Source organism: Dipodomys spectabilis, unplaced genomic scaffold (genome assembly GCF_019054845.1).
Source record: "Dipodomys spectabilis isolate Male_0828 unplaced genomic scaffold, ASM1905484v1 ptg000289l, whole genome shotgun sequence".
NCBI classification, from domain to species: domain Eukaryota; kingdom Metazoa; phylum Chordata; class Mammalia; order Rodentia; family Heteromyidae; genus Dipodomys; species Dipodomys spectabilis.
This window is the reverse complement of record NW_024870966.1, coordinates 3,568,706-3,640,137: the sequence shown is the minus strand read 5'-3', so window position 1 is coordinate 3,640,137 and position 71,432 is coordinate 3,568,706. Positions and strand designations below refer to the sequence as shown.

General features: G+C 50.1%; 1 protein-coding gene across 1 annotated transcript; it reads right to left on the bottom strand.

Moving 5' to 3' along the window:
- Positions 1–23,108: 23,108 nt before the first annotated feature.
- Positions 23,109–66,205, bottom strand: Htra1 (HtrA serine peptidase 1). Its single transcript, XM_042701436.1, has 9 exons — positions 65,647–66,205; positions 48,520–48,619; positions 47,407–47,611; positions 30,673–30,867; positions 29,875–29,907; positions 28,057–28,171; positions 26,533–26,590; positions 25,022–25,117; positions 23,109–23,819 (listed from the first exon to the last, which is right to left on the bottom strand). Exons 1-9 carry the CDS (start codon positions 66,140–66,142, stop codon positions 23,651–23,653), a joined length of 1,467 nt encoding a protein of 488 aa, XP_042557370.1. The 5' UTR covers positions 66,143–66,205; the 3' UTR covers positions 23,109–23,650.
- Between the last annotated feature and the right edge of the window lie 5,227 nt (positions 66,206–71,432).

Sequence of the window (71,432 nt, the reverse complement as noted above, 5' to 3'; positions counted from 1 at the left end):
ACGTGCTTAGAGTCCCAGGCCTAGGACTTACAGCCACTACCTGGACACTCATTCTAGGGCAGTGGTTCTAAAGACAACACTAAGGATTACTTAGTGGTGGTACACCTCTGAAATCCCAGCACCCAGAAGCCAGCCTGAGCAACACAGCAAATTCAACACTAGCTTGGGTTACAGAGTTTCAGACCATCCTAGAATATAGGGAGATTATATAGAAATTATATATGAGATCCTACCTTTAAAACAGAAAAAAAATAACAGAATTTTCACACTGTGTATGGAAGCATCCAGTGAACGTGATATTCTCCTGGCTGTTTCCCACGACCCCACTGAGCAGGACTGTTTATTGTCCTGACTGCTCATATACCACAGCCACATCTGGCCCTGACTCAATTGCACACAGGTTTAAACCCCTTAACTCTTCCTGCGAAGGGAAGATCACAGAAATAGCAACCTCCCTGCAAATGCCCAATCCTTGGATGAGGCTATGAACAACAGTATGGCTTTAAGAATGGCATGTCTTTTATTATATTAAAAAATGTTATTTTAGGTGCTGGATCAAATCTATTCACCTTCTTGAAAGACTTCATGGCACATGGAGATGCCAGGGCCCCACAACCCTTGAGAACCCCAGTTTAGAGTCTCCCTCCCTTCTATCCTTCCTAGCCCTTCCTAACATCAGATTCCTGTTTGAGTGTGAGAAGAAACAATGAATCATGAATCTGACATCCAATAAGAGTATCGGATCACTCATTCAATAAGAACTTGTCTGTGTCTACTCCAGGTGAAGACCTGGGCCAGGTATATGGAATGGAAATAAAGAAAATAAGGCCCCCGTCCTTGGAGGGCTTAGGGAGCAATTTGAAGGAGCGCTATCTACTGGCAATAACACTTGGGAGCAATAACACCGCAGAGGTGATGAAGGGCATCTAGGAGAGGCTCCTCGCTGGAGGAAGTAGTGCTGAGCACAGAGTCAAGTCATAAAGGTAACGTCTGGGCGACTCGTGAGAGGAGAGCAGGCAGTAAGGGCGGGGAGGGAATGAAGGGGGCATTGAGCCAGGAGGAATTCTTCACGGAGCTGGAGGCTCATATGAGCTCCCTTCTTTGTTCTTCTCTGTGCTTTGAGTCCACTCCTGGCCTCTGTTTCTAGCTGCCATCAGATGAATCTTCTATAAGCCTTTAATGTCCATGGTCTATAGGACAGATGTCCACATTCTACATCAAGACCTTCCACCAGCTCCTTCCAACCTTCCTGCCCCTGCATTGGCTTTCTCCTTCTGGCCAACCTTGCTTCTCAGTAGCAGGACTTACACCTCTCCATCTCTTCTCATTTACTCATCTCTCTGCCATCTTACCTACCATCCAAGGTCTACCTCACACTGCACACCAGAGAGTGGTAGAGCATGAGAAACATCTACACAAGTCACTGGCTATGCCAGACGTCTCCCTAGGTTTATTTCTCAACTCCTGACCTAAACTATAAGCTGATGAGACAGAGAATGTGTTCAGAAAGCTCACTCTGCTGTTCAGCACAGATCACAAGCCTGTGTCCATCACCTGACTGACACATGTTAGCAGACAGAATGCAGGAGAATAGGCAAGGGCTCGCTTCCTCACCCTGTGATGCAGATAATTTCATTCTGGTTCCTCCACTGCCAAAATCATCATCCCAGCTCCAGAGCAATACGCTTGGTCACTGATGCCCACAATGTTCTAGATGCCCTGAGCAGCAGGGCAGAAGCAATATTCATTTCTGAAAGCTTCAGTGTTAATGATCAGTGTTAATGGACTGTCCTTGCTATATAAACTTGGCTATCATTCAAGTGAGCAAGAAAAAAAAATGTATAATAAAAACAAGGAATTTCTGAATGTGAAGCTGCCAGGAAGCTCCTAAAAACAATGATGTGGCTGGATTCTGGGTTCTTTTGTTTTCCCCTGATTACTTCAGAGCATTGGGCAGGCGCCAGGGAGCAGACAGAGAAGAGTAGGGAGGCTCATTCCTTCTACCACAGAGGCCAGTGCGCATGTGTGCGTGGCTTTAGGCATGAACAAGCTGAAGCAAGGGAGAAGACAGGAGGCAGACAGACAGACAGCTCTGAGGTTGGCATGTGGAGGAAAGCAGACAGCTCTGAGGTTGGCACGTGGAAGTTCCTCCTTTCTCTGGATCTCAAGAGAAAAATGCCCATTTGAAGGCTCAGTCCTCAGAGGAAGTTCTGAGGGAAAGGAAATGGATTCTCCATATGGCGCATGGGGAGAGGGGAACAGGAAGTCCCTTGGGGTGAGCATCCAGGGAGAGGAGATTGCGCATGCGCAGAGACATCACCTAGCTCGCCCAGAGCCTCCAGAGGGTTTCTGTGGAGTATAAACTCCCAGCTCTGCAGAGCTCAGCCTTGGGTGGCCACCCCACCCTTTGAGGCAGTCAGTCCAGTGGAGAGCACTCAAAGCCCCCCACAACTTCATCTCCTCCCCTCAAACCCTGGACCAGTACTGTTAGTGCCATGGCCAAAACACATCCCAACTCAAGCTGGTTGTTGTACACATTGCCGCACATACTTACTACTTAAAATCTACTCTCAGTAATTCTCATGAATCCTATTATTACAAAGAGTCTTTAGCCACACACACACACACACACACACACACACACACACACACTTTTGCTGTTCAAATAAAGTCTAAGGACAGATTCCAGAAGATCTCAGGAGAGTGTCTCTGGCAAAATCTGATTAAAAAAAAAAATAAGTAAAAGCAAAGAAATCCAGATAAATTCCCAAAACTTCTTTGTGCTAGAAGCACGAACACCTAGTATGTAGTTCAATGAACCATGTACATCCTAATTACAGGTAAACAAATGGACCTCGTAGTGTAGTCTCTGTTGACTCATTCCAGGTCTAGACACTTCACTGTAGTGTCTTCAAAGAAGAGAACCCAAGTGTCCCACCCCCTGGCAAGATTGCCTCGCCTTAGTTTATAATCTAAGCTGCAACTACTATCAGGCTGCAGGCCCGAGGCACCGGTGGGAGCAGAGTGACCACAAACATCGAAACACTTTATACTCCTCTTTAGAAAGAAACAAGTGTGTGTTTTGTGTGACTGACAACAGTCCTAGACATTAGAAGCAAATTGAAGATGATGATGATGATGATTTTTAGTACTCAGAACCCAGGGCCTCAGGCATGCTTAATAATTGTTCTACCACTGAGCTACAGCCCAGACCAAATGTGTCTAAAGATCAGATTGGAACATGACAATAATAACAGAGTCCAAGGCTGCTACTCCCAGTGAATAAAGAGCAACATCAGGTCTAGCCTGTTACAGCATCCTCATGGCACTGTGGCACAATTCTATGAAGCAGATTTTGTTGGTCCATTTTCCAGCAGATGAACTAGAACTGGGAAATGTTGACACGGTGGCATGTAGCTAATAACCAGGTATTTGAGCGAGAGTTTGACTTGAGCTCAATGCTCATCATCTGTCTCCACAGCCCTTGCTGTTTCCCACGCCCTCCTGCTAAGAGCTTCAGCCCAGCTACAGGCAAAAATTGCAGCCCTGAGGGGATTTTTTTGTCTTTTATTTTATCTATTCATTCTCGTGTGAAGCAATCATCAAAATTCTTAATATATTAAATATATTCTAATCCTGGGTTGGCCATCGGACAAATATAATGCGGATCCATGAAAGAATTAAAAGGAGGCTTTAACTTCCATTTCCTTCACGGGGAGCAGGAAGTGTTTCTCCTCTCCATTCCTCCCTGTGGTAACCCTGCCAACATTAACATAAATCCTTCCTCAAATGTTCACCTGGTGAGACTCTCCTTTCTGTGAACTCCCATGAAATGCTTCTCATGAGTGGGTCTCGAGGACCTGTGATATCGCCTGAAAACTGGAGGGGGCTGAGGGACCCCCCCTCCGGTGAGCCTGAACGAGGTGTGGGATCTCACAAGCCAGTGATAACTCCACCAGCTCCAGTGGAGATGCAATATTTCTCACCACCATAGAACAGATTCTCTGTCCCCCTAACTCCAAAGTCAAGAGAAGAGTTTGATGTCCTCTGATCCTGATCATCATCTGGTCCTAAGACCTATCATCCAAAGTTCCTGCCACCTGAAGTTCCCATGTCCCCCTTAAATCAGATAGGGAAACAAATTTTTGTTTCCCCCTTTTGCCAGGCAGGGCCAACCATCCACTCCTAGCATGAAGCAACTATAGAAGATGGACCATCCTCCGTGTGTACACCTCTTAGGATTAAAAGAGACCAAAGAGGTTTAGCAGAGAATTGAGGCAGGTCAGATAGATGAGGAGACAAGGAAATTATATTATTTTCAATAAATATCAGGAAGTCAGGCTCAGAAGGTAAAACCAGGAAGTAAACTAAAAAAGCAATGCATTCCCTCCTACCATACCTACTTTTTTATGGTAAGGTAGATAATTAGGTGACATGAGAAGGGCTAAGTCTTCTTTCTTTGAAATGGTAAACATCTAAAAAGTCTTCATAAATGGGTGAAAAGGGAATAAAAAGACATATCTGGCAGAAACAAAAAAGTCTTCAAGGTCACTTGACATTAGACCTCAGCTATCTTACCCAACCGAATCTAGTATCTAGTGTCTAAGGATTACGAGTTACTAGCCTGGCATGATCTTCTGTATTCATCCAGTTCCCATTTCCTATGTGGAGAGCAAAAAATGCTTCTCTTTTTCTAGTTCTCGTACTTTAACTCTGGTTAATCTTTGCTAAAACTTTCAGAGAAACAGAAAAGAAAGAAATGATTAGAGTTCCCATGGACTGACCTTCCTTTTCAATATAATCTCTAAGAATTCTACCATTTATTACCATTTACCAGTCATTTATTCCCATGTGGGATCCACTGCTCTAGATGCAAAATTTCTTCCAGAGTTGCTTATCACAAACTAAAGGAGCTGATTTCCTCTGCATAAAATGAGCCTGAGAAATTGTACCTGTTTCCCATCATCCCATTTGGAGACATCTAGTACCCATCATGATACTTCAGTTAATCATTTGCAAAATTTCTCCACAGCTTAAACAATGACAGTAATGTACAACAAAAAAAAACAGCCAGAAAGATTGATTTCCATTGCTTCATTATGCTATAAAACAACCACATTGCTGATATGAGGATTATCACATACTTGGGTTGGGGAGAAAGGCCTTGTGCAAGAGTCTCTTTATTATTATGGAGAGCACAGCTTCCCAAAAGTTTTCTAGGCAAAGTTCAGCACTGTATACTTTTCCAACTCCAGCTTCTAAGAACCACACACTCTCAGATATATATACCAGGGGTTGCATAAGGTCTTATATGATGTGTTAAATGAAAAGTATAATAAATTTTAATTTACTGGAATTGATCCATGACGGAGGTGTCATAAAATGCCTTCTCTCATTACTGCTAATAGCTGTTAATACAGAGTAATTATGAGATACCTTTTATCCAGACTGATCTGTGCTCTAGAAAATTAATAAGAGCTGCTGGGAAGGTGGTTCAGTGATAGAGTGCTTGCCTTGCATGCATGAGGCCTTGGGTTCGATTCCTCAGCACCACATAAGCAGAAAAATCTGGAAGTGGTGCTGCGGCTCAAGTGGTAGAGTGCAAGCTTTGAGCTGAAAAGCTGAGGGACAGCGCCCAGGCCCAGAGTTCAGGCCTGACAACCAACAAAATAAAAGAAAGAAAGTTACTAAGAATATTTACCATAAGAACCAGATAGCTTGACTTGGGTACACTAAGCCCTTAAGTGTCTAAACATCATGCTTAATTAAGCTTATAAAATCATAACTATTATTAACATTTTGAAAATTTTGTGTGTGGGGTGGGGCCTTAACCTTTTGCTTGGGTTTTTCACTCAGGGCTGGCACTCTGCCACCTAAACCATACCTTCACGCCTACCTTTTAGCTGGCTAATTGAGGATAAAAGTCTAGGGGATTTTTCCACCTGGACTGGCTTCAAACCATGCTCCTCAGTTCTCAGCCTCCTGAGTAGCTAAGATTACAAGCATAAGCCACTGGCACCCTACTCTTTTGAAAAACTTGTCCAATAAAGAGAAAAGTCATCCCATCCTCAAATCTTGGCTGAAATCAGAATCAAGGGGTCTGGGATCAGCTTAAGACTGACATATGCTCCCCTAACTCTGCTGCAGGTGTTCTTTGAGACTCTCATGTTAAAAGCCATGCCAGCTGTCCAGAGACAGGGCAGCTTTCCCTGGCACACTGCCCATCAACAGTGACCCCAGGACCACTCACACTTTAGTGTCCAGATCAGTGATTTTAGGGCCCACCATGACCTTTCACTTTCCTATTCTGAGCCAGCAACTGAAATATAGAGATAAAAGCCATTTCAACACAGGAAAGTGACTAATTTGTTCATTTATCAGCAATAAGAGACTATAACTCACAGAGGCTGGGATGGTGAGAGCTATTCACCAAGCCCCTCAGCATCCCAGAAACCCAGAACCTCCTCGCTTCATGACCTCTGCAGACTTCACCAATCATGCATATATGTGATAGACATTCCATAGAATGAGCATGAGAAATTGTACCAGATTCCCATTATCCAATGTAGTGACATAACTAGTACCCACCATTATACTACAGTTAATCATTTGCAGAATTTCTTCACAGCTTAAATAATGCCAGTAATGTATAGCACAAAAACAACCAACCAGTAAAATTCAGTTCCATTGCTTCATTGTGCTATAAAACAACCACATTGCTGATATGGGGGGTTCTATATATAATATATACATAATGCATTTATCATATATATACTAAGATATAGGTACATATTGTGTACAGAGGGGGGAGGGGATGATAGAAGATATCACTGTGCTGTTTAGGAAGTCCTTGCACTCACAATTCTTCTGTCTCCATTTCTCAAGTGCTAGGATTACAGCCATGTGCTTACACCAAGTTACTCTTTCCATCTTATTCTTTCTTCCAGCTTCTCACCAACTCTTTGCATTCCTTAGAGCTCCAGCTGCCTGCCCTTCTCCTTGTACTACATCATTTTTTGCTGAATTAAGTCTAGGAATGTTTTATTGTTGCTGCCATTCATTTTAAAAATGAAGGGATCCCTATTTCTAGTTGTGTTTTAAAAGTTTAGCAAAGTTATTTGTTTTATAATGTCACGCTTTTGTTTTCTTTGTATGATGAGAACCTTCGGTCACTGGCTAGTTACTATCCACCATTTTTGTGTGCAAGGTTTGGGGCTGGAAATTCTAGAAATACAAACATTTAGACATGCTTTCTTGGGGGCAGAAAGTATGTTTTGTTCTTACCTGTATTGCCTTCCACAGAAGCAGTATTTATACAAGCTACTAAGTTGAATTGAGTGCTCCCAGACAGGTAAGGCTTCCATCTGGGCTGCATAAGATATCACCACACGGGTTGTTTGAGATCTCTGTAGCTCCAGTGACAAGTGAGCCCACACGGAGTGGCATATCGCCACACAAGTTTTTTTATTTGATAGTTCTGAAAGGTAGAAGCATAAAATGGATCTTAAAGACAAGGTGCTGGGTAGGGCTGTGACCTTTCTGGAGTCTCTGGAAGAGGCTTTTTTTTTTTGCCTTTTATAGAAGCCATATTGTCTCCTTGGTCCATGGCCTCTTCCTCTATTATCAAAGCCCTTCATTCCAACCCTGCTTCTGTGGCCACATCTCCTCTCTCCTTCTGACCTTCCTGCCTCCTTCCTATATTTACATTGGACCCGTCAGACAATCCACAAAAGCCCACACTCTCTCTGTCCTCAATGCACTCACCCTGCCAAGTCACTTTTGCCAGAGGAAATAAGATAGTCACAGTCCTGAGAATTAGATGAAGACATAGTGGGAGTATGTTTCGGCCTGAAACTCAGACAAGTGCAGAGCCAGGAGCCCAGAAAACTGGGCTAGAAGGAAAAGAGTCCCTTGAGTGGCAGACTTTCTGGGAGACAAACTTGTTGGGTAGACCAAGTTGGCATCCATCGAGCCCATCATACAGCATCTGTCCCATGAGGTATTATAAAGATTAAGATAATAATTAAGATAAAGGGCCCATACCCAGCACGCATGTGTGGCTTATACATAGCCCAGAAAGGCTTTGGAGAAATCAGAGATGGCACGGGAAGCTCCCTCCAGATGCTCCAGGAGAGGCTGACATGACACAGTGAATGGGAGCTTGCCAGCGGAAAACAGCATCCGAAGACTGACCACAAAAACACCATGAGGTGCCAGTCCTCTTCCCAGAAGTTACAACTTCCACATCTAGAGATCAAGGTCTCTTGCCAAATTACTTGTCTATTTCCATTCAGAAAATAAAAGAAGTGAGGGGAGGGGCCATCAAGCCAACGGAAACACCCTGGCTCCAATCAGGAAGCCGCTTCCACATGACCTAGCACCATGCTAGGTTCCTTTCTAAACAATGGGCTGCATGTATGAGAAAAAATAAGTCTGCTGGGGACTGTTGGTACCCATTGCAGTGGTGGCTGGCTGGCTGGACGAGGCTACCCTATTCCTGCCAAGTGGGTGAGTCTGTGATTCTGTGCTGCTATAGGCTGAAGGTCTCTATACCCCTGAAATTCATATGCTGAGAGCAACTCCTCAAGATGCTGGGCAGGTGATTGGGTCACAGCTTAAACCATGCCAATAATGTACGGCACCACCACCGCCTACCACCAAGATTCATTTCCATCAAAGGCAGTGGAATGAATGCCTTTATTAAAGGGACCTGGGGCAATCTCTCTCATAAGGACACAGAGAAGAGACAGTATCTGTGAACCAAGAAGGCCTTCAACCAGACATGGAATCTTCCAGTGCCTTGATCTTGGACATGCAGGACTGCTAGAGGTGGGGCATGAAGGGAGAGCACCATTTTTCTAGCAATTGGATGGGGTTCACAGAACTGACTCCAAACATCAGTGCACTTCCTGAAGCCTGGAGTTGGAACCGTCTGTTGGTTGCATAACTTGAAGGATCAGATGCAAGCACAAATGTCTCCCATCTGGGAGCGGGTCCTCTTCTTGGCACAGAAGTGGTGGAGTAGACTGACTGTTTTCACAGGATGGTGACTGGGCCTTTCTTGGAGTTCTGATTGAGTTTCCCCTTTGGCTCCCACCTTTTATTGATTCTAATAACCTACTGCCTTCCCAGCCAATAGAAACGGCTTAGGAAAGAAACACATTTCAGAAACGGCCACTTGAGGACACCAGGATAGAGGCCACAGGGGAACACGAGGCGCAGATGCAGCTCTGACGTGGGGCAGATAGTCATTTTTAGCAATGCAGTTGGCATGTCTCCACGTTCACATGAGTCAAGACGTGTGGCTGCGAGAGAGAAAACTGACTGGAACCGCTCAAGTAGAGAGGAGTTCATCCAGGGTGCGTTGTGGCCCCAAAGGGCCAGGATGCAGCCCGTTGCCTGGGTGGGGCTCCCTGGGGACCTCTCCCTCCCCTCTTCTCTGTTTCTCCAGTGCTCTGGTGCTCTCTTCTTGCTCACACTCCTCCCTTCCCTCCCCCTGCTAGGTTTTCTCTGCTGCTCTAGGAGACATCTGCTAATTTTAAGAGTCTATTGTCACCGGGTGCCGGTGGCTCATGCCTGTAATCCTAGCTACTCAGGAGGCTGAGATCTGAGGATCACAGTTCAAAACCAGCCTGGGCAGGAAAGTCTATGAGACTTTTATCTCCAATTAACTATCAGAAAACCAGAAGTGGTGCTGTGGTTCATGTGGTAGAGCACTCGCCTTGAGCTGAAGAGTTCAGGGACAGCGCCCAGGCCCAGAGTTCAAGCCCCACAAGTGACAGATTAAAAAAAAAACAAAAACAAAAATAAAAGAGACTATTGTCTTGAATTTAGAATCTCCTAGCTCCAGCTGCAAAAGCCAACAGAAAAGCAGGCTTGGTTGTGAACTTAGATGATAATTTATATAAGATGGATACATTAGTTATCTCCATCAAAGAACTTGGATGCAGAGGCCTTGAGAGACTGGAGGTCTGGGGGTGTTGAATGGAGAGTTTAACCACTTTTGGAGCTGGTCTAACTAGCTGTCCCAGGAGGCAGGCACCCTGGGGGAAAAGTGGCTGCCTGGGTGGCCATCATGCTTTCTCAGTCAAGTGGCTAAAAGGACAGTTCCAAAGGAAGTTGGAACCGTCTTGGAAAGCGCACTAAGCAGTAGAGCTTTGTGACTGGAGCTCCCCTGTTGCCCGCTAGTGCTCCAATAAGGACTCCAAATTCGGCCTTTTAAGTGGCAGCTTCTCTGTGCTTGAGACTGGATCTACCACACAACACCTAAGGTACTTGCACTTACGCAGAAAGTTTCCACATTCCGGAAAGATGAGGGTGCCCTGTGCTTGTTTCTGTCATGATCTGCAACCACACATGTATCAGCCGGACTCAATCCAAGCAGGAATTCACCATCTAATACTAGAAACATGAGTGCATCCAGAAGATGAGTGGAATGATGGGAGATAAGAACCCATAATCTAGGAAGGTTGCCCTCTTAAATGGTGGCTGTTCAGCCTAAAGGACAAAGACAGAACCAGATCAGGTATGCAACTGCCTCCTTAAATCCATGGCACACTGCAGGACCAAAGGAGGGTGGGCAGAATGCCCCCAGAAGGGAGCCTGGAGCCAAAGGGCGAGAATTTACCAAACCTAGATTTTAAGCAAATATAACATTGAGTTCCGTTTGGAAAGATGGGAGTCCCGGTTTCTGCAAGTGTCCCTTGGGGATGGGCAGCACACAGGGTATTGTGTGGAGGAAATGGAGTCGCATGCCTTCTCAAGTTCCCTCTCATCTTTGAGGGAAGTTCCCACTGAGTTAACAGAGTCCCTGTCCTCCCCACTGTCCGGGGCATGCTAGAGAGGCTGCCTGCACTGGAGATGGAGAAGAGCTTGGGAGCAACGCTTCCGGCACTCTCCTCATGCTGGGGCCTGGAGACATGCGCTCCGTGGCAGATCCTAAGAAGGACTGCTCTGCTGCCAATCGCCATGCAGTGTGGGCTCAGCAGGGCCCCTCACCAAAGCTTCACCATGATGCCCAATCTTCAGCTCAACACATCCAACCCCATCACTCTAAGGTTTCATTGCTCAGGAAATAGCCTATGGCATGCTCTGTGATCAATGCTGTGGAGAGGTAAACAGAAATGAATATGAGTGCATATGTGTATACCTGTATGCAGTTACACGCATGTATGTATGTACGCTTATGTGCATGTATATATGCATGCATGTATATATGCATGCATGTCTCAACAGAGTTGAGCTCAAAAGACAAAGCTGATCTGGGCATAAGTGGCTCATGCCTGTCATTCAGGACGTTGAGATCTAAGGGTTGTGGTTGGAAGCCAGCTTGGGCAGGAGATGCTAATCTACAATGAACCACCTAAAAGCCAGTAGTGAAGCTAGAGATCAAATGGCAGAGTGCTAGTCTTGAGTGAAATAGTTAAGAGACCGCACCCAGGGTCTGCTGTGGCAGCCAGGAAGCAGACAGGGACAAAGAGGGATCCGGGAAAGGTATGCCCTTCCAAGGCCCACGACCCACAACCCCCTCCCATGAGGCCCCACATCCTAAGTTCCTGCCAGCTCTCATTAAGAGTCTATCCGTAGGTTGACCATGTACGGACTGGAAGATACTTCATGCATGAACCACAAGACTGCCATGTGGACTACAGAGCTCAGGCACGAGCTTCCCGCCAATCAGTGGAGTTGGGGTGGATGGGAAAGAGGTGGGTGTGGCTGGCAGAGAAAGGACAGAGACGGCAACTGGGCTCTGACAGTCTGCCCCAGTCCCAACTGTGCAGTCCACAGGGGCCTGAAGGACAGTAGCTGCACCCACGACTAGACTGCCGTGTTATCCTCCTTCAGTGCCTCCTCCAGCAGTGGGCCCTTCACAGCCAGCTAGCATGCGCCCTCCTGGAGCTCCATGAGGTCACTTCACCCCCTAGTGGACATATGTCTGCCATCATCTCAGCTACTACTTCTAATTTCCTTTTCTTCTTGCTGAGAAATAACTGTTTCAAGCCTGGTAGACCTCCTTGTGAAAGTCAGTGTTCTCCACGAGACAGAACCAACAGAACATTGAGTGGTATTCAGAAACAGGTTTGTTATGTGGGATAGCCCCATGCAGTAATGGAGGCTGAGAATTTCCACAAGGGCATCTGCAAGCTGAGGGCCCTGGAAAACAAGGGGCATTGTTCCTACACAAACTCAAAGGCACAAGAAGCAGCAACACTGATGTCTGAAGGCCAGCGATAGATGTCCTACTCACAGAGAGGAAAGGAGGGAAGGAGGGAGAGAGAGAGAGAGGGAGAGAATCAGAGGAAGGGAGGGAGAGGGTAAATGTGCTCTCTCCCACATACTCTTCCCCTGACTTTTAATCCTAACAGGCCGCAGTGAGTCGGTGATGCTCACATTCAGGAATAGAGATGGTCTTTACTCAGTCTTCTGACTCCACAGTTTATATTTCTCCCAGAAACACACTCATACACACTCAGAAATATTGTTTTCCCAGCTGTCTGGGCACCCCTTAGTCCAGTCAAGTTGATGCAATTACTCATCACACCCACAGATAAACAGGAAGGAATGAGACTATTAAATGAACCATGCAGGGGAGCAGGCACCGGACTATACCAGATTCAGCAGCTCAGACACTGCCAGAGGGCCTTGCTGGGAAAAGGAAGGTAGAAAAGTGAGTGTGTTAGCAAGGGAGGCATGTTTATACAGATGGATGAAGCAAAGGTCAAAAGGTACCCCTTGGAGCCCAAGAGAGGAGAGAGCCACAGGGAGGAGAAAGTTCTCATTTTATCTATTTGTCACAAGGACTGGTCATTCACTGCCTCCCACCTCACCACAGGAGAGCATCTGTGCACCCAGAAATACACTGCAAAGCTACCTAGAGCACTGAAGAGCCGCGGGAACACAAGGCACTATCCATGTGTCTATCATGTTACAGCCCCTTGGGCCTCCTTAATTCACAACAGTGTCTTTCATGAGGACATGTGTTTCTGTCGGGGGGAAGGAATGGGGGTCAGAGGAGCTGGGAATGCAGCTTGCAGCCATGTGGGGGCCACATGGAAGCTGTCTGACACACTTCTGGACACTTCAGTGGGATTTTTCCTCTTTATCGCTGCTTGACTCCGCAGGCTCCAGCCTGCTGGGAGGGTGTCTCCCGTCAAGATCTTTAATCTTCAGACTGTGCTGACCATCAGACCCCTGCAACCCAGCCGCATCCTGTCTGGAGTCCTGATGGAGCCCTTCCCTAGAGCCTGGGGCTTGATGAGGCACTTCACATTCTTCAGTTTTAATTGTTTTAATTAGTAATCTTTCCATTTTTAATAGCACGTTCAGGTGCACTGCTAATTTGATGAGGAAGGACAAAGAAAGCCTGTTTATCTCCTACACCCCGCACCTCGCTTGCTTAGCATCATCCTCCAGATGGGTTGATCGTGGCACATTGGTTACAACTGATAAACCTGCACGGATAGTGCCCTGTCAGCGAACACCCACACTGCCTAATGGAGTTCACTTCTGGTGTTGCACATTGCACAGGATTTGTCATTACAGAGCCATACAAAATAGTTGTGTTGCCCTGAAACTCCCCTGAACCCCACTTATTCCTCCCTCCCACCCCCAGGCCCTAGTGGCCACTGAGTTTTTCACTCTCCATCTCTTCATCTTTTCCAGAATGTGTGATCATTGAAACAACCCATATGGATTTTTCATACCAGCTTCTTTCACTTCACAATATGCACTTAAATTTCCTCCACATCTTTTCATGGCTAGACAGCTCATTTCTTTTTGGCACTGAGTACTATTCCATTGTATGGATATACTATAGCTCATTTTTCCATTAGCTACTGATGGACATCTTAGTAGTTCCTCCTGACTGTTGGCCATTATTAATAATGCTGCTCTAACTGTCTCTGTGCAAGTTTTTGTATAGGCACCCGTTTTCTGTCCAGAATTGCCTGTAAGCATGTTTTATTCTTTGTGCCCTTATTTTTAGCTGAAACACACTTTTAAAGTAATTTTCACTGATGAGAAAGCTGGCTGATGAGTGTTCTCCTGGCTCCATGCCCCTCTCCAGGATGGGGGCGAAGCTCTGTGGCTTCAGACTGCTGAGCCAGCCCTCCTGCTGTGCGCGCATGCACACACACACACACACACACACACACTTGGCCGCCACACCACATGCTACACGGAGAGCCAGCTCAGGGGTCCTGGCTGTGCATTCTTCGACAAGGAAGCTTCTGCTATCAGAATTCAGGGGAACAGCTGACCTTACAGACTTAGCACAGGGCTAATAATAGTTCACAGGAACAGGAGCAGGACCGAGGTTAAAACTGGGAAATAATCTCTGCCTCTGAGAGAACGTTCTCTTGAATGGACTATCTACTCTGTTCTACTTTCCTTAGTCCTCGCGACGGCCCACTGTCTTCCACACTGACCCCTTCTTTCCCCCCCTTTAGTTACTGGGCCATCACTGTGGCTAATCAGTGAGGGAAAGGAAAACAAACAGTAAGCCAGAGAAACAGCTGGAAAGTGAGGCCTCTGGATTATGGGGCCCTGGGAGGGCGTCAGATCCCTGTGCAAATGAGCTCAACGCCTCCTCTTCCTGGGCCCTTGAGCCTGTTCCCTAGGCCCAGCATCAGCACGGGGCCAGAACTCCAGCCTGGTTTTGCTTCAGGTTTTGTGTCTGGCTCTAGTGACTCAGCGAAAGTGAGCACAGAGATGGACAGGACCCATCCAACTTACAGAGCCTGGGCAGCTGGGCAGGAAGAGGTGCTCCAAGCTGCTCTCCCTTTGTGTCCACAACGCATCTGAACTTTCATGGGATCAACACCGATGAAACCCATTTGCACACACCAATCCCTGAGCCTGGCTTCCCTTCACTGCTATAGAGATGCCACTGTGGAATGTCACTGAGCATCACGCAAAGGAATCAGGGTTAAGAGACGTGGCTCTCGAGCCTGGGATCCAAATGTCAGCCTGGTCAGGAGGTGGTGAAGGAATGTACACTCAGCACATTGCCCCGGGGGTGGGCGGTGCCACAAGAAGGGTGGAAGAGCAGGAGGCGCGGGGCTGAGGTGTCCAGGATGAGCAGGAATGCCATTCTAAGCTTAGCCGGCCCCGGGACACATGAAGCACAGAAAGCTGTTTCCATAAAGACGCTTCTTATTTCGCTCTAAATTTAAAAATGTATTTGTTGGTGTTTATTTCATTTGATCTTTGCTGGTTCTTGGCCAGGGCCCATGCTGACAGAATGGCTTTGAAAAGTTCTAAGTCAAGCAAGTGCTTAGTGGCAGGAAGCCGCCCCCCAACTCATCCCCCCTTCGCTCCACCCGCATTTTGATGGAAGCACCAGAGGGCCTTATGAGTCAGCCCAGCTGGGCCCCAGACACAGGACCTAGAGGGTGGGCAGCCTGGCTTGGCTCTCCCAGAACTAGGCCAGGCATGCTGGAAAGGCTGGGCCTTCTGATGTGTGTTTCAAACAGGCCCACAGGATTGGATTCCAAGAATTGGAATCTAACATCTGGATTCCTTTCTGCAAATGACATCAGAGCTCTGGCAGGTCCCACCTGCCAGTCTGCCCACCTGAGCCTCTTCTGCATGACTAAACGAGGGGTCCAGGAGAGGAGTTGAGCCCAGACACACAAGGTGAGTTGCATACCTTTTTCAAAGACATCTAAGATGGGACGGCTTCCAGATAGCCTGGGGGGCGGGGGAGGGGAAGCCATGAGGTGGGGGGGAGGGGTAATGCTATGCCAGAACGCTTGTGGGCATCCATACATTGGCAGTTTCTAAGCCTCATGGGACCATTGTTTTCATGTTTTCTGGAACCAGATAATCATTATAAAGACAGAAAAGCAGACAGAGGTGAGTGTAGACTCCCTGCCTCTTTCCAGTTTTGAGTATTTCCATCTTCCTGTAGGCTAAAACCAACCCTTGGCACCACAGTGTTCACCCACAAGGTACCTGGAAGAAGACACAGGTCAGCTGTGGTGGAGTAACTATGGGTGACTGGGGTATTTCAGATGTTCCTTGGTTCCGAAGTACAACACTTCAGACGAGGCACTGTCCTGGGTGCAGCAAAAGCACTGGGAAGAGTAAGAACCTTAGTAAAGACTGATGTTTATTGGGAAAATAGAATTTCACCCTGTTATATGTGAGGTTAGGTAAAGACTGTGTGGAGCCAGTGCCAGTAGCTCACGCCTGTCATCCTAACTACTCAGGAGGCTGAAATCTGAGGATCACAGTTCAAAGCCAGCCTAGGCAGGAAAGTCCATGAGACTCTGATCTCCAATAAACCACTCAGAAAACTGGAAGTGGTGTTCTAGTTCAAGTGGTAGAGCGCTAGCCTTGAGCTGAAGAGCTGAGGGGCAGCGCCCAGGCCCAGAGTTCAAACCCCACGACCAACAAAAAAAAAGACTGTGGAAGCTGCAGGGGTTGGGGGGCTGATCTGCTAGGGGAGGGTTACCAGGTGGCACAAAACTCTTAGGTTTCTTCAGACCTTCCCTTTGTAGCCCTCCAAACATGGCTTGGCCTCCAGGAGAGGCTGCTCTGGTGTGGGAAGGAACAGGCTTTGCATGGAATCTGCTTTTCAAGGTTCAATCCTGGCTGTAGGGTGGGGGAGCTCCACGAGGACACAGGGCCATTCTGTTCATTGTTGGCACAAGGTGTAGCCATCAGGGGTTTTAGGTCTGTGCCTGCACCTCGCCCATCATTCACAGGGCACTCGGAGCCAAGCAGGTGCCAGGTGAGCCACTTCCTATGCATGAGGAAACAGTAGCCCAGAGATATGAATGCCCCAGTCTCACAGTGAGCAAAGCCCAGATCTGGGATTTGAAGCTGTGGTTGTGGAGATGTGAGACGCATGCAAACTCGGAGGTTCCCTTCTGTCCGAGGTCAGTGGCTAAGACGCTGCGATGCTTCTTCACTAACTCCCCATCCTGAGGCACCTTTTGATGTGACCCTCCCTAGGTCCTAGCCACCCCCGCTCCCGCGATGTCTCCTATAATCATGGGTACACTGCCCATTTAGAAGAGGCATGTAGGGAAAACAGGTGCAAGGGCGATTGTCTCCTGAGCAGAGAGAACCAGCCAGTGGGGTGTAGACCACCTGGTGTGTCTGGCTCACCCACACTGCTTGATACTGACTTCATTCACACGAATAGACTGACACTGACTTCGCAAACTTGGCAGCACTATGGCCTCCAAGGTGCGAAAGGCTGAGTCCCTAGCCTTGCTGGGACTCAGAAATGATGCCCCAAAGTGAGGCACTTTGACATGCTGAGCCCCAGACTCAGAGCCAGTCTCCTTGCGCTCCTCAGCCGGCTGCTTTCCCCACCTCTCATCACCTTTGGCCACAGGAGCCGGGAAAGGCTCTAAATTTCGGGGAAAGTTTCCTTATCTGAACTAGGGCAGTTCCTTTCCCAGAATGAGTGCAAGTGTTAAGGAATGTCAATAAATAGCGGCGAGGAAAGATTAACCAGGAAAAGTGGGGACTAAGGGTCAGAGTCCTCCTCACACCCAGCCATAGACATTTCCTCTACTTTCTAGGGGTGGCTCCAAGAGATTATCCGGGAGATGAGGTCTATATAACCAGACACCTGCATCTTTGGCAGCTCCACCCCAGCCTTCCAGGAACTTCTCCCACAATGCACAGGAACTTTGTCCAGGCCACTTACTTTTTCCTAACAATCATTTACTATCCTTGAAATTGGGGACAGTATCCCCCGCCCCCCAAATTTCCCTCTCCCCTGGAAAGAAGTTATTTAAATTGCAATCATCTGACCCTTTCTTTGAATGTCCTGCTTCCTACCTTACTTCATAAAGATGCATGTTAATAAATGGGTATGCATCTTAGTAGAAATCAGTGCATTTTAAATAACAACTTGTTATATTACATATTATAAAGTGTTCAACTTTATCAGCCTATAGAAAGAACACTCTGGGCTGGGAACATGGCTTAGTGGTAGAGTGCTTGCCTAGCATGCATGAAGCCCTGGGTTCATTTTCTCAGTACTAGCCTTGAGCAAAAGAAGCTCAGGGACAGTGCCCAGGCCCTGAGTTCAAGTCCCAGAACTGGAAAAAAAAGTACACCATATAAATATTACCTATATATATTACATAAATATAATTGTATGTGTGTGTACTTGAAATCAGGGTGTTGTTCTTATGTTTGGTCTTTTCACTCTAGGCTGTCACTCTATCACTTGAGCCACACCTCTACTTTTAGCTTTTTGCTGGTTAATTGGAGATAAAGAGTCTCACAGAGTCTCCTTTCTGCCTTTCTGGGCTGGCTTTGAATCATGATCCTCAGATCTCAGCCTCCTGAGTAGCTAGGATGGCAGGTGTGAGCCACCAGCACCTGGCAAATTAAGTAAACTTTAATAAGGTAAGGTGGGTGTCTTGTTTCAATGTGCATAATCAAATTATGCCCTCTGAGCAGCTACCCAGATCCCAGGAATGTGTGTTCAAGCCAAAGTGATGGCTTGACAAGTTGTCACTGGAATGGAGCAATGTGTGCACAAAGTTTGAGAAGAATAAGGGTGATTAGAACTACAAGTGAAACTGCAGCTCACAGAGACAAGGTGCTCTGCTTCTAGTCACGTGGAGGCACTTCTGAAGTACAAAACCGAGAAAGCCTGGCTGGCTTCTTTGACTATACAAATACATTTTGATCATTCCTTTAATATTTTTATAAGCTAACTCTTGCAGCCATAAGGATTAGAGAATTCCGTTTGTTCTTGGGGTCTCTATTCCATTGTATACAGACTTTTTACACTGAGTACAGATATTTAAATTGAGAAAACAGAGAATTTAGCAACTGATGGTTATACAAACCATCAGTAGGTTATATTACATTAATGTAGAATTTCAACACTAATAAGATGGAAAGGGTTTTTTTCTGTGTAAAACAAACATTCCTAATAAAAATACAGTTTCAAAATCGATCATTTCTTTAGGTTTACTTGGAGATTTCTGTAAATTTAATTTTGTATTGAAGACCATTACATTACTGTACATTAAAACATAGGTCTCCATCCGTTTTATGACTTGAAGTGGAATAAATAACTGCAGAGTTTTAAAACAATGCAAGCAATGGGACACCAGTGGCTCATGCCTATAATCCCAGCTACTCAGGAGGCTGAGATTCCGAGGATCACAGTTGAAAGCCAACCGGGGTAAACAAATATGAGAGGTTATTATCTCCAATTAACTATCAAAAAGCTGAAGCAGAGGTGAGGTTCAAGTGGTTAGAGCAGCAGCCTTGAGGGAAAAAGCTCACTGACTTATCTGGGTGAACTTAGGCACATTCCTTACCCTGAGTTTTACTCTCCTCATCTGCAAAATGAGATAACATCTCCTCTTCCCTGGAGTTACTGGGGGCTAACTGTAAAACACCTGTACCCTGCTGGGCACAGACCTTCGTGCCATGGATTGATGCATTCTGCATCATCTATTTATCTGCAATGGTACGCTGCCCCTGTCCTGTCCCTCAGCAACACTACCAGGCCTGCCCTGGACCAGCTCCTGGACACAAAGCCCACTCCCCCTTCATTCACCAAGCAAGGAGCCTACAGGATATTTTGCTGGCCAGGCATCCTGGAATGCTTGTCACCACCAACATCTGAACACCTACAGCAGCTACAAGGCATGCAGTAAAGAATACTTGGAGTAGTAACCAAGTGTGGAGAGAGAGACGAGATGGTGCTCTCAGATGGAGGGCAACAAAACAGCTCCTCATCCCTGAGCCGATTCTGCCCTTGACCATGTCCTGGACTCATCCACGGAGCTGAGGCCAGGCCACATCCCGAACACCACAAGGTCAGAGTGCCCTGGACCAGGAGTGAGACTGAACACCACTTCCCTTTCACAGAGTCTCACAGGCCTCGGCCCAGAGCTCCAGGAAGCCCCTACAAAGGTCAGCATTGGCAGGACAGACAGCAGGAAAAGCATCATGGGGGCCCACCCGTGACCCTCACGGTCACTTCAAGCCCAGAGGATCTGCTCACCAGCCCTTCGTCCCCTGTGGCACTGCACACAGCCAGGTATAGCCCCCACTGCAGGGGCTTCTTCTAAAATGAGCCTAGCTCCCTGCCACTGTCCAAGGCTCTACTGGCCTAACATGCTGACCCGCTGGGACACAGGCTGCTCAAGTCCCAGTAAAAGCATGGGCTGAAATAACAAAATGTTGAGACAAGGATACAGGTTGACCCATGGTAACAATGAGATGTACAAGACACTATGTTGAAAATGAACTTTACAATTTTTAGGGAGAAGGAGGAGTTGGGGAGGTGGAGAGGGAAGGGATGGTAGAGGCAAAACAAAGGAGGGGGTAACAATGCTTGACAGGAAGTGCACTCATTACCTTTCTCATGTAACTGTAACCCTTCTGTATAGTATCTTTACAATAAAAAATATATATTAAAAAATGGGCTTGCCAGGCACCTATCATCCTAGTTACTCAGGAGGCTGAGATCTGAGGATCACGGTTCAAAGCCAGCCTGGTCAGGAAAGTCCGTGAGACTCAACTCCAATAAACCACAGAAAACCAGAAGTGGCACTGTGGCTCAAGTGGTAGAGCACTGGGCTTGGAGCTGAAGAGCTCAGGGACAGCACTCAGGCCCAGAGTTCAAGCCCCAGGACCAAACAAACAAACAAACATAGGCCTTTCTCCCAGCAGATGATGGCCCTTAGAGTTGGCAAAGCTGGCCACAGAAGCTTACAGCGGAAGAGCTGAGGCAGGAGGAGGTATGGGTGAGCCCCTGTGTGGCAAGCAGGAGAGGTCTTCCTAGGAAACAGAAGAGGTGAGGCTGCTGGCTACCAGGGAGAGGCTGTGAAAGGGACATCGGAGGGATCTGGGAGGGCCAGGAGGACTGGAATTGAGGAACTGTGAGCCTGGTTCTATGATCGCCTGTGAGGCTAAGGAGAGATACGGAAGGAGAGACAGGATGGTCTTGGAGTTTTGGCTCGCAGAGAGCCCATGGGGCTGGAGCTGGAGCTGCGAGTCTGAGCTCTTTACCTAATGGAAGGGATAAATGTGGCCTCCACCTCAGAACTGCTCCAAGGCTAAGCGAGCTAATGACTGCTCAATGCTCCATGCGATCGCTGACACACAGGAAGAAAGCACCCAACAGAGAATCATGGCAGGCCAGGAGAGAACGTGTATTTATCTTACTGTCATATTTTACACCTGTACTGGGAAATCATTATTCCTCATTTTACATAAGGAAAATCAAGGCTCGAAGACACTCTTATGTCACTAATATTAATTACCAAGCGCTTACCATGTGCACCATAAAATAACTTAATGCTCCAAAAAGTGGAAGAAAAGAGATATTACTATTACCTTCATTTTATAGATGACAGAAAACTGCACAGAAAGACTAAGCAACTTGCTCAAAGTCACACAGCCAGTGAGAGGCAGACACTGGATTTAAATGCAACCCTATCTGGCTTCAAAAGCCTGAATTCTAAGGCTAATTTATGTGCAAAACCCTCCATCACAGTGCAAAGCAAGCAGAAGAAACAAGTGTCCTGAGAGATGTCAGGATGCCTCCCAGTACCAGTGAAGGGTGGTGCCAGGGCCAGCAGCACCCCAGGTCCCAGGGTCCCCAAAGGAACACCAGGGCAAGCAGCACCCCCAGAAGCTGAGGTCCTCAAGGAGCACCAGGGCAAGCAGCACCCCAGGTCCCAGGGTCCCCAAAGGAGCACCAGGACAAGCAGCACCCCCAGAAGCCGGAGCCCCTCAATCAAGTACCATGATATGCTGAACTGTCCTATCTACAGCTTGGGCATGACCACAGGCAGAACAGCCCCCTCCCTCCAGAGTCCTGTCTGCCCCGGGAGAGGTGGTGGAGGGTTCAGAGGTCTCCACCGAGGCCCTGGGCTTCCTTCTTCCAGAAGAACCAGCTGCGGTCTCCCCGATGCCCACAGGCTGATGACAGATGGGCTGGCTCTGACCTCTGCACCACCTGGTGCTTTGTTCACACCTGACCTGTAGCCTTCACTAAGCACAGGGACAGGCCCCCTCCCTTCCTCCCAGCCGTGCACACGCAGCATCCGAGAATGAACCTGGAAGCCATCAGCCACTCTAGGCGTGATCTTTAAATAGGAGGGAGGGAATGCAAAACAATGCCAAGAATGAAAAGGACTTGCTGGCTCCTTTCTGACTCCAACACCAGCCTAGCGGAGGATTGGGTTGGCCCCAGGCTACAAGAGGGCCACAGCTGCTCAGCACCACTCTCCACGCAGCCGTTGCTGGAAAGCATCAGCCCCTGTACTGCACTCAGGCCTTTGGCCTTCCACAGCCTCTCCAGCTACAAACTGGACCTTATGGATCTGTGAGCAGAGGAAGAACAAAGCTCTAGGTCAGGACTTCCCTCCCTTGCCAGCTCCCCCTGAGGGCTGACGAGGGCTAGGCAGCCTTTGACCTTTGGCTCTTGCCATCAGCAGCCTCTCTCTTCAGAGACCTAGGCCTGTGCACTCTCAGGCCAACAGGCTGTTTTGTAACAGCCTTCATGGGCCTAGCTTTACAAACTCTTGGAAGGTTTTCTTGGAGAGAGCGGTTCTCTAAGCAGAGAAAGCCTGCACTTGGTTGCCTTGTGAGAAGATGCTGACAGATTCCTGCTTCCAACTCTCCAAGACTGCAGGTCTATCTAGTTCTTATTTCAAACCAAGGCTGCCCTTCTGTGCCTTCTGAGAATTTAGAATGGGCCTGTCCTGAGGCTCTGTGGTAGACTCCTGACTGGCCGCCTGCCTTCTTGGTGGAAGTTTAAGGGAGGGAAGCTGCATCTGTCCTGCTCAGGCCACCGCCCGCCATGCTTGGCCCAGTGCCTGGCACACAGCAGAGGCCCAGAAAAATCTTTGTTGACTGATTGCATGGTACACGGGGTTGACAGACTCCCCTTCGTTTGAAAAGCTCCAGATGCAAGTAGAACTGTCTCCAGGCTTATTCACAAAGCCGGGGTGAGCAAGCAGGGTTGTAGAACACCGGCAAATCCCTCCGGGTGATTCTGAACTCACTCACACACAACATGATTTTCCTGAGGAGCCCACTGCCATCAGAACCATTTCACCAAGACCGTGGGTGGCTATGAGAAAGAAACGCATTCAGAAGCCAAGTATGAAGAAGTACTTTAATAGCTCAAATTCAACGTCATCTTGCTCCCCTGTTCTGAAGAGATTCCTAAAAGAGGCGACTCTGGCCAGCTCAGAAGCCAGGGCTCACCACCCGTGGTCTCCACGCGTCCACCTCGTCGGTGCTGACTCGGAGGAAATGTCACCAGGGCCAGAACCCTTCTGGTTCCCAGGGGCCTTCCTCTCATCTACGCACCACGTCAACTGCATTAGTCAGATTAAGACGACAGCTCAGTTAAAGGAAGGGACAAATGTTGACTGTCTACGCAGGAGCGGCCCAAGCTGGCGAGGGCAAGCACGCAGCATACATAGGATACAGAGGCGGAGCTTCTGCCTGCACACCTGCAACGTTACATTTGTTTTGCCTGCAAACTATCAAGAAGGATTCTGTAGGCCAGGGCATTTCCACCGAACCGAGGAGACGGTGGCGAAGAGTCCCAGGTGTCCTCTGCCACCAGCCCAGAGTCCCCACGCATCATCCACTAGACAGTGTTCGAGGGAACATGAAGTCCAGCTCCTGCCTCCACCTAGGGGTCGATTTCTTCTGGAATCACCGTAATCATAATGTCTTCATTGCCCCTGCGGACAACCATGTTGAGGGTATTTTCCTTTTTAATGACGTCACTGACGTCATTGGCAGAGACCACCGACTGTCCATTGATGCTGATGATGACATCATTTTCCTTGAGACCGCCACTGTAACACAAAGGGAAACATATTGGTAATGTGTTCAGGCCACCCAAGTGATCGAGAGAGGTGTGGCTTAGAATCAAACTGCCCAGTACAAAGGGGTCCAGGATTCAGAGATGGTGTGGATTCAGCAAAGAGTGACTGATGCCATCGGTGGGTGGCGCTTTCTTTGGAGGTATTTTTAGGCCACATCTTCAAGTACATCCATTACAGATGTGCCTGTGGCATGTGTATGATCTTAGGACAGACCGACCCCAGATGGGGGTGCAGATACATGTGGTACAACCTGCCATGTTACTGTGACGGAGGCCAAGTTGCTTGTGATAGACACTGTGACTCAAAGAGCAAGTCTTCCAAGAGTAGTGGGCCATGTCTGTTGTGGCTGTGACTTTCCTCCTGTCTGTGACAGGGTCCAGATGTTCTCATGGACCGGCCTGGCCTAACACAGGGAAGATGCGATCTTTTTCCATAAAAGACCAGACAGGAAGTACTTTAGGCTTCATGGGATGTTTGGTCTCTGTCCTTAGCTAGTTCACTGGCACAGCAGCAGCACAAAGCCCAGCAGGGTCTGAAATCGAAGGGGCATGGCTCTGTCCCGATGACACGTGAGTGTACACAGGAAATGTCATTGCTCAGAGTGTTCTCCCGCCACAAAGTGCTCTGGTTACTTTGCGACGTTTGTTCAACCATGTGAAAATGAATTCTCACCCTCTCCATTCTCATTCTGTCAGTCATAGAAGAAGCAGGCCCAGCCAGCTAGCGCCAGCCCCAAGCGTCTCTCTAGATATTACATTAGGCCTGACGCTAGGCTGAGCCAATCTTTTGATGTTCCTTTGATGGCAGTTGTGTCATTTGCCTGAAAACAGGTGTGGCCTAACTGTTCACTGACACAGTTAAGAAGGTTCTGGAAGGAGATGTGTCCTGAGGTCATGGTGGTCACTGCTCCATCACCCCATCTCTGCCCCCTGACTTTCCACAGGGGAAAACCTGCTCTTGCTCGTCTGGTCTGATGGCTCTGAGAAGCAGAAAAGCCCTCGGTCCAGCCGAGGGGAAGACCGGGCCGGCAGAAGGGGAACACGATATCCAGCTACATTTTTCAAAGGTGAACATGAGTCCCCAGGCCAGTATAAAAAGAACATGCTCCCTCCCCTGCCCGTGACACGAGAAGCCACGTGAACACTGGCAAAAGAGAAGATACTCTCACTCACGCTTCTGCCGGGGTGTCGGGAATGACTTCGATGATATACGCCCCAGAGAGCACATCTGGGAAGTCTCGGTGGCGGTCCTTCAGCTCTTTGGCCTTGCTGCTCAGGGGGAAACGCCTTCGTGTTAATACTAGGCACCCACAGGCTTTCCTCTGCCAGCACTCAGCCCCAGCCAGATCCCGCCTCGTCTCTAATCCCGTGCAAAAATTCCTCTGAGTTCAGATTCTACTTTGTTACCACCCACCTGAGAGAGGCAAAGGACCACTTCTCAACAGTGGGGAAGTACTTCCATTGCTACTATTATTATTCCTACTATTTATTAATCAGTTAATAGTGTTAAACATCAAAAGAGCAAGACAGTCTTGATGTGTGGTTCAGTCTACAGATTCTGCTAGCTGATGTCTGGTCCCGACTGACACCTGCTAGCTGGGTTGCCTTGGGCAGTGGCTTCGCTTTTCTGCGCCTTTTTTTTTCCTTTGCAGAAAATAGAGTTAGCCATAGTGATCTATGACAGGGCCATTGTGAGGATCAGATGAGGTCATCAAGGAAGGCCCCTTCCCAGTGCCTGGCACATAGCAAGTACAGGAAGCCCGTGTGGCTGGCGATCACCCTCACCCACCCGAGCTGGCTGCCCAGCACATGCGCCTGCACCGCTGCCCACACCCTGCAGGGAAGGCCCAGGCACTTCCGAGGTCATCAGGCAGGAAGCAGAGCAGGGACTGACCCCACAGTCTCTGCTCTGTCCCTACACCTCCATCTCTCCTGGTTCCAGACAACCAGGGGGTGTCACTTTAGTCTTGGCAAATCACCTCCTAGGATGCTAAGAATGATTCTCTCTACATATGCATCAAACCGTCTCAATATTTTGACAATTGCCTTATAATTATAATTACATGAATTGTAATAATTCATGTAATAATGTATCTGTGAGTATACTCCACTCTTTACTTCCTGGACTACAACTGTCTTAGCCATGCCAGATGAGTCTGCTCTGAGCCTCACTGTCAATCCCCCTCACCCCCCTGTTTTCCCTCTAGGTCTCTGCTCTAGTCCATCATGAGCCTGGCAACCCCAGGTGGCAACTTCGACAGCTTTGGAAAACAAGCCCATCCATCATCTGTGGCTGCCATGCCAGAGGCCTGCCCTGGCATTCCTGCAGCCACCTCCCACAGCTCAGAGTGAGCGGGAGGTGCCGGGGCTCTCCTGGAATGCGGTTTCCTCAGGGGAGTGGGGAGAGGGAGACCGGAGTGAGCAGAATGAGCCGCCCCTGGGCCACTGAGGCCTGCCTTCAAAGACAAGAGCAGACACTTCTGGATCGGAGGAAGAAGAAGAAGGAAGAAAGAAGAGAAAGGGGCCCAGGCTTAGGCCTCTCTTCTTCCCCAGGGAGTGTTCGTTTTAGCAGGTGCTGAACTATCTGATGGCAGTGGGCAGTTACCTTTCAGGGGTCAGGTGATGACCTTGTGAGATTCAGAATTACTTAAGTGCCAAGCACATGCATGCATGTGTTAACCCACCTGGATGTGAGTGACATCATTCGGATACCAATGTACTTCTTCTTGGTGATGGCTTTTCCTGGTGAAAGAACAAGGGACAGGTCAGCACAGTGCGCAGGACAGGGGGTGGAGGGGGGGGACCCGGAGCAGGCAGTCCAGTGTCTCAGGGTGCAGTGTTGAGGTCATGGCTGGGCTGGCTGTGGTTCGGTCCTGGTCTACAGCCCGGCCTCCTGGGGGACCTGGGGAAAGTCCTATCCTTTCAGCTGAGGAGTGGTCAATCCTGATTCCTCACTGGTTCAGCCCGGCCTCTGATCCTTCCCCAGGCCAGCTCCACTCCCCACAGAGGCCAGAATGGGACTGCTTTGCTCTAACTCCACTGCCCACCAGCCTGGCCAGAGCCCCAGCATCTGTCTCTCCTATGGATGACTGGCAGAGCCCCTTCACTAGCCTCCATCTTCCCCACGGGCCTCTGGGGCGGCCTTTTCCAAAGACATCCACCACACCACTCACTTCCCTAATCTCGTATAGTGAAGGTGCAATCCAGGCCCTGTGTCATGGCTTCCTGCGGGCCTCCCTCCTACCACCCTGTGGAGCCACACTGCTGCTCTGTGGGCCACACAGGACCCGGCTCACTGGCTGCCCAATCTACTACTCCTGTCCGTACTGCTCACCCCACCCCTTCTGCTGGCACCTTCTCCTAGACATTTCACAGCTACCATCAGCCCCTCCGGTCACTCCCAGACATCTTCTCTGCCTCCTTTCCTTGGGCACTTGTTGCCATTGGACATTATCTTACTTATCTGATTGCTGACTGCCAGTCAGCCTCTTCCCAGAACATAAACATCACACCTGCCAGGCCCCAGGCGAAGCTGCCCACTGCCTATAAATTAGTACAATTAAAATAATAAAATAAAGGCTGGGCGCCAGTGGTCTATAATCCTAGCTGTTCAAGAACCTGAGATCTGAGGACTGTGATTCAGAGCCAGTCCAGGCAGACAAATCTGAGAGACTCTTATCTCCAATTAACCAGTAAAAAAGCCAGAACTGGAGGTGTGGCTCAAGTTAAGTGGTAGGATGCTGATCATGAACAAAAGAACTAAGTGAGAGTATAAGACTGTGAGTTCAAGCCCTAGGTGACTATCAGCACAAAAATAATGTCAAGGATGACTTGTCTGTCTCAAAGCAGACAGGTGAATTAACACTAGCAGAATAAAAGAGCAGCCAAATGGAAATGGTAATTCCCATCTGACGAGGAAAAGGGATTCAGTGTTCAATGAAGAGATAGGCAAAATAACACACTAAAGTCATCCAGGCTCATAGCTGGTACCTAGTAGATTGAGACCATGTGTAATTTCCATGACCATAGCACAAAACCTGTGGCCTAATGTCAGAGGCTTATCATACACAGATCCTTTCAATTTTTCCTAAGAGCCAGCCTGTGTGTGGCAGAATCTGCTATCTTTCCCTTCTCTGAGTCCCCAGAGGGCAGCTAAGCCTCAGGACGGAACACCTGCAAGCTTCCCAGGCTGTCTGGGTCTTGCTTACCTTTGGCCTGCCGGTCATGAGACTCAGTCAGGAACTTCTTGATCTTGTCAGACGGGATGGCAAAGGAGATGCCCGCAGTCACCTTCAGAGTGTTGATTCCAATCACCTCACCATCCTGCAAAGCAAAGTGGAAATGGCTTAGTAAATCCAAAAGGGGTACAGGAGTAAATGAAAGAAGTCTTTCAGGAAAGCTTATAGAGATGGAAATGTCAGCTATCTTACTATGATCCTTACAGGCTGCATGCATACACTGAATTGTTACACTGTACCCCATAATTTTGTACAATTCTACTTATTATTAATTTTTTTTGTCAGTCAGTGAGCTTGAACTTTGGGCCCAGGCACTGTCCCTCAGCTCTTCAGCTCAAGGCTAGCGCTCTACCACATAAGCCACAGCACCACTTCTGGTTTTCTGAGTGGTTTATTGGAGATAAGAGTTTCACGGACTTTTCTGCCCTGGCTGGCTTTGAACTGCATTCCTCAGATCTCAGCCTTCGGAGTAGCTAGGATTACAGGTGTGAGCCACTGGAGCCTGGCTCATTATAAGGAAGGGAGGGAGGAAGGGAGGGAGGGAGGGAGGGAGGGAGGGAGGGAGGAAAAGAAAGAAAGAAGGAAAGAAAGAAAGAAGGAAGGAAGGAAAGAAAGAAAGGAAGGAAGGAAAGAGAAGGAAGGAAAGAGAAAGAAAGAAAGAGAGAGAAAGAGAAAGAAAGATCGATCTGTGGCTATGTCAGAGAACAAAGAGGACTGGCAGAAGGAGATCCTGGAGTGGCAAGGGGAGGGGCATGGGGGTGGGGAGGGGCATGGGGGTGGGGAGGGGCATCGGGGGGTGGGGAGGGGCATGGGGGTGGGGAGGGGCATTGGGGGTGGGGCATCTGGAAGCTCTGCCCCAGAAGGATGGAGAGATCTGGAAGGAACTGTGATTGCATGTACAGGCAGTTTTGAAATCCGCAGTATTTGCTCCTTTCACAGGGAAATGTCCCCAGAATCTTTGAATCTCAAGATGGCTGCCACCCTTCCTGCCTCTCCCAAGTTCAGTGACCTTGGTGTGACTGCAGATAGTGAGAGAAACTACCATGGAGCCTGGGCTGAAGGGCTTCTCTGCTGGGAACAGGCAGCTCTACCCTTAGCAGCTCCCCCAGAGGGAGCAGCCCTGCAGGCCTGGGGGAGAGGGGAGGGGGGGGACTGGGCAGGGCATAGCTGAGCATTCCCATTTCCACTGCTGGGAAAGAAAAGCTGCCACAGTGGCGACTGCTCCTCCCAACAATGCTGAAAGGTTAGTACCTGATGCCCACGGACCCTCACCTAGGCTGCCACCCTCACCCTAGGCTTAACTACAGAAGGTCTCAAGGCCGTCCTCCATGAATGACCCTCCAGCTGTCCATGGCTCTGAGCTTCCATTTTATGCTTAAGTATTGAGTATTAACTAAGCAAGAGATCTTTGTGAGCGGGTTGAGTCCTCTCACTTGAGTGGCTTTTAGGAAGGATTTCTGGCCTTGGCCAAGCCTATGGCTGAGTCATGGCAGCTCCTCCTCCCCTGGCCACCCTGAGGCACTTCGCACAGCTGAGGCCTTCGGCACCAGGCTGCTCAGTTTCTGCTGGGAAGGACTGAACTTGTGTGTGTTCGCCCGTAGCCCTGAAACGCAACCACGTCCTCCAGCCTCACTCCTTCCAGAAAAATCTCAGGTTCGGTGAGTGGGTGAAAATGTGCAGAGCTCGCTTTAAGATAGTTATATCACATGCACTGGGCAAGGTCATATGTAAAAAGAAAGCAAAGCCAAACAGCCAAAATGCCGCAACATAGGAACTGAACGGCCTTACCAGGTTCACTAATGGGCCTCCGGAGTTTCCATACTGAAATCAAAGAGACAGAAAGGTTATAACCGTGATGATTTTAGGACATTTAGAAGCTGTCTGAACTACTGCACTCACCCCACAGCCATTTCCTCCTCCTGGAGTGAGGCGGGCTGTCCGCTTACTCCAGGATCCCCCGGTTCAAACCCACACAGCCCCTCTGTGGGACCCCGCCTCACCGCACGATGGAGTCCCCCACGGCTTGCTCTAGCTCCAGAACTTCACATGCACTGACTATAAAATTTTGGAATAACACCGACAAGAGGTAGCAAGGATTGGGTTTCTTATGCATTAGACAGATGTGAGGAGAAAAGCTTGCTTTCCACAAACACTGATCCTACAGGGAGAAAGCTGAAATGGAAAATCTGTGATGATGGAAAGATTCCATGGTTGGATCGGCACGGAGCACTCATGGGAGGAGTCACATGGAGTGGTGGAGGCTTGGTGCTCAGACTGGGACCGAGAACGGCGGTCACACGGAGCCCCCGCTTCCTGCGGGCGATGGCGCCTGTGTAAAGGGAGCCCTGACCCAGTGGGCAGGCCAGGAGCGCCTCCCAGGGCAGCCTCTTGGCAAACCCGAGGTGTTAGCTGCGGAAGTGGTGGTGATTGCTGCCTGAGTGCTGCCAAGCCTGCCTCCTCTGCTTCAGGGGTTCAAAGGGAACCTTAGACAACACTGTGAAGATCGTGATTTGGCCCCCATCTCTAGGACCAGCTTTCCTGGCATAACTCTGCCAGCGGTGGGGAGGGGTTGAGGAGGGGACTCACGTTGATGATGGCATCTGTCTGGATGTAGTCCATGTCTGAATTCCGGAGCCCAAGCTCTTTGCCGCCTCGCTGCGTGGTGCTCACGATCCCCGTGGTGACTGTGTTTTGGAGGGAAAAGGGGCTTCCGATGGCAACTACAAACTCTCCCGGCCGCAGCTCTGAGGAGCGGCCCAGCAGCAGGACGGGCAGCTTTCCCTGCAAAGACAAGGGATGTGGTGGCATTTGTTCAGTGTGGACACAGTGGAAGACCACACAGTGACTGGACACTTGGAAACACCAAGCCTGGAGAACTGAGCTCAGCTTGGCACCCTTTGCTGGGGCTGGGAAATCCACTATAATCCATATACCATACATGGAAGCCAGCTAACAGGGGGACCAGGCACCAAGGCATGCCAGGAAAGTGACGGAAGCCATTTTGGAGTTTCTAATTATCATGGAGCATAAACTTGCTCAGAGGAGAGGACCGAGGAGGACACTGGGAACTGTGGATCGAGGCCATTGCCTAGAGTGGTCTTACAGAAGGCCTAAGGCAGGATGCTGAGTCCCCACCGGCCTGGGGAGTCGTTGGAACCTGCCTCACTTCCCACGCGCACACCTTCCCTGGTTCTGGGACGTGAGGAGCTCTGTGGGCAGGGTTTCACGCCAGCTTCCTCTGTCTCCCTGTACTAAGCACATGGCAGAGCTGGGCAGGCAAAGGGCCGGAGAGAGGGGGCAGCAGCCTCCAGGGCTGGACACCATGCCTGAGCAGTGCTGGCTCTCACATCCTGAGAAGATGTCCATGACCTGTTCACCACCTCTGCATGCCTGAGCACTGTTCAGAACAAGATGGAACCATGGAACCCGCTCCAGAGTTGTTCCAGTTGAAGGGGAGAAGAGACCTGGAGACTCCCAGTCCATCACGAGGCCTTCGGGCCCTGCTCCCTTCTTCCCACCCATAGCCCAGCAACCTCCTGAGTACTTCAGCTTTGCTCACTGAGTGAGTCCAACGTTTACCAGGCACAGGAAGCCAAGAGCCGGCCCAGACCTCAGGCTACGGCAACTCAGGAGGCCTCATGTCGGACCACCTTGGAAAAGGAGGCAAAGGGGCAGAGCAGGGATGGGGGAGGGGTGAGTGGGAAGCAGTCCTCACTTCAGCCCCAACTCTGCCAAGAGCAGTGCAGACCACACCGGAGAGCTGAGGTGGTCACTGGGCTCGTGACACAGATAAGGATAGAGAGCTTCCAGGTTAGGGTTATGGGGACATGGGGTAGGGGCTCACCCCTGAGAATGAGAGCCACAACCCAACTCTCAGCCACAATACCACCACCACCACCCCTCATCCTCCACGTACTTCAGGAACAGGAATTGTCCCGGCTGCCGGCTAAGAAGTCATGTGAGGACTGTGGAGAAGAATCAGGACCTCCCTGACTGTACGTTTGTGAGGATGAGGAGGAGCACCCCTCAGCACACAGACACCAAGCCTCCCCACAGAGCCTGGGCCAGGCTGCTGGAACTGAGCTCCAGCCTGAGCTTCTAACCAGTCAGGCCCCGCCCACCCGTCTCCCTGCTCTATTTTGAGAACCAGGTCCCTTAAGAGTCTGAGCAGCTCTCAGAACGCAGTCAGGCTGGTGTGAGCACCAGCTGAGTCCTGGGTAGCGTACCCAGTGTGTGGTCCAAACAAACTCAATGGGGGTGGTGTTTCTCCATCCATTGTGCTGTCCAAGTCATCGCATGCCACCTTGTAAGGCACTGTCCATGAACCTTCCCCTTTGGGGTCATCTGAGGCTAAAGCCTGTGGCATTCCCTACATAGCCCCATACTCCATGCAGAAAGCTCAGCCTAGCGTGTTTACCCTGGGCCTGGGCCAGCTGTCCCTGCCAAGAATGACCTCAGCCATCACCACGGGTGGGTGGGAGACCTGCGGCTGGTGCTCACGGCCACTCTGGGGAGGTCTGTCTGTGACAGTGCCATTCCTTTGACTGGCTGGAGGTCCTATCTTTTTCAGGGCTGGCCTTGAGAGTCAGACCAAGGGATGGGGCAAAGCATCTACCATAGATCACCCTGGCAGCCAAGGAAGTGGAGTGGTAAGCAGAAGTCACATTCAGACTTGGGCCCAGCCGAGCCTTGGCCACAAAGGAGAGACCATATCTGAAGGTTTGAGGTAGGACTTGCTGTGGATAATTTAATCATTATTTAGACTGTTCCCTTTCCAGCTCACTGCCCCTCCCCCACCTCCTAGGAAGGGAGCCAGACATGAGCCCCATGTCTCAGAGGCCTTAGATGGCAGAGACCTAAAGATAACTCTGTCCTGAAATTCTGTTCCAAAGTCTGACTCAGGCCCAGAGGCAAAGCTGTGAAGACAGTGGGAGAGAGATGTCCACAAAGGCAAGAGATGGAGGCCTGGGTGGTATCTGCTGCCCCGGGATAGCCAGGCTTCCGTGGGACACTTCTCATTGCCACCACAGGTCCAGGGCGCTCTGTGGACAAGCCTGGCCCAAGCACAGTGAAGTCACGGATGACCGCATGGGCTTAGACAAGGTGGAGAGTGCTGATGAGAACGCCGACTCCGAGTGTCCCCAGGAAGCAGGCCTCACTGGGGCCCTCGGGGAGTATGGCCACCCGTCACACACGCTCTGGTGAGCAGCACCGCCCGTCATGTTCCCCTAACTTGTTTGTTAATTCACTCAGACACGTCATAGATTGTGAAAGGTAATCGCAAGACAGAACTAAGCGAGGAAACCTCTGGGATGGGGCGCAGAGGGGTGACTTCTCATGCAAACCTGGGCCTAGTGGAAAGATAGGAACCTGTTGCCCAAAGACAACAAAGTCCTTTCATAGCGACCTAGGCACTCAGGGCACAGTTTTCTCCATTTTACAGATGAGGAAACAGAGGTTCCAAGATGGAAAGATTTCTCCCAACTGACAAGCAGCCTGGCTAAGTAAAAGAACAGCCCCCCGCCTATCTCCTCCCCCTTCTCCCCCCCTTCCCCGCCGTCTTGGACCTGCATCCCATCCCATAATGCAGAAGCCTTGACTCCTGGACTCTAATTATAGACAGAAATCCCTGCGAAGGAGTGAGGTGGTGCCAAGATGTCGAGATGTCGGCCAGGCCAGATTTACAGCTCTCCGTGAAGTCAAGTGCCTTTGGGGCGCTGTTGGGCCCCTGCTCCCCACAGGTGTGAGCTGGCTACACCAGCCCCAGGCTCTTCAGCCTGTTCAGATCCAAGTGGGTCTCATTCTCAGCCGCCATCCTCAGGCCAAGGCCGTCTGCTCGGCAGCTACAGCTCCGCTGGCCAAATTCCTGCTCAGTAATTGAGCTTTTAACTCCACTGCTGTCTAGACATATGTACCACAGGGGTGGGGAAGACATGGGGAAGATAAAACGCACACATGGCTGCAAGGCACAGCCACGTCCCAACCCGATCTGCAGTGCGGCCTTACGCGCTGAGGTCCACTCGCATCCTGCCCGTGACACCCGGCCTAACGCCATGCCCTGCTCTACCCTGCATCCGTCTGCAAGCTGCTCCCCACGCCACCCACATCAAAGCCGTCTCCAGGATCCCAGCAGCAGACACTCTGTCTGAGACTCCCTTTGAAGCCATACCAGCCACAGGCCATCTCGAAAACGAAGACGCCAGCCCCTCTTCCTGACAAACACTTCACACATCTCCCCATCTTGCTGGAGCCTCACAGCTCGCCTAAGAAGTAAACAGGGCAAAAGTCAATCCTCTTGACAGCTGGGAAGGCCCTGGCAGGGGTAAAAAAAGGCCTACTGGTCCCATTGCTCATGTCACTCTCCCACTGGGTGGAAGGCTAGCAAGTCAGACTCATACAAACTGTGAGGCAGAAGAGGAGCTCTGAGGCTCCATACTACAGAGTAGAAGGAGACCTTGGATCCCACCGGGAGGGCCAACAGCTCTTGCTTGGCCAAACTCTCCACAGACAAGAGACCTTCAACAGTAACTCCTTCACTATTGGTTGTCACGGCCCTACTCATAAACTGGTGGAAACCAGGAACTTGGAATTCCAGCAGAAAAGAGGTGTCTAGAAGGTAAGCGATTACCCCAGCAGCAGGAGACCCCATGATACTAACTGGTGTCATCAAACTCAGTAAAAGCAGCTGGGAGAAACTGAGATCTGCTACTACCCAAGCTGGCATACAGCTTCCCGGGGAGCTGAGTCAGGTGATCGCCACATCATCTCAGCTTTGACAATTAGGGTTCTTTCCAGAACAACTGGCTGTTTCCCAAAATCTATGAGCTGACAATAGTGTAATGGGTAAGATCAAAAAGGCACGGGGGATGGGGAGCCTTAATAAATCCCTTTGCATACAACCCCTCATGGGGTCAGATGACTCCCAACAAAGCAGAGAAAAAGTGGTGTCTGGAATTCTCCAGATAGTAGTTGGCTGGTCACTGCCGAGAGAAACACAAAAAGCCACACGCCATCACTAGCTGTGCTTCAGCTAACAGCTCATTTTGTTGCAACCTCATTTTTGGATGCAATAAAAACAGACCAATAGAGCCAAAATTAAGGAAAAACTGGCAACTTGTTTTTAATCTAATGAGCCAAGTCAGTCGCTTCTTTGTCTCCTTTGAAAGGTACAAAGTACTCCTCAGTTACAAATATATATATATTTTTTTTTTCACTGCTGAATCTGCAGAATCTACTGTATCTGCCAGCTGCCCAGCACACACGTGTTTAATAGCTGAGGCTTCCAGGCTGGCCCCGTGTTGGCTGAAGTTTGCTTCAAAGGCTTATGTTGCAGCCACTGGCTGCAACTCAACTTGGTGATTCAATGTGCCTTCTGGAAACAGTTATGCTAACCTTTCATTTTCCTTTAAAAAAATGCAGTGGAAGAAATGGTGTGCCCCCCAGACCCACCATGGAACCCATGTACCTCCTACGAAAACCAGACTGGAGGTGGAAGAATCCCTGGGGGCACGCCAGCCTCTAAGGACTCCCTTGAGTGGAGAGAGTGCTCTAGCCTGGCTAAGGAGGGATGGAGAACACACACGCGTGAGGGCAGCGGACAGGTGGAGGGAGACCATGGTCAGATGAATCAATGCTTTGCTGACATCCAGTTATAGCATCCATCTATAGGACCCAAGTGCAAAATAAAATAAAACTTTTTTTTTTCCTTCTACACTAAGCCTATCCTGATTTTTTTTTTTTTTTTGCTAGTGTTGTCATAGTCCTTTGAGAATGAAGATTGTATTCCCAGAGCAGCAAGCACAGACTTTTGGTTTTTATTTTTTTGTCGGTCATGGGGTTTGAACTCTGGAACTGGGCACTGTCCCTGAGCTCTTCAGCTTAAGGCGAGGGTTCTACCACTTGAACCACAGCACCTATTCTGGTTTTCTGGTGGTTAATTGGAGATAAGAGTCTCATGGACTTTCCTGTCCGGACTGGTTTTAAACCGTGATCTTCAGATCCCAGCCTCCTGAGTAGTTAGGATTACAGGCGTGAGCCACCAGCGCCTGGCTAAGCACAGACTCTTGATTGCCTTCACAATCCAATGCTCCACCAGCAGCTTCAGAACCCAAGCCCAGTGCACCCAGGGCCCACCACCCTGACTCACAGACAATGGGTCTCGAAGGCATGTCCATAGCAGTTCCTTAGATCTGAGTGGGAGAAACGCCGCAGCTCAGAGACCTACAGAGCACTCTGTGGCCTTGTCACCCAGGCTCTGCACCACACACTGCCCTGAGATGCTGTGAGGTGTGACACAACCCCAAACCAACCCGTGCCCACACTTGTAGGGATGAATGACAGTCACTGCCCAGACACAGGAGAAAAGATCGGGCAAGGTCAGGAGTCTATGGAGGCAAGTGAGAGGGAAGGGCAGGCGCCATCCTGGGGAAAGAAAAGAAGGAACTGTGCCCAAGCCAAGGCATCAAGCTGTCTGAACACACCCCATCACCTCATTGGATGATTACGACACGACTCAAATTCAGAGATAAAATTAGCACGGCGACCTCAGAGTATGGGACCTTGCTGAAGACCAGAGCTAGTAACTAGGCAAGTCAGACTCCTATAAGGCCACCTGCCAGGGGAGTACGTAAGTGAACCTCGAGTGAGATGCTCGGGGTCTGGATTAGAGAGGAAGATCATTGGTGATGAGAAGGTCAAGAGGATGACCTTGAAAATGAGCTGATACAGCTGTAGTAATTGCACAGGTAAGACCAGGCCAGGAGGCCAGAACAGGAAAGCTGGGCTAACAGGATCACTGAGGCCACCCACACGTCCAGGTGAGAAGAAGGGTGTCCCCAGCTGGTGTGTCATTACCGCTATCTGCCAATGGGGCAGAAAAGCAGGGTGGATGGGCAAATGGGGAACCAAAGAAGTGAGAGATAAAGGAGAGAAAAGGGAGGCAAACACACAGGATGGCTGTGCGAAAGAAGAGAAAGAACGCAAAAGCAAATGCGGAGATCGCCTTTTTCCTCTCTGTTTATGAACGCCCATAATATTTAGTCTCCTTTACGACAGATCACGAAATGTTTGCCATTCCAAATATCCTCCTACTCTTGTTTAGACCACAAAATGTCAACAGCTGTATACGGGAGCCAAGCAGCCAGTGGCTGTCTAGGTTCTGTGGCATCCAGAAGAGGAAAAACACGGTCAAGTCCCACTTTTGTCTTCAGCCCCTTTGATCCACTCCCTTTTGTCCACTGACCTCAGCATGAACACTGCCAATGCTACCGCCGCTACAAGGCCAAAGCCACGGCAGATGCGCTATCTAGATCTATAAAAATCAATTAAATGGAAGAAGAAAGAAGGCAGATCTGTCAAATAAACCATCAAGGGACTGGAGGCAGGGCTTGAGTTCTGAAGCATTTGCCTAGCAAGAGTAAGGCCCTATGTTCAAACCCCTCCCCCATCCCCACCAACAAAAACTTCCCTTGGGATCTTAAAAGCGAGTGACACTTCCGTTGCCGAGAGGTTTTGGCATTTCAGTCAGGGTAAGTGTCCAGGGACCTCTGAGTCCAGCCCCTCCACCATCTGCCCAGCTGAGCTATAGGTGCTCTGGCTCTTCAGTAGTCAGGACCGCTTAAGAGCCTGTGTGGGCCCTGGATCCCGGGAAGTCGCTCAGGATCTACCATTCTTTTAAAAAGGTTTGAAAAGATGCTTAACCATTCTATACACTTAACTTGAGATGGCCAGTGACAAAGATGATATTACAATTACATATATAGCCATGACATAAAACAGAGACAGAGGGAGCGGCCGATACCCCTCTGTGAGCTGCTTGGCGGACAAATGGGGGAATACCACATATTTGAAATGTTACTGCTATCAAGTTCTGGTATGTTACGTAACAAAACTAAATTGTTGATTGGCACGCTTCATAGAGTAATCGGTCCTCCATTCACCACAGAAAGAGGTCTGGATAGTTTTAGGAAAGCAGCAGTGGGAAATTCCACCCTCCTGCCAAGACGGTGAAAGGCCACCAGATGATTGTCAGACTCTCATGAAACTGACTTCATAAGACTCTGGAGCTTCTCAGAGTATAAGAAGGAATCTCAAAGATTCAAGGTCAGTGAAAAAAAAACACAGATGACACACAGAGAAATCAGCTAAGCACAAATGTGAGCTTGTACTCCGGGAGGCTAGCATAAATGCACTAGAAGTAAGTTTCCCCTTAAATGAAGAGGACAGAAGACAATCTCAGTGGGGCACCTACAAATCTAAGATCTAGGTTCTTCAGGCTGGGCAGACTTCTCTGCCCAGCTTAGGTCATTCCCCCATCCTCTCCTCACCGCCTCCATGGCTGGCCCTGTCTGCCCAGCTCAGCTGGAGCTCACTTCGTCAGATTCATTCCCCTGCCTCCACCTTCTTCAAAGGCTTCTCCTCACGCTTCCTACCTCTCCGTTTCTTTGTCTCCTTCACTGTAATTGTTCCCATATTTTTCCCATCCCACTTTCCTTCCATTCTAAATCTTTAACTCCATGGCTTTTGCTCATTGTCAGTATATTGTCAGCACCTAATAGTATTTGGCTAAGGCAGATGCTCAGTAAGAATGCATAAAATCAGCAAACGAATAGGGAACAACTGAAATGGATGAGTCAAGCCTTAAAAGATCCAGAAAGATCTGCAAGTTGGATCAGAATGGAAACATCTTGGAATTCTGGTAAACTTCTTTCTACCAACATCACAGAGAAGTGGGTAAACATAAGGACTCCCTCTGCAGAATCTGGCAAGGCCATAGCTTCATCTTCCAAAAAAAAAGGCAAACTCCTTCTGACACAAAGGGTAAACAAAACCCACTTCTCAGTCTCATTCCCTTTATTACCTTAGTCGAATTTCACCTGGCTCAATCTGCCTGAGCATACTCTCCAGCCACTTCCAGAAACTTTGCGACAAGGTCACTACCTGCCCTGCAGTTGACAAACTAGCTCTGTGAAATACCAGACAAATTTGTAGGTTCCATAGGCCACACAGTCTCTGTCACAACCATTCAAATTTACTGGGGCAGGAAGGAAACATGACTGGGTTTCAATAAAACTTTAAAACCACCAATGGAGGGCCAGATTTAGGTCACAGGTTAATTCTGTATGCTGTCACACATTCATGAAACTCTTACATGGAACCCATTATGTCTCCCCTGAGTGAGGACAGCAGGCATTCCCAGTGGGGCATCTACAAATCCATTCCCAGTGACCTGGGAACTGCTTTTATCCAAACCATAAATAATAGTCTTCATGGAATTCTGTAGAAAGTGCCAGAGTGGAGAGAGGGGGGTAAAAGCACTACCATATTAAGAGAAAAAAAAAGAGTCAAAGAATTTCCTTAACAATCAACGGAGTTCTTGAAAAGGGGCCAGAGAACACACAGGGCTCCAGTTCTGAGCTTGAGGAACTGAAAGATTTTCACATGCCAAGAAGAGCCTCGCTCAGAACAAGGACCCATTTGCCTCTGGGCAGAGGCTGGCAGAACAGAATACAAGCCAGCTCCCACGCCATTCTGGACTTCTATTCCCTCCTGAAATAGCCATCCCACCTCCCTAAATATGCTCAAAATCAACCCAGTAATAGGAGCCTCAGAACGCCCCAGGTTCTACAACATCCTTAGCGAATGCAGGGGGAACCCACAATTGCTCCATTCTGGGAGAGAAAAAGAGCACTAAAAGAGGCATGCCCAGGGAGCAGGGGGAAAGCATCCAAATGGAAAAACCCAGAGCAAGCTGAGAAGTAACAGAGCGCTCGGTGCTGAGCCTGGCTCCTGACACTTGCCTTCTGGGATTGAGTTATCACTCAAGATAGACTATGGAAGATGCTGGGCTGTGTTATCTGAGTTACTTTTGGACAAACATGGGTCTTAGTCAGCACTCTTTCACAATCAGGTTGTCTGAGGAGAACTGCATGAGTCACTAGCCTCACCCACCCCCTCCCTGGCCCCCAGTCCCCGGCCCCCCGAGACCCTCCTCACTCAGATAACTCAGGACAGATCCACCAAGCCTCTAGCCAGATTCGGACAGCCAGGCCTTCAGAGGCTTGGATGGCAAAGGCCCAGTCCTGTCACCACTGCCCCACGTGACCCTGCTCTGAACTCCATGATCAAGTGTCAGCCTTCTGAGCTGTCAGCAGGCTCAGCAGTAAGAGAACCCTCAGCAAACAAAGCAGCCCAGCACCAAGAGGCTGCAGTTCAGCCACTTCAAACGGGTCTATGGAAGCTGCTGGGCCCAAGGTGGCCTGGGGCCGGAAGAAAACCACCTCAAGCCTGGAAGGCGATTTCCAAATATTTACCTCATGGCCGCATCAGGGAAAAGCATCCACAGGAGAACCCGCAGCCTCATCAGCACTTTGGAGCAGCGGAACTAGCACAGCCCTTGTGTCCACCCAACGCCAGCAGTACAGTGGGCCCGCTCTGGGCTGCCTCGCCTCTCCTCGCCTCTCCTGAAAGCAGAACAGCCCTGGGCGTTCTCCTCCCGCCCCTCCCCTGCATAGAGCAGCGTGAGCCTGGCTTTCTTCTGAGAAGATGCCCCAAAATGCATGCTTACCTGACAGGTGAGACAAACGTGTCCCTCACGCTTAAGCAGCAGCGGAGATAAAAGCTGAATCAAAACTATCAACGGGTTGGGCACCAATGGTTCACACCTGTATTCCTAGCTACTCAGGAGGCTGAAGTATAAGGATCGCTGTTTGAAGCCAGCCTGGGCATAAAAGGCCCTGAGACTCCTATCTCTAACTACCCAAAAGAGTCTTAAGTGGTGCTGTGGCTCAAGTGGTAGAGTGCTAGCCTCGAACAAAAGCAGCTCAAGGACAGCGCCCAGACCCTGAGTTAAAGCTGGCAGAAAACATAAACAAATTAAACTTTTTTAAAAAAGTAATTAAGGGGCTGAGAAGGTGGCTCAGTAGTAGGGCGCTGGCCTTGCATGCATGGGGTCCTGGATTCAAGTCCTCAGCACCACATAAGCAGAAAAAGGCGAAAGTGGCACTGAGGCTCAAGTGGTAGAGTGCTAGCCTTGAGCTGAAGAGCTGAGGGACAGTGTCCAAGCCTAGAGTACAGGCCCCATGACCAGCAAAAAAAAAAAAAAAAAAGTAATTAAGAAAGACAATAATTGTGAAAAAGAAATGAAGAGGAAAATGGTATTGGGATGGGATGGGAGAGGCAGTTTATGAGGTTTGGCTACGTACGTTCTGGGGTGCCAAGGAGGGAACCTGAGGTAGGAGGTAACTGCAGCCCCGAAAACTGGGGCAGGGTGAGGGGGCAGGTAAGGTAGGAAGGTTCTGGAAGAAGACACAGGAGAGGACAGTCAAGGCCCTGAAGAGGGACAGCTGTGGAGAGGGGTGGGGACAGAAGGGAGTCCCCTCCCTCCCTTTACTGGGGTCATCTTAGTCAGGAGAACACTGGGAGCTGCATCAAGCTTTCATGTCGAAGCCGCAGGCCACCATGGAAAGAATGACAGCTTGAAGAGCAGCTGTAACCCAGGTAACTTCCCCTCCCACTTTCTCCACCACCTCCCTGGGCTCTGGCCTAAAGAAACCAAGTGGCCTGCTTTTTGGGGGGGCGGGGGGTCAGTTGTGGGGCTTGAACTCTGGGACTGGGCACTGTCCCTCAGCTCTTCAGTTCAAGGTAAGTCCTCTACCACTTGAGCCACAGAGCCACTTCGGGTTTTCTGGTGGTTTATTGGAGATAAAGAGTCCCATGAACTCTCCTACCTGGGCTGGCTTTGAACCTCGATCCTCAGATCTCAGCCTCCTGAGTAGCTAGGATTACAGGCATAAGCCACCAGCGCCTGGATCTACTTTTTCGTATCTGTTTCTGTCTAAACTGCTCAGGAAACAAAAAAGAAAAGAAAAGAAACTGCATGAACAAAACACTGCCATTGGAGGAAAGTTAGAAATACTTTGCACACATGGTCAGTGGCTCACATTAAACACATTTGGAAGTCGTTTGTATCCGAAGCTGAACTCACTTGCCCTCCAAGCTGCTTTCTATTAAGATGTTTACATGTGACATGACTCTACTTCCTGCGCTGCACACACACACACACACACTCACATACACACACACTCCTCAGGCCCACACTGGCCCCATCTAGGGTCCCCAGTTCCAATCCTAGGACAGGAGCACAGAAGAAGGCTGGCCAGTTTGGAGGGTGAATCTGTCCGGGACACTCTCCTCCTTCGAGGGGCAGGGGATAGCAGGCCAGGAGGAGGGGCCTGCTCCCTCAGCTCTCTGGGGTCTCCCCAGGCAGCACACAGAGAGAAACAAAGCCCAGAAACATCTCTAGCAACCGCAAGCCCAGCAGCTTCGAGTCCCTGCACTGCTAGAGGAGGAAGTGTGAACCCAGTAGCTTCGAAGGCAGAGGCTCGGGCTCGGGCCAGGCTCCGCAGCTGCAGCCTTGCTGGCTGGGCTCTCCATTGCAGCATCCAGCTGTGGCTTCCAGTTCCCAGGAGAGCACGTGCTCACCAGCCCGCCACGTGTCCACCCCACAAGCTGGCCACGAGGTATGAACCCTGGGGCAGAAGGCCTCATCCAGCTGTCCATGGGAGAAGCAGACCTCCAGGTGAAAGGCTGGCTGCGGCTCCTAGCAAAAGGAGATACAGACAGCAAGGGGACGATGACAACAGGTGTCCACCACGCCTTCTATTCCAGGGAGAGAGTCGCGCACGCTGGGCCCAGGAAGGACAATGGCAGTGAGTCGTGGGGAGATGTGCAACTGAACTCACTGAACTGGGGGGATGGGGCCCAGACTGACAAGCCACCACGCCGGTCCCGGGGCCTGTGGACACGGCGGGCAGCCACGCTAACATTATCCTTAAGTGGCCCTGGGGAGAGGCTGTCGTGGTCTTCCATACCAAGGTGACGTCGGGAATGATTTTTCTCCTTGGAACCCACTTTCTGTCTTCTCTCTGAGCAGGCGCAAGCTAACGCAGATTCCCTTTACACCCACCTGGAGAGCCAGGTCCTGTCAAACAGCCTCCTCACAAGCCAGACCCTCTCCCTGCAAACCACTCGTCAAAATGATGGAACAAGGCGGGTGCTGGTGACTCACATCTATAATCCTAGCTACTCAGCAAGCTGAGACCTGAGGATCACAGTTCAAAGCCAGCCCAGGCAGGAGAGTCCATGAGACTCTTCTCTCCAGTTAAATACCCAAAACGCTGGAAGTGGAGCTGTAGCTCAGGTGGTGGTAGAGCCGGTGCTCCAACTTGAACGGAAAAAAAGCTAAGGGAGGCGCCAAGTTCAATCCCTAGCCCAGGAAAAGAAAAAGAGAAGAGGAGAAGGGAGTGAAGGGAGGGGAGGAGAGGAGAGGGAAGGGGCGAGAGGAGGGGAGGGGAGGGGAAGAGAGGAGAGGGGAGAGGAGGGGAGGGCAGGGGAGGGAAGAGAGAGAGAGGGCTGGGAAGGTGGCTCAGTGGTAGAGTGCTTGCCTTGCATGCATGAGGCCCTGGGTTCAATTCCTTAGCACCACATAAACAGAAAAAAGCCGGAAGTGCTGCTGTGGCTCAAGTGAGCTGAAGAGCTGAGGGACAGTGCCCAGGCCCAGAGTTCAAGCCCCATGACTGACCAAAAAAGGGGAGGGGAAGGGGGGAGGGGGGAGGAGGAAGGGGGGAGGGGAGGGGGAGGGGGAGGGGAGGAGGAGAGGAGGGGAGGGGGGAGGGGGAAGGGGAAGGGAGGGGGAGGGGGAGGGGAGGGGGAGGGGAGGGAGAGGGGGAAGGGGGAGGGGGGAGGGGGGAGGGGGGAGAAGGGGGAGGGGGGAGGGGGGAGGGGGGAGAAGGGGGTGGGGGGTGGGGGGTGGGGGGGGGAGGGGGAGGGGGAGGGGGAGGAAGGAAACAGAACAAAGAAAGGCTGGAAGATATGCTTTTTCCCTCCCTACTCCTATCAGCAAAAAAAAAAAAAGGAAAGAAAAGCAGTTTGGTGAATGGAAAGCAGGCTTTGTGTGAGTGTCTTGCAATTTAATATCCTTTCCTTTCCAATGCTGAACAGCCACATCAGCTCAATTTCCAGTTTCCAGCTCCTTTGTGTGGGGCTGGCAACACATGTCCAACAGCATGCTGCTGGCAAGCGCTCCACTCCCGGGGAGCACACAAGCAGCTCCAAACCTCTGCACCCCTCATCCGCTGGGATCTTCCACTCCGTGCCGGGACACGCCAGGGCAACGCAGGCTCCCAATGGGAAAAGACTAGGCCGGGCAGACACAGCGGCCCGGCCTGCGCCCACACATGCCAACACGGAATCACACTGTGGAGGAGTGCCCACACCGGGCAGGCCAGCACCCGAAGCCCAGCACCCCGCCTGCGGATGGCCGTGGGCTTCACGCTGGCCGTCCTCCATGGGCTCCGTTGGGCTGCAAGTCCCACAAGTGGCCACAGGCTCTGCTATTCTGGCCGGCCTCCTTCCGGTGTCCCCACCACATCCTGGACACCCTTTCTAGCGGTGTCCCTAAAGAAGGGTCAGCCTTCACACAGCTTACTTAAGGTCGAGAGGCTCCATCCCATGCCAACACCAGGCTCCATCCCTGCCCTGGTACCTGGGCACTTAAGAGAACTGAGGCCTAGCTGGGGTAATCAGGTAGAGCTGTGTGGCCTCAGACAGGTTACTAAGTTCTCTGAGCCCTGTTTCTTCCTCAGTAGAAAGTGACTAATGCAGCCATCTTACAGACTAAGTAACATTAGAGAGGAAGTCTGAAGCTGAGCACCAGTGAGTCACACTTGTACTGTTAGTTACTCAGGACACTGAGACCTGGAAGAACAAAGTTCAAAGCTAGCGTGGGCAGAAAAGTCTGTAAGATGCCATCTCCTATTAGTTAGCAAAAAGCTGAGCTGGAGTCATGGCTCAAGTGGTAGAGCACCAATCACGAGCAAGAATGCTGAGCAAGCATGAATCCCTGAGTTCAGGCACTGGTACCAGTAGAAAGAAAAAAAAAGGGGGTGGGGAGAGGAAAGAAGAACTTGCCCAATTCACTTGTGACCAGTGAACACATTTTAAAAGAAGTTGTCACTAGAAATTCTACAGTGACTGAGCAGAAATAGCACCTCATTGTAACCTGACAAACTGCAGTGGCTCACATGGGCAGGAAGCACACACCTACCCGAGCCTCACAACTGCTCCCTGACCACAGGGCTTCAGAGAGGGCTAAGGGAACATGGCCAGGGAAAGAGTGTGAACATTCGAGCCTGTGCTCTTCTGGAAGGTTAGCTATGAAAGAGTCTGTGCTTGGACCTCAGCCTTGTGCTGTTTAAAAAGCCGGGGGGGGGGGGGGCGGGGAGAGGGGAGGACCCACAATCCTACTGCCCAAAGCGTGCACAGAGCTGTGTCCTCTAATGGGCCTGGAGCGCATGGTTGGTCTCCTTGCCACCAGCCAGGCGAGGTGATTGGAGACCCCTCCTGCTCTCAGTCTGAAGACTCCAGCTGAGCCCAGCTCTCCCTCCCACCTGAATGTGGGAAATCTCGGGGTGTGAAGAAAGCAGAAGATGCAGTCTCACTGCGCATAGCACGCATCGATTGAAATAAGACTCTACAATCAATACAAGGGAGAATTTCCGCTGAGGCTCCATTAAGAGCTGGAAGGAGTTTCAGGCATGACGACCTTGCTAAACAAGTAGAGCAAAAATGACTCGGGATGACATTCGAAGGGAAGGCATTTTTGTGGCCCATCCCCCTGTGTTGTGTGTGGAATGCTAGAGATGGAACCCAGGGCCTTCTCTACTAATCCAAGTGACGCTAGCACTCGATCACCCAGCTACACCCCGCAACACAAAAGCAGCATTTCAAACACAGCAATACCCACCCTAAGTTCACCATGTCTGTTTTGTTCCCCACCCAAAAAACAATACTTATGTTGACTCCCTTTTTTATAACCCAGTCACATACACATTAGCGTGTTACCTTCTAAAGGAAAGAAATCCACTGACTTTGTTTTAATTCAAAGTTCCCAAAACTTTGGTTTGAGCTGGGCATGGTGGCTTTTGTCTGTAATCCTGGCAACTTGGGAAGCAGACTGTGAGGATAGGGGTTGAAGGACAACAAGGTAGTATATTACTATAATCCCAGATATCTACTCAGGAGGTGGAGTTAAGGACCACATAGGCAAAAAATTAACAATCCTCATCTCAACCAACAATCCAGGTGCCACAATTCACACCTATGAGCTCAGCTACATGCAATGAAAAGTGAAGGAGGTGGCCATCGTCGACTACACCCTGAGTGAGCGCCTTCGGGAGGAAGGGCAGCTGATCCTGTTCCAGAATGTTCCCAATCGCACCTGGGACTGCATCCTGATCAGCCCCAAGAACTCACAGAACGGCTTCCGGTGGGTGGTGGTCAGCCATGACACACACACATACACACACACACCACATACATCATACACATAGAGAGATACATATACAAACACATAGATACACACGGACATACACACAGAAACAGACACAGATACACACACACCACACATACACATTACACACAGACACGCACACATAGATATACAGTCCAAGGCCAATTCCTAGGCAAATACAAGAGACCCTATGTGGAAAACAAAACAAAAAAGAATTTGGAGTGATAGGGTACTTGAGGTCCTGAGTTCAAAACCTTGGTACTGTCCCACCAAAGGCAAGAGAAGGAGAGGGAGAGTGAAAGAAAGAAAGACAAGAAGAAAGGAAGGGAGGGAGAGAGGAAAAGAAAGAAAAAAAAGTCCTCTAATAATTTGGGAGGCCTGTTTGGATGGCTCATCCAAACCCAGCACCTTCCACGCACATTATGCACACATGGCATCTTTGTAGAGATGAACAAGGATTTGTAGCAGATGCTGCAGTATGAGGAAGAGGAGGAACACCCCATTTTTGCCACTTACCTACTAATTCTTTACAAACTATTGCTAGGCTTTTCAAACAGTTGGAACCCTGCTCTGAAACTCTCCAGTCTGGCAGCCAGCTCTTCCTTCCTTCCCTTGGCACCAGCCCACACTCCTCAAGCCCCGGGCCCAGCGGCCCAGCAGCCTCAGCACTCGCCCTGAGAACCCAGGTGCCCGGAAAACCTCCACTCCCTTTGCTGCCTCAGGTTTGGCCACGGTTTTGTGTTTTGTTTTGTTTTTTTAAACAACTTTTAATAAGCGCACAAGGCTTACTACAATTTGTCGTTAGCTCTTTTTTCCTGTTTATGTGGTATTGAGGAATCGAACCCAGGGCTTCATGCATGCTAGGCAAGCACTCTACCACTGAGCCACCTTCCCAGGCCCTGGGTTTATGACTTGGGCATCTAAGAGCTGCACTCTGTGGCGGGGACACCATTAGGTGGCACTGGGCTCACCTGGTGGTCGATTTTGATCAATGCAATGTCAGCCTTCTCATCCACATCTTTGATCTTGGCCTCGTAGGTGGCTCCATTCTTCAGCTCAACCTTGACCCGGTGCTTGTTGGTTACCACGTGGGCGTTGGTCACGATCAGCCCATCTTCTGACACGATGAAGCCAGACCCACTGGCCACCGGCACCTCCCTCTTGGAGAAAGGAAGCCTGCAATGCACAGGAGAGCAGTCACCCCTGACGCCCCTTCACGTGAACACTTCCACACACTGAGCAGTTAAGACGATTTCTGGGCTATAGATAGTTTTGTGGGGAGACAATACTGGGGTTTTGAACTCAGGGCCTCGCGCTTGCGAGGCAGATATCCTAGCACTTGAACCACTCTTCCCATCCTTTTTAGCTATAGTTACAGCTTTTACTCTTTTCAATAAGGTCTCCTGTGTTGGCACCAGGACTGGCCTTGAACTGTGATCCTCCTTCCTACAGGTGCATCCAGATAGTCAAGATCTCGGTTCTGCGAGAGCCACTCACATCTAAGGATCACTGCTTTGCAAACAAGCTCAGATAGCTTCAAAACAGTATTAAGCCAATTTTTTTTTGCAACACATCAAAAGAATTCCATTTAGGAAATATTATTTGGGAATCTCTTCAGAGCCAAAGATTCTTAAAATATCTGAAGGGCTAAGAATGTAGTTTAAATAGTCAGATGGAAAAATGTCCTGAGGGAGAAATGTGTTTTATCGGGGTGTAGAAATCTATTCAATGACATTTTGACACTTTAATGTGTTTCAAATATAGCTCCCATGTTTTGCTAAAGGGCAACATGTATGGGAGAGAGCCTCACAAGTTATAGAGAAGGAAAGAAAGAGAGAGAGAGAGAGAGAGAGAGAGAGAGAGAAAGGAAGGAAGGAAGGAAGGAAGGAAGGAAGGAAAAGAAAGAAAGGAAGGAAGGAAGGAAGGAAGGAAGAAAGAAAGAAAGGAAGAAAGGAAGAAAGAAAGAAAGAAAGAAGGGAGGGAGGGAGGGAGGGAGGGAGGGAGTGGGGGAGGGAGGGAGGGAAGAAAAGAAAGGAAGGAAGGAAGGAAGGAAGGAAGGCAGGCAGGCTGGCAGGCTGCTTTACTTGCGGAACAACTCGATGTGAACCACAGCGGGAGCAATCTTCTCTACCACGTCAGCAATGAAGTTATATTTATGACGCAGACTATTGGGATCTTCCTGCCCTAAGAACGAAAGTAAAGACACAATCATTAATGATGCTGGGCCTTATATACATTAGTCACATATATTATGTATATGTATTATGTGTTACATATGTAATATATATTATATATGTTATATTATATATATATATATATATTATATATATATAATTTAGGGAAATATTTAATAAAATATGTTTGAGACTTATATACTAAGAACTCAAAAACGCCATCACAATAACAAGACCCAAATAAACACAGAGAGATGCCCTATTTGTTGTGAAGGTTTGCTATCCAAAAACTTTTGATTTTCCCCAAATGACTCTGTAGCCAGCATGCTCCCAGGGAAAATCTCAACGGTTTTTTATAGAAATTGGTAACCCTGCTTTAAAAGGTATGCAGAAAGGAAAGAACCTATCTCAAAACAATTCTCATGAAAACTGCCTTACGTTCTGAGACTTTGCTTTGAAGCAGACACATTCTAAATAATAAGCATTAGTCACAGCAATTTACAGACACGGATACTCTTACTCAGCTCATAAATGCTTTCTCTACTCATTCTTAACACAACAAATGGTCCATTAAATACAGCTAACGTTTCCTATAGCTTTATGAGTTTAAAGCTGCCAGGATTTGATCCTAAGATAATGAATGAATCATGTCTCATCCTTGTAAACAACTAGTCAACTACACAACTTCATAAGTGTGGCCTTCTTGGAGGCTGTTAATCTGAGGTTTACAGAAAATATTTTATAACCAGAAGTGTGGCTCAAATGGTAGAGCATCTGACTAGGAAGCATGAGGCCAAGTTTAGGCCCCAGTAGTACCTAAAAAAAATCAATAAGGAATCAACCAATAAGCCAAGTTATAGTGGCACAAGCCTGTCAGCCCAGCTGTGCAGTAGACATAAATAGAAGGATCACTGTCTAGGCCATCTGGACAATAATGCATGACACTGCCTGAGCTTCAGAGATGGGCGGGTGGCTGAGCCCAACATTCCCAAATAGAAGCCACTAGCTCCCAGTTAATGCCACGTGGTTTCAGAGGGAGGCTGGCCTCCAAGCATCAAATCCCCATTCTGCCCTTCTACAGTTGTGGCACTGCAGACAATTGTTTTCCCGGTTGAGCCTCGGTTTCCCTTCCTAGAACATAGAGATGGAACAGCTCCTACTCTAGCACCTGGTGCATTCAACACCTCCAAGTGGATCCTCTCACATTTCTGAAAACTCCAAGAATCTCACTCTCTCCTTAGTCCCCCAAACACTGCACCCCATCCCAACCCTCACACGTGTCTATTTTTCCATCCTGCCAGCAATGTTTCATTTCCCTCCACTACAGCTAATCAAATCGCAGAAAAATAATACACCAATAGGTGTAGGGAATGCCCATAGGACATTCCCTATGGGCCAAGCACAATGCTAGACACAGATGTGACCTCTTAAGTCTTCCTGCAGGCCTGCATGATGGATCTTACAGTCAGTCTGCAAAAAGATGGAAACACAGAGGATAGGGGAAGGAAAGCCCATGGCTGAAAGTGTCAGAGCTGGCCAGTGGCAGAGGCAGAAGGGATCCTATCCACTGAGAGTTCCGCTCGGAGCTCCATGCTCTGCATCTGGGGGCTGGCCTCCCTTCTCCTCCTGCAGTCCCCTGCAGTCCACACCATTGTGAGATTATGCTTCATACTTCCAGACCAAGAGATCAGGGCCAGGACACAGGATTAACAACTCCATCTTCCCTTCCAGCAAGAACAGCCCACCATCCAATTTCTCAGCAGAGTTGATAAAGTGCAGCTAATTTGGAAAACAGAACGCAGTGTATTCGAGGGAAAAGAAATGAATCCTCCTTTATTCACAGGGAACACAGTGTTCCTCAAATTCAAATCAGTCACAAGAACAGACTGAGCACACCCTTGGCATTTTAAAGATCTGTCCTATATTCAGGACTGGCTATGGAATTTGCAGAGCCAGTGCAAAATGAACATAAAAACTCTGTTGGAGTCAGGTGCCAGTGACTCACGCCTGCAATCCTAGCTACTCAGGAAGCTGAGATCTGTGGTTTGAAACCAGCTTGGACAAGAAAGCCTGTCAGACTCTTATCTCCAATTAACCATCAAAAAGCCAGAAGTGGAGCTGTGGCTCAAGTAGTAGGGTGCTAGCCTTGTACAAAAAAAAAAGCTCAGGGACAGTGCCCAAACCCAGAGTTCAAGCCCTAGGACCGGCAGTAAATAAACAAATAAGTCTATGGTTTTCTTTACAAATTATTAAGACACTCAAGGCAGTGACAGAAGGGCTGTAAGATGGGAGGATTCTTCTAACCACAGGACCCTGTGTGAATACACAGGCCGAAGCCCACAGACACCTCCCCACCCCCAATCCTACCTGCGTGTATCAAGGTTGCCTGACCTTTTTTTTTTTTTAACTCCAAATCCAGATTGAGTGCTGAGTCACACTGGAAGTTGCCTGGGAGGTGCTGAAGTTATGGCTTCAGTCTGGGGAGCCCGGGGCCCACTGCTGTCCTCTGACAGCTCTGACACAGCACCTACCTGCTGAGGAGCAAGGTAGCACCCGCAGCCTCAGAGATCTGCGAGGCTGACCAGCACATGGCCAGCCTGGGCAAGTGTGCAACCTCAGGCTGGAGACCCCTTAAAGTTACAGTGGGCGGGGCGGTGGGGAGGGGGAGCTCAACTGGTGGTCTCTAAGGTCCTTCCTGCTCTCAAACCATTCGTGTTTCTCATCCACGTTCTTCACTGCCAAATACTAGCGCAGACAGACATTCATACTTAAAGGACTACAAATGGGAGCACAGGCAGTTCCAAGACCTGTCAAGAGTCAGCAACAAGTATAGCGGCATCATCCCAGGATCTGCTCAGCAGAGCTCAGCTGGGGCAGGGGAAGAGGAGCGGCTGGCATGTCTGTGGGGATGGTGGGTGCTCCTCCCTGGTACTGCAGGCTCAGGGAGGAGCCTGGCCGTTGGTAACAAAAGCAATACAGGGAAGAAAGACAAAGACATGAAATGCATGGTGCCAAGGTCAGAAATGAAAGCCGGTGTGGGGAACAAACACCCATTCACTGCTGAAGGACCAGAAACCACCTTGAGTACCTGAGGTTCTGGGGCAGTGCCTGCTGGGACCACCCCCCTACTACTGTGAGCCCAAAGTCCTTCCTGAAAGAGTCTGGACAAGCCTCCCCAGCCGTCTGCAGACTCGAATAAGCAAGCACTCTCTCATTGGCAAGGGAAGTATAAGCAGGGAAGGCAAATACAGCAAGCCTCAGCAGGGTGTTAAGGAAACCAGGAGTGATCTTTGGGCAAGGTTTTGGGGTGGGACACTCTTCCAGCTGTCATCAGCAACTCCCAGCGGCCAGTACCCCAGCAGTGGACCCGTGGGAGGCCCAGGCTCCGGTGCTCTATCCTCCAAGGGTCTGCAGCCACCGGCAGGTCTTGAATGTAGCCCCTCCCCCATCTACTGCCATGAGAACACATGCTCCTTTTCACTCTTAGGCTGTCCGAGAACCAATATCTTACATTTCTCTTTGATATTCCCATGGTCACTAGCATGGCCAGATGAATAGCAATTACAAAGAGATCTTAAATAAATCCAGGCTCACAATCAGATCAGGACTCTGGGGTGTGGGGCAGGTCCCGTCTGCAAGGGTTTATCTGTCTGTTCTTCTCCCTGTCCAGAACCTTCACAGGTACCCAAGGTAGAGCCAGAGCAGCCGAGGCTGGATCAGATGCTTGGCCAACTCTTCCCCCGTGTGCTTGTTCTGGCACCATTGCCCAAACCAAAGCTCCCTGCCCCGCCCCACCCCCAGCACCTCTGACAAGGGTGAAATCGCTAAAGAGATGCACAGAGCAACAAGAAGGAGGAGGATGGGGGTGCTGGTGAGCCAACGCCGAGTGCTGGTCACTGGGGTGCGAGAAGAGAGGAAGGGGCCTGGAATGTTGGTCTTAATGCTGACTCTGTGTCAGGGTACAATTCTGGCCGAACACAGGCAGAGGAGGCCCACAGGACACACCTGCCCCAGGTGTGGGTGGCAGGCTGGGGCAGGTCCAAGAGGCAGATGTGTAGCTGAGCGGACAGCTGCCAGCACACATTCACAGAGGGAAAGCACAATGGCATGATTTTTCCCTTCGCAAAGCTAGCTCCCTTTCTGAAGTTTCTTGCTAAACTTGACAATGGCCTGCGAAGCACAGGGCAGACGGCCAGCTGAGCTGGGGGGGAGGTGCAGAGGTGGAAAGAGGCATGAACCACACAGAAACTTGTAGCATTCTCTCCTCTTCCAGAGAACTTGGAATTCTTCTACCTTGAGTGGTGGAGAGAAATCAATCTAAACAAGTTCCTAAAGGCTAATGAGGCAGAAAGCACAAAGGAGGTAAGAGCTCCTGCTTGCCAGAGCGTTTGTCTGGAGGGAGGAGAAAACACAAAAAGCATAATCCAGGGAGTGCAGCAAGGGCGTCTGGAGAGATTCCTTTGCTCCGTGTGCCTGGTCTGGGCGGCTGCATTCTGTCCACCCCACTCCATTAAATTCCAAGGAAACTCGTCAGCATCGGCCAGACCCGCCTCTGCGCAGGGCTCAGGCATGGATGCGGCGGAAACAGAAGTGAGATCTTGCACATGCCAGGACCCCCATTTGACCAGTGCTGCAGCTGCAGATCCAAGGGCACACAGACCCTGGCAGGCACAGAGGAGCCCAGACACAGAGGCTTTCCTGAGCCCTGCAGGAAAAAAAAATGCCCAGGACAGACAGAGGCTGAACTGTACCCAGAGTGGCCAACAGAAGCCTAAAATAACCCTGAAAATCCCATGCGTCAAGGGAGCCTCCATGTGCCAATCAACGGAAGACAAGAACTAGAGGAAGAGATGCTGCCCTGGGGAGGGGTTCTCGGTGCCAAACTCCACAGCCCAGACCCTCAGCACTCTTGTTAAAAGCCACAATTCAGCTGGGCATCGGTAACTCACGCCTGCAATCCTAGCTTCTCAGGAGGCAGAGATGTGAGGATTGTACTTCAAAGCCAGCCCAGGAAGGAAAGTCTGTGAGACTCTTATCATCAATTAACCACCAAATAGCTGGAAGTGCAGCTGTGGCCAAAATAGGAGAGTGCCAGCTTTGAGTGATAAAATTCAGGGAGAGAGCCCAGGATGTGTTCAAGCTCCATTACTGGCGTGTATACACACACACACACACACACACACACAGAGATCCAGAATTCACATGTAATGAGAGGGTTTTATTTTTCTAAGATTAAAAATTGAATGATAGAATAAGACACTGTCTTCCTGTTTTCCACATAGAAATAAAGAAAATTCAGGAGGGTTTCTTGTGACCTCTTTCTTTCCTTTTAATGAATAGCGGAGGAAGAGGAGGTGGAGCTGGGAAGCCTGACCTTGATTTCCAGCCCACACTGGCACTTCCAAGCGCTGGCAGCCCCTCTCTTTCCGGTACAGTCTCCCAGACGCTCGGCTCTGAGTGGGAAAAGTTCACTGGATGCCAGACCTCAGACTGTGATGCTGGCTGCGGGGGGAGGTTCTGAGCGGTGAGCAGTGGCTATTTGCAGGGCTGGGCCAAGGCTACAGAAAATGGTGTAGACCAAGTACAGGAACTCCATCTCCCCCTAACAGGCCACCTTAGGACCAGCTCTGTGGGGATACCTGGCCAGACGGCCGTCAGCCCCTAACTGTGCCTGTGATTCAAAGGCTCAGCCTTTGGAGGTTCCCCAGAAACTTCTCAGTCTCGATGGCAAGAGAATGAGATGGTTGTAATCTTTGTTTGCCTGGACAAGGTGAATGCTCAGGTCTGGTCAGAATCTTGCATGTGGGGGTCTTTTCCAGGCTATTTGAATGTGTTAGAAGGAAGTTTCTGATTGAGTCCAAGGTAGGATTTTTTCGGAAGACTCTAAACGCTCAGCATGAGGTGTCATCTATTCTTATCTTCAGGGAGACATCTGACCACTTGGTCCACAACATCATCCACTTGCCTCTGGCTCCTTCCTGACCTTCACAGATTCTGTCTCCTCCCCTGGGCTGTCTTCCTGCTCTGACAACTCTGGTTGTTTTGTCTGGGGCTGAAGGGCGTTCAGCCTCTGAATCCTCTAGCCTCCAGCACAGGACCAGGAGGCAAAGCAGGAGAGGCTACCTCGCTGGGGCTGGAGGGAGGGCCAATTCTAGAGCCTGAAGCAGATAAGAGAACTGCTGCTATATCCAGGAGGAGGCCAGAGCAGCCCCCAGTACCTACTTGCTGATGAGCTACTACCCTGCGGTATCCAAGGGGACAGTAAGGAAAACTTGCACGCCTGAGGCAGCTGTCAGAAGTTGTCTGCCTCCAGTAAGAAGTGCAAAAGTGGGCTTAGGACCCCAAAGCAGCCACTTCCCCTTTCTAGGCCTCAGGTGATGAAGAGGAGGCCATACCATTTCTGACCTCTTTTCCAGCTCCCCCAAAATTAGATGACCTAATAAATCTAAGAAATACGTTTCCTGATGTTTTCTGTACTCATTTTTAATGCTGATGTACTGAGGCAAGTGCTCCAGTTTCTCCTGGCAGAACCATCAGCTCGGCCTGGGCAGGTCAGGTCTTCAAACTCACTTTCCTGCTTTCCCTGCAAGAAGAGGTGTGGTCTTCCTACAACCACACAATGGAATATTTTTCTGTCATTAAACAAGGATGACGCACCAGCACATGCCCCCTCGTGGATGAAAAGATCATGCTCTGACAAACCGGTCACAAAGGAGCACCACTGCACGCTTCCACTTTCAGGAAGTGTTAGAAAAGGCAAATCCACAGACAGGAAGTAGGCTGACGGCTCTCTAGGGCCAGGCAGGGAGGACCGCTAATTGGTACTGGGTTTCTTTTAAGGACTGATGGGAATGGTGTAGGGTTAGTAAAACCATAAAGTTGTGTACATAAAAAACACTAAAATGGGTAAGTGTATAATATGTTAAGAACCCCCTTGATAAAGCTGGCATTTAAGAAGGAAGGGAAAATAATAATGTCCCTTTCTTTTTGACTTTTTAATGTTAACTACTGAAATTTTGAAGGTATTTGTGTGGTTCATATTGTACTTCCCTCTGAGTGTAAAAACCATGTGAATAAACATTTTTCACTTCTCAAAGCAAACAAAAACAGTCTGGTCTCCACATGCGTTCTGGACAGAGCTGGCATCTGGGAGGTCCCATGTGGTAAGCTCTGAGCTGGGCACACAGGGACTCAGGTCCTTGTCATGTCTGGGCTGTGCCCTAGAACCTTCATGCCTCTGTCATCTTGGGTTCCTCACCTAAAACCTGAGTGTTGGACCAGATGAACTGACAGCCACACGAGCACTTCCAGGAGGGGGAGTCTGTGCTCATTCACCCCCAAGAAAATCCCAGTTTTCAATGTGTTCATTCTATCCCAAACACTGGCAATGGCCGTTTAGCCAGGGCCATCCACCAACCGAGCAGAATGGCTGGTCTGAAGCCATCATCTCCCGTTTATCCCAGAAGACTGCTTCTGAGGGAGGCAGGGAGAGAGGTCGAAATTCCATAGCTGGTGGAAACAAGTATTTCTCCAACCCTTTAGGAAAATCATTTGGAACTATTACACCAGGAGCCATAGAAAACCTGTATGCCTCTCTCCAGTAACTGTGATTCCTGGTGTCTATCCTCAAAAAGGAAATCAGGACATCAAGACAGTCAGGAACATGAAACTCATACTTCAGTACTGTTCACCGTCACAACCACAGCCCAGAGACGGATAGGAAAACAGCGGGCAAAGAAGTTACTAGAATGATAGTGAGGCAACAACTGTGAATCTTTTTTCTTCTCTATTTTTGATGCATTTCTAACTTTAAAAAAGACTTGTCAAAGTTCAGTATCAGATGTGAAAGTGTATTTCCCGTATGGAGAAAAAAACCGAAAGAGCCTTTATGGTAAGAGGAAAGCCCCAGTAGATGCACCCCCAAAGAAAACAGAACCACAGCTTAAGACACTGAAGCATCTCAGCCCTGATTCATCAGGCATCCACTATGAGCTTCTGCACATTTTCCCTGCACTGAGACCACTGTAATTACCCTCTAAAAGTCTCTAACCTCTGGAAGGGAAAAGCCAGTCATCATACAGATTGCTCTGTGGCCATCTTCTAACCCAAGGCACAAGTTTTTGGAAAAAATAAAAGGATGGAGAAACACTATATTTCAAATCTCACAGGATAAACTTGCACGGACCTAACCTCTTGCACATACCTAATCATTCCAGCAGGAAGTGGCTGAGCTGGGTTTATGGGCTCTGTCCTGGGTCCTGGAATAGACTCTCAAATGGTACCCACTGATGAACTATGCAGCTGTGAACGTCAACTTCCCTTTAGGTACCTCAGTTTCCCCATCCATAAAATGAAGGAGATAGGACCCGCAGGACCCTCTACCTTCCCAAAGACTCTCCTCACTACAAGCCAGCTGGCTGGGTCCAGCCACACACCAGTGTCTCTGGAGGGAAGGAGGAACCTTGTTCCACAAGAGTCAAGAGTGCTCACAAAAGAGGCGCTGATGTGGTTAGAGATGCGCTGTGGGAGGCAGGAGCAGCTATTCTGCAGAGAATGGAAAGACTCTGTGGTAGCCAGGGACCAATAGGGGAAAAGGCTGCCGATGGGAGGTATGAGCCCCCTACACATAGAAAGACATCAGTGGGCGTGGCCCCTCTCCAGATTGGCTCCACCCTTGCCCATCCCACTTACCTACTGGCCTTAATCCAATGAGCACAACCATACTGGGCGATGTTCCTCACAACCCAAAAATGTCAACCTGATGGGGAAACATCAGAGTAGGATCTAAGGGACCTCAGCCCAGGCAAGTATCAAATCTTCTTATTGAATATCCAACAGAACAAATCCTGGGAAGAACACTAGACACAGACCACAGCCTGACCACGGAGGAGCAGCTGGCCTCCCTCATGCAGGCCCAGGAGATGTCTGCGGGCTCAGCAGAATAACTGTGATGCTGTTGTTTTGGACCAAGGTGTTGCACCTTTGGAGATAATGGTAATGAACTTGGCCTCTGGCCACTCTTAAAGAGTCCAACTTAGTCACGTTAGCCAAAAGCTATCTATCATATCTTGTATGCCTGCTATGGTTTGAGTGTGTCCTCAAGGGTTGGAAGTTGGTCCCCAGCTAGTTCACTGTCATCTCAGCTACATGGAAGACTAAGATGGAAAGGACTGTGGTTCTGGACTAGCCAGGTCAGAAAAGTGGAAGCTAAACATGGTGGCATGCATGAGAGGACACTCTCAGCTACAAAGAGAAGTGTCAAGGAGGTAGACGGTGGCCCAGGCCCAGGCAAAATGTGAGACTCTATCTCAAAAACATCCAGTGCAGAAAAGGGTGGGAGGCATGGTTCCCCAGCAGAGGGCCCTCCTAAGAACGCAAGGACCTTAGTTCAAACCCCATCACCACCAAGGAAAACCTAAAACACAGAAATCACAGAAAGTATGTCGTCAGATCAGAATGAAATTAACCTAGAAAGTGATAACAGAAAGATGAATTCTGTCAGCCAGACCTCCAAATACTTGGAGACGCAACAACATGCTTTGAAACACGAGTCAAAGAAGTCTTAAGTACAGTTTGGCAGTGAGACAGGCATGGGTTCAAATCTCACCTCCTACTGAGAGGGATAGCATGGATGAGTCATAACCCACCTCTTGGAGCCTCATCTACTTCATGGCTGGGTAACAGGGATGATGCCCCTGCTTTCTGGGTAGCCATGAACAAGAATGAAGCAAGACACAATTAGTGCGGTGCACAGCACCAGGGGTGGCAGCTCCCCAGCTGTGTGGGTGACATTTCCCATCTTAACTGTCCCAGAAACACAGCGCCCCACCAGATGTCCCTCACTCTAGGCCAATGAAAAGCAGATGCGACCGCTGAATGCTGAGCCTTCACTCCTCCATCTCCACCTGGCAGCCATCTGCCCTGGACAAGTCCAGCTGGCAGGATCTGTGCCCGTCTGTCCCCACCAAGTGGTGACTGCCATTTCGAATACTGGCACCCAAGAGAGAGCGCGCATCTTAGTCCCCGGGTGTGAGACGTGCTGGGGAGGCAGTCGCATCTTGCCCAGGACTGTGCGAAAGGGAATGATCCGGACAGACTCAGCCACACAAAGAGAAGTGTGGCTCATCAGGCAGGCCGCCCATCAGCTCCTCGCACATTGCTCAACCAATGAGGAAGACGTTCCTAAGGGCTGAAAGATTGCACAAGGCTCTGACTCATTAAGACAGAGGTCATTCAAATTTGAAAATGATCAGAAATTCCAGCCACAACAACATACCCTCAGGGACCTTCATGCACAGGGGAGATGCGATTCTCTGTCACACAACACGGTTGTGAAACACACTTACTCGACAATTTGTCCTAGGAATGCAAATAATAGAGTATTCGTGCTCTCTCGAGCTGTTTTTTTTCTGTTTGTAAGCTATGACAAGTCTTTTCCTGAGTGATTCCCAGAACACAGAAACCAGACGAAGAGTCATTGGAGAAGGTGTCAGAGCTTCTACCTACTGCCATCTCCTGGGTATCACAGCCTCTGGGGAGCGGACCTGCACCAGACTCCCAGCTGCTCTAGACAAGCAGCTCTTGGTTCAAGAAAAGCCACAGAGTTCTCAAATAACAGGAACGACAGCCAGGGGTAGGTGCTAAGGGGTGACGGAAGAGTGGTACCTGTGGTAAACACGCTCCCCTGTGATGTTCCCCCTCACCTCATCCCCAAGGGACAAGGACATCGCAGGACTCTGGTTTGGGCACTGATGATGATGGCAAGGGCTAGCACTATGATAAGCCAGTGGCAACAGAGTGCTAGAAACGCGTCAGCACTTCTGAAATGAGGTCCTTCTACCTACCCCACATCCCACCCCCGAGGTGTGTATATTCAACTTTACTGATGAGGACACTGGCTTGGAGATGAAGTCACCCATCCAGAAAAGGATTTTCTGACTCCAGAGGCTCAGCATACAAGGAAGGTATCTTAAGATCTGCAAGGGCTTTGATTCAAAGATCACCAAGTCTGGGGACTTTCTGAGTTGAAGCACTGGGGCTTGAACTCAGATTTTTCACTCAAGGCTAGCACTCTACCACTTGAGCCATAGCTCCACTCCCACTTTTTTGGAGATAAGCATTCTCACAGACTTCCCTGCCCGAACTGGCTTCAACTCAGGACCCTTAGATCTCAGCCTCCTAAGTGGCTAGGATTACAGGAGTGAACCACTTCAGAGAACCCAGAGGCAGAGCGACCCAGGACCCAGGAGGAGCAAGAGATGCAGCAGATCAATTGCTGATTTTCATCTGGGCTCATGACATTCCGCTCTGGGGAGTGGACATGTGATCCCACATTCTCCCAGGGACTTCCAACAGCCAGGGTAAAGCCAAAGGAAAGGCATCTCCAGATAGAGCTCCATCTATTTAGTGCCAACCTTGTTTTCAACCATCATAATTTCAGAAAAGAGAAATGTTCTTGGGGCAGCCAATGGCCGTCTTCAGGATAGATGCAGTGACCTTCAGGATAGATGCTGAGGCCTTCAGAGAAGTTTCTGTACAGGTTCACAGGCCATTCCGACCTGGTCCCCTTATTGCTGAGGCTCCAGGAGCTGGGGGTGGGGGGTGAAAGGGGGGGCTGGTCATCAGGTCAGGCCCAGGTGTCAGCCCTCCAGTCCCTCCCCAGCCAGCCTTCCAAGGAACCCTTAACCACTGCCAGGCCTTCTCCTTCACACTAAGCCTGACCAGAGCTATTTATTCACTAGAAATATAAGCTCATGGAAAGTCTGATTTCTGAATCCAAGGCAGGAAATTTGCCCAAGATCACACAGCTCCAAACAGACTCTGAGTTCAGCCCGCCATGCCGAGGCCTCTGGCTACTACAGTGAACTCATGGTCAGCCATGGCCAATCTATTTACAGCCCTCCCGGATGGGATGAAATAAATCAATCACTTGGCTGCTGATCCCGTGCACTTACTAATTTCATGCTACCTTAATACTTTAACTCTTGGTCAAACCATCTAAGAAGTCTACGAAGGTAATCAACCAGAGTGAGAAAGTCTTGCAAACAGCTCTCAAAAGATCTGAGTGTAGCTGGGTACCCACTGGCTCACACCTCTAATCCTAGCCACTCCAGAGCCTAAGACCTGAGGACCGCTGTTCAAGGCCAGCCTGCACAGCAAAGTCGGTGATACTCTTATCTCCAATTAACCTCAAAAGGCTGAAAGTGGAGCTGTGGCTCAAGTGGTAGGGCACTAGCAATCAAGAAGCTCAGGGACAGAGCCCAGACCCTGAGCTCACGGCTCAAGAATAGCATCCCATCCCACCCCCACCAAAAACAAACAAACAAGACTGCCTGCTTCCAACTTTCAGATGACTGAAACTTGAAGACTGGCCCTTCCAACCCTGCCCTAAGAGGAAGCCTGGTCCCCAGACACTTATTTTTTAAGTGACAAAAGATGGGTTTGAACTGTCACTAGTGGAAATGACTTTGGGCAAGTACAGCATGTGACAAAGAACAATGTGACCCATGGGTAGTGAGTGACTATATGTCCCAATGGGTTAAAACATGAACTCCCTGGAGACAGGGAGACACCCCCAGAGACCAACAGGTATTCAACTAGAGATGATTACTTGTCCAAACCTTGCATAATAGAATCACCTACACAAGACAGGTTTTAAAAACAGTCCAAGCCTCCAAAGATAAGCTATCTATTCTGTGGTCTTCCCCTCTGTGGAGGCTCTGGGGCTACTGGAAACCTCCCTGCAGGGAGTGTCTGGGTGTCCTCCACTGATCCTTGCCTGACCTCTAGGCTTGTCAGACATCTGTCTGGGACAGGATGGGCCTTCCTACAGTGGGAGGAATGGACAAGGGTCCTACTATCAGGGGAGTGTTTTCCAGGGCTCTTTTCTGGCTTCTTGTCCATGCAGAGCTCTGCAGCATCTCCTTATCCTGGCTGGTCTTTGGGAACATCTGGGCATCTGGAAGGGTTGTGCCCTTCTCAAGGGACTCTGGTTTGGAGACGTCTTTACTGAGCCCCTTCTCCCCTTGCTCTCCGTGGCAGGACTGCACAGATGGAAGCCGGTAACCTTGTCCTGAGATGCTGTGCTCATCCACCGAGCAAGAGCTGGGCTCTGTCCTGCTTCGCCTCAAGGCCATCCTCGGCCATCTGGAGCACTGTTTATTCCAGTATTAGCCGAGGCTTAGCAGGAGTTGGCTTATAATCTCCGTTGCTGTGTCAACAGCACTGAGGGTGGTTGTGAACAAAGCTCTGGACCAGATGCATGGGTTCAAGTCCTAAAATCGGTGCTGCTCTGTGACTGTCTCCCATCTGTTACCCGGGAAAGACGAGAGCACAAGCACTGGCGGGAGGATCAAAGGAACTGGGAACTACATGCTTGGCACTTAATAAGCATGAACTAGTACATTTAGACCTTACTATTACTATTACCCTATTATTCATCGCAATTCCTTTCTTCCTTTTTCATTCTTCTCTCCATTTTTTAATTTATTTTTACTTTTTTGTCAGTCACAGGGGTTTGAACTCTGGGCCTGGGCACTGTCCCTGAACTCTTCAGCTCAAGGCAAGCGCTTGAGCCAGAGAGCCACTGCCGGTTTTCTGGTAGTTAACTGGAGATAAAAGTCTCATGAGCTTTCCTGCCTGGGCTGGCTTTGAACTGTGATCCTCAGATCTCAGCATCTTGAGTAGTTAAGATTACAGGTGCAAGCCACTGATGCTTGGCTATTTTTTTTTAATGCTTTAAGTCAGGGTTTGCCATGTGCTATGTGGCACAGGCTGGCCTCAAACCTGCAATCCTCCTGCCTCAGTGCTAGCTGGGATTACAGGTGTGCTCCACCATGCCCAGCTTCTGTTTTTTTAAACTGTCCCGCTCAGGAGAGTGGATGCTGATAGGTTTATACTCTCTGGGATACAGTATAGTTTCCCACGTCCCATCAGCAGCACTGATTCCTGACATCAAAAACATGCCTTCATTCCCAAAACATTTTTGGAGACCTTCACCAACAACCTCGCGACACAGACAAAAGCGTTATATTATGAATGGTCATGCTTCCTCCACCCCAACTTCCTAGTGTGGCTCCCTACCTCCTGTAGTGGTCCTACACACACACACACACACACACACACACACACACACACACAGCCTCCTCACCCTCTGCCCAGATTCTGCTCAGAATCTCTCAGTTCTCAGTCTGCATCTCCTCTTCTTCTCCTCAAAGGACATCTCGTGAAAGGCCTCAGGATCCACCCAGCCAAAATCTTCACCCTGGAGTCCTCAGCTAGCTGCGATATCAAGTTACCTGCCCTGTGCACAAGCTGCTGAGCTGGAATAGAACTGAGGTTGGAAGAAAAGTTGCTGGTTCCCAGCCTCGGGTCCTGGCAATACCTCTTCCAAGTCAGAGCCCAGCACCAGACGGGGAGTGAGGGGTGCCGCCGCAATGCCTTCTGCTATGCAAGGATGAGGCAGTTTCTCTTCTGTTTTCTTTTTGGTCCTGGTACCAGGGCTTGAAATCAAGGGCTTCATACTTGCACTCAATTTTCTTGCTCATAACTTAGCACTCTAACTGCTAGAACCACATCTCTAGCATTTTGCTGGTTGGTTGGAGATGGAGTCTCGCAGACTTTTCTGCCCAGGCTTCAAATCAACAACTTCTTGGACTTAGTCTCCTAATTAGCTAGGATTACAGATATGAACCATGGCACCCTGTTTTCCTGTTTCTTCTTTCATCCATCCACCCATCCATTCACTCATCTACCCACATACTTATTGAGTAACTTCTAAGTGCCAAGTAGACAGATTCACCAACAATGTGGGATACACTAGAAGGCTCAATAATATTTGTGAACTCAGGACAGACAGGTGGACTGGCTCTGTACCCCAACAGCACCCTCGTTCTTCTGTGTCCTCCTCACACTAGCACACTCAGGGGGCACTGGGAGCCTGCTGGCCAATGAGGGACCTGTTTCTCTTCACAGGCCAGCTCAACCAGCCAAGTATTTGGACTCTGCCAACTCAGACCTCATTAAGTGACTTTACTTCCTTCGCTGGCAATAAATGAGACAGTTTACATGGTTCCAGTAACTTAGGACCTCGTGCAGCGAGACTACAGACAGTAACAGATGCCTTGTTTTTTGACCAAAATATGCTTTTCTAATGTCATCATCGCCCACAGAAACACAGTTGCCTGAACACCCATCCTGAAGCACTGTGCACCCCTGCTAGGGTTAGTCCTGCACCAGGCTTCTTCTAAGCTTTCTTCACTCAAGAACACCTGTACACACAACGCAGCCATTGCCCTCGGCCTTGGGACTCTGAGCCACCAGCTTGGCTAACTCCTGGTTTTACTCCAAATGTCTCCTGCAGCACCTACCACCAATACAAGCCTTGGACTCTGCTGTGCTGTCCTTCACTCTCCACCATCCCTAACAGGAGGCCCATACTGGCTCCTTGGGAAGCTCTTTGCTCAACAGCCTTGAGATTAAGCCCTGGGCTGGTACTGAACCCTGGTTCAGTTCTAGTGCTGGTGGTTCATGCCTATAATCTTAGCTACTCAGGAGGCTGAGATCCAAGAATCATGGTAAGAAGAGCCATGAGACTCGTATCTCCAATTAAACACCAAAAAGCTGGAAGTGGAGATGTGGCTAAAGCCCAGCAACAGCATGGTCACAAAAAATATAAGTGACTCAATCTTAGTTCCATTTCATGTGAAACAGGAAGGAGGCAGAATCTTCCTATCCATGAGTCTATAAAGACCCACTGAGGTAAACAGGGGAACTCACTGGGCACACTGTGCCAATAGCACCATCTGGTTAGTGCTGGTAGGTGTGCATCTGGATTGCTAGGCTGAGCCTGGGCTATGCTCCCCTGTTAGTATCCCACAATGTCCCATCTCTCCATCACTCTGCCACTTTCCTGTTCATGGGAGCCAAACTGTCCCAGGTCCTAGGTGGTCTGCTGGACCATATTTGGATTGAAGAAAGTCTTGGCAGTCCTGCAGGACTGGGCTCTTGTGTCCCTGTCTCCACTGAGGAAGCAGTTCTGGGTCTGGGCAGCAGCTCTGTGGCTGAGGCCAAGCCCTGGCTGGCCGCTCCCCATGATGCCAGGCTGGCCGGGGCTGAACTCCTTATTGTTTTTCCACAGGGCACCTCTGCAGAGCCAGATGCAGGGCTCCTGAAGGTCCCCGATGGGCTGGGCATTTCTCCACAGTCCTCCACCCATCACCACCACTTCCCCACCAGAAAGGATCACAGGTTGTGACAGAGATGCCATACAGAAGAGGGAAAAGTGGCGCATTTCTTCCAAGTCCCTAACCTGCCCCTCCTCTGCCTCTTCACATTTCAAGGTCCAGAGGCCCAGGATGAGCTAATTCAAAAAGAGCTACTTGAGAGAGAGACAGAGACAGAGAGACAGAGAGAGACAGAGAGACAGAGGGCACCACTTTGTTTTGTAGGGCTGGCTCTAGAAACAAAGACAGGCTGCAAAGCCTCCCTAAACCGGTCGCCACCTGGGGCCACCATCTGAAGAGAGTACAACTGGCCAGACTATTCCTTTCTCCAAAATGTTATTTCTCACAGAGGAGAAACTACATTTGAATACATTAAAGAAGTAGAAGGGAAAGCACAACAGAAGTTCCTGTGGTCCCCAAACCAGACTTTCTCTCCTTCCTAGGTCTGTTTACACTGCTGTCCTGATCTGTGATCCCAGGCCGGTCACCAGCTGGGAGGTCCCGGCACTGCCTCCCGGGGTTGCTGTGCAGAACGCGCGCTGGGCGCCTACAGGCACGCGGAACCCACTCGCGGCTGGACTCAACCGAGCTCGGCTCCAAGGGATCCCGCAGGACGCTCTCTCCTTGGGACCTGGCCTCCTCTCCCAGCAAGCGGGTGCTCGCGGCTCCCGCCCTGCGCAGGGCACAGGCCCGGGCAGGGATGGGGAGATGGGGCCGGCCTGGGGCGCAGTCAGGGTGGGGATGAGGAGACGGAGCCAGCTTGGGGCACGGGTCAGGGCCGGGATAGAGAGCCGGCCGGGCCGGGGCGCAGTACCTTGGCCGCAGGCGCCCCGCTGCAGGACGATGATGGGCGGCTGTCGCAGCGCCTCGGAGCGGCGGCTGGCGGCGCGCAGCTGGCACAGGTTGGCGTAGGTCTTGGCGTCGCTGCCGCACACCGGCTCGCTGCTGGCGCACACGCAGAGGCCGGCCTGGGAGCGCCGCCGCACGGTGGCCGAGGCGGGCACCCCGAAGGGCACCACGCACTGCAGCCCCTCGCCGCACGGCCCCTCCTGCAGGCCGCACGCGGCGCCCTCGGGCGCGCCGCACACCTCGCAGCAGCCGCACGCGTCGCGGACGCGGCCGCCCTCGCAGTCGGTGGGCGGCGGGGCGCAGCGCGCAGGCTCGCACCGCTCGGGGCAGCCCGCGGCGGGGCCGGTGGCGGCGGGCGCCGAGCGGCCGGCCCAGGACGGCAGCGCCCAGCCAGGCGCCGCCAGCAGCAGGAGGAGCCACAGCCGCGGCGGCGAGAGGAGCGCGGTGCGCGGGGGCTGCATGGCGGCTCCGACGGCGGCGGGACGGACGGGGACCCGGGGAGCGGCGGGTGCGAGTGTGCGCGGCCGCTCGGCCCAGCCCATTGGCCTGGCAGCGGTGACGGGCGGCCTTGAGGACGGGCACGGCGCCCGGGGGAGGGGGCGGCCCGTGGGCGGGCGGGGGGGGGGGGGGGGGGGGGAGGGACCGCCCGAGGCGGGGTAGGACCGGCGCAAGTCCCGGCAAGGAGAGATCGGGGCGGGGCGGGGCCTGGGGCGGGGCCTGGGGCGGGGCCCCGGGCGGCGGGATGGCAAGCGGACCCTCCCCCGGCAGCGGGCTCAGTTTCCCCAACCGTGCGCCCCAGGGCTGGGCCCTCCGCTTTCTCCCCTGCCCCCCCCCCCCCGCAGCGGTTGGCAAGTCTGCAAAGGGGAGCTTGTGGCGGCCTCGATCGAGCGCCCTGGAACGTTCCCGCAGATCGCCCCCGGTTCTCCCGCAGGCCGGGGGCGCTGTGGCCCAGCCCCTGGCGTCCAGCCACGCGCCGGGCGCCCCCTGCCCCGGTCCCGCGCGAGGGACGGCCGAGGCGTCCGCGGGGCCGGCGCGGAGCCAGCGCACAGACCCATTAGGGCAGAAAACGGGAACGGAAGTCGCTGGGAGCGGAGCCTTACTTCTGCTCTTTTCTAAGTTGCTCCGGGAGCTCTGCGCAGCCGAACCGCGATGGTGGATGGATTGTCTCCGGACAGGGACTCGGAATGCGGGAGTGCGGGAGGAACTTTTTTTTTTTTTGTCGGTTTTGGGGCTAGAACCCAAGACCTGGGTGCTGTCCCCGAGCCTCTTTGTGCTCAAGGCTGGCGCTTTACCACTTGACCCACAGCGCCACTTCTGGTTTTTGAGTGGTTCATTGGAGATAAGTCTCCCGGGAACTTTCAGCTGGTTTCCAACAGCGATCCTCAGACCTCGGCCTCTAGAGTAGCTGGGATTACAGGCGTGAGCCACCAGCGCCCGGCTGGGAGAAGAACTTTTTAATCGGTTGAGTTTTCACCCTCAAAACATTTTGTTATTCAGTGAAGAGCTCACCTGGTGATGGCTGGCTGTAGTCTCAGCACTGGGGAGGCTAAAGCAGGAGGATCACTGTGGTCCAGGAGTTCTAGGCCAGCCTGGGCAAGAGTCAGGATGCAAGGCCACAGCGAAAAGTGGTAGAGGCAGGACACCTACTGAGCTATCTCTGTAGCTGGGCTCCCTCCTCCAGCCGAGTGGCCAGATTACAGCTGATTGATCATCCACAGGACCCAGGCACTGTGGCCCATACCTATAATCCTAGCTAATCAAGAAGCTGAGATCGAAGAATCCTGGTTCAAAGCCAGCCAAAACAGGAAAAGTCTGTGAGCTTCTTATCTTCAATTAAACTTCAAAAAGCCTGAAGTAGAACTGTGACTCAAGCAATAAGGTGCTAGCTAACCTTAAGCAAAAAAGCTCTGGGACAGCACCCAGACCCTGAGTTCAAGACCTAGTACTGCCAGAAAAAAATGTAGGGTGGAGGCATGGCTCAGCTATGGAATACTGGCTTAGAAAGTCCTGAGTTCAAACCCCAGTACCAGCTTGCTGGGATGGAGCACCTCCAACCTCTTTCCACGGGGCTCATGGCCTCCTCTTCCCATTCTCCACCCTGACCCTCAGCACACACTTCACCCAGTCCAGTGCTGAGTGATCTTCTGGAATTCATCTTCCCACTTAACTCTTCCCTCTGCCAGACACAACCTTCTTCCCCTCCACCAGGTCCACCAGGTGACCTTCAAGTGGGCTCTGAACTTGGAAGTCCTCTGGGGGACTTAGGTTCAAATCCCACTTCTGACCTTTGATTCTGTGACCCCAGGAGCTTCACAAGGAAAATGGCGGTGACCACACACCTCCCTGCATGACTTTCGGAAGGCCCACCTCTGGGTGCCACATTCTCAGTGCCGGGCCCAGGTCCATCCTCTGTGAGGGTACACATGGTGGATGAGGTGCTGTAACAGATGCTTGTAAGGGCAAGACACAGAAGAGAGCAAGCCTGCTCAGGAAAGAAGGCACTGCCCTTCCGACACTGGGAGCCAGGCAGGGTGTCATCAGGAGAGGATCAGTGCGGGAGGAGAGACTTGGAGGGCCACATGGTACCCCAGAGGTGTACGCAAGGAATCTGAAAACCAGGCGGCAGGGTTTCACACTGTGGTCACAGGATCATCTCCCAGTTGTGAATGCAGCTCACTCCTCCCCATCTACCAGGAGACCAGTCATTCAGAAACACATAGCAAGCCTGAGACATCTGAGTTTAAATACCAAGCACCACTGGGAGGAAGTGGGGTGGGGGGAGCCCTGCCTTAGTCCATTTTCTGAAAATACTCCAGGCTGGGTTTATAGAAAGAAAAGACAATTATTTAGCTCACCGTTGTAGGGGCACTGGTTTAGCTTCCAATGACAGCCTTCCAACTACACCACAGCATGGCAGATAGCATCCTGGCGGGAACACATTCAAGAGATACATCATATGACAAAACAGGAAGCAGGAAGGATTAAAAGGCTCCCTCCCCCCTCTCCCCCTGCCCCTGCCAAGGGCCCCGTCCCCCTCACCTTAAATGTCCCTATGCCAGACACACACACACACATACACAACACAGCCCACCCTCTACGGTTGATCTTCTAACATCTCACTCTCTCAGGATCTGTCCCCAGTCACTTGAGAACTATTGGTGTCTTCTGAGGGTGACACCTCCATTGGCCTGGTCACCTCATGCCAGGCTCCACCTCTTATAGGCACCACCACACTGGGATGAAGCTGCCAGCACAGGGACCCTGGAGGACTCACTCAAACTATATCCAGACCACAGCACACCGGACAAATCCCTTAATGCTGAAAGAAGCGGAAGTCCTGCTGGATGCCGGGAGGGTGAGTGTGCACACATCCATTCATGTTACCATGTGTACATTCATGCGTACACATGTGGGGATGGATAGAAATAACCTGGCTTGAATCACAGGCCTGCCGAGGTCTCACACCTCCTTACTTGTAGGTGAGACTTCTTCCTTCCTTTCTTTCTTTCATATTTTCTTTTGTTTGCCAGTCCTTGGGCTTAAACTCAGAACCTAGGTACTGTCCATAAGCCTCTTTGTGCTCAAGGCTAGTGCTCTATCACTTTAGCCACAGCTCCAATTCTAGCTATTTGGTAGTAAATTGGAAATAAGAATCTCACAGACTTTTCTGCCTGGGCTAGTTTTGAACCATCATCCTCAGATCTTCAGCCTCCTGAGGAGCTAGGTGTGAGCCACCAGCACCCAGCTGAAAGATGCATTTTTTTTTGATGTATCATGAAAACTCATTTCTCACCCACCATATCTTGGCACTGTATCCCTAAGAGGATGTTTCCAGAGGGAAAGGAGGCAGGTTGAGCCACCTTGCCATCCTCTGCAGCTCCAGTTTACAGCATTTAAGCTTTCATTCTGAACACTCATCTCTATTTGTGAATAATGAATGGTGCTAGGCTGCCAAAGACTCAGTTGGGAAATGAGGCTCCTGCATTGGATCCAGCAGCCATGGCTGCTGCCTGCAGAACTCAGCCACCCACTAGGGGCATCCGTTCTCCCAAGAAGACAAAAGACCCAGACTCATAGGACCTAAAACCTAGGGCACTGTATTTCATATGTCTCCACCTGACTACCAGCACCTTCCACACTCACTGAAATGTCCCATGGAGGCAGGCTGTCTGCCAGTCTCAGGGCTAGAGCGTCCTTTCCACTCGCCCTTTCTCCCACAGTAACATGCCACCAGCTAAGAGATGACTTCTGAGCGGGCTTGGACCCCCTTTCTCCTAGCAGCAGGCATGCATCCCTCCCTCATGCTACCCCAGCATCAGAAGGTCCCTTTGACGCCAGGGACACCACAGCCCTCTTCCCCAGTGCCAGTCCCACCTCTGCTCAGTTTACTTCCGTTTGAGAGAAACTTAAACATCTTCCATGGACCAGGCTCTCTGCTAGATATTGGAGGTGTGGCTTGGAGTGATGGAGCTCAGCCCCCACAGAGCCCAGGTCTAATGTTTTCTGCAGTGTCACTGATTTGTCTGCCCGGCCTGGTTTCAAACCACGATTCCCAGATCTCAGCCTCCTGAGTAGCTAGGATCACAGGCATGAGCCACTAGAATTGTATTTCAAAATAACTAGAAGACACCCAGAAGTTCCCAATAAATGTTTGAGGAGACAGAACTGCTATTTATCCTGAATTTTATCACTACAGGATGAGTGTGTATAATACTGTACCCTGTATGTATAAATATTACATGTTAACAAAGTTTTCACCAACAAGAGAGTAGACTACTTGGGGAAGAGGGAGAGTCAGACAGGTAGGTAGACCAGGGGAAATAGACACTTGAAGTCAGTATTTTGAGTCCACCCAGGTGAGGAGGCCCTAATCTGAGCAGCATGGCTGGGACAGGCAAGCCTGGGTCCCTGGAGCTGGAGGGGCAGCTGAGGGGAGAGGACCCTGGCTGGGCTGTACAGGGCCTTGGCCGTCTTCCTTAGGAATCTGGACCGAGTCTGACAATGTTCCAGTCAGCTATTGAGATAGGTTCTGTTAAAATCACCTTGCCTTAGTATGGATGAGATTGAAGAGGAAAAAGATGGATTCAGTATCACATTTTTAAATGTAGATACATTATTGTATTTCAGGCTTTGAATTAAGCTGAAGACACCATTACTGTAGCCCAACAGGCTAAGGAGACAATTCACTGAGACAATTCATTTGAGACAATTCATTTCAGTATAACCTCTTCAACATCAGATGACATTTTTAAGTGAAATATTTTAAGCTACTTTTGGAACTTTTAAAACACTTTCGAAGTCCTGCCATATCTAATATCAAGTTTAAAAAAATCCAGGTCTACCAATGAAAGAACACCACCCCCACCACAGGCTGGCTGCTGCTATTTCCCATCAAGCCTTTAAATTCGGTGTATTTTTAAGATTCATAATTGAGATCTTTCATTCCTTTAGACTAATCTTTCTCCTATATCACTTAGATAAGACAGCCTGAGTTTGTACTGATTGGCTCCTTTCACCCTGTTTGCTTCTGGATTATAAAAAGTTCATGGGATATGACCAAATTCTTCTCTCCCAGTAGTGAAGATCTAGACAGTCACAGTTCAAACAGAACCCGAGGTGGCTGCCAGCCTGTCAGAGGAGTGACGGCTTGTCGCGTCTGTTATTCAGGGATCGTGGAAAGGCTGAGTAAGGTCAAGAGTAGGACATGCTGCCTTCTGGAAAATTGTTTTGACTTTAAATCAAGGATGTTAT

Excerpts from the sequence above, each read along its gene's own strand:
- Htra1 (XM_042701436.1), bottom strand. The coding sequence starts at position 66,142 with ATGCAGCCCCCGCGCACCGCGCTCCTCTCGCCGCCGCGGCTGTGGCTC. Across the intron at positions 47,612-48,519 it reads CACATCGAGTTGTTCCGCAA|GCTTCCTTTCTCCAAGAGGG; the intron begins GTAAAGCAGCCT and ends TGTGCATTGCAG. Across the intron at positions 25,118-26,532 it reads ATGATGTCACTCACATCCAG|CAAGGCCAAAGAGCTGAAGG; the intron begins GTGGGTTAACAC and ends CCCCCTGAGCAG.